The sequence below is a fragment of the Lissotriton vulgaris genome, chromosome 6, assembly GCF_964263255.1.
Source record: "Lissotriton vulgaris chromosome 6, aLisVul1.2, whole genome shotgun sequence".
Taxonomy (NCBI): domain Eukaryota; kingdom Metazoa; phylum Chordata; class Amphibia; order Caudata; family Salamandridae; genus Lissotriton; species Lissotriton vulgaris.
In genome coordinates this window covers 456,852,089-456,924,177 of record NC_141694.1, presented here as the reverse complement: position 1 = coordinate 456,924,177, position 72,089 = coordinate 456,852,089, and positions in this window count along the sequence as shown.

Below are 72,089 nucleotides of genomic sequence, written 5' to 3'. Positions count from 1 at the left end.
CTGAACTGCACTCCTCTCAATTCTACTCAGCTTGACTCCCTGCTACAGCAATTCATTCCACACCTCACAAATCTCCTCTATTCCATAAACTTCTACTCCACTCAATTCTCCTCCACTCCAGACAATTCCCCTCCATTCCACACAATTCTACTCCACTCTACACAAGTCCACCCCTTTCAATTCCACTCCACTCCACACAATTCCACTCCACATAGTTCCAATATACACAATTCAAATATACATAATTCCACCCCACTCTTCATAATTCCACTCAACTCCACACAATTCCGCACCACTCTACACAATGCCACTCCATGCTACTCTATGCTACACAATTGCACTCCACTCCCCTACAACAAAGACAATAGATCTCCTATAGGTGAGACCTATTGCATAACCCATTGTTTTTTTTTACTGTTGTTGCTGGGTTTTTGAATCTCTTTTAACCAGACCCCAATACATGTGCTGAGACCCCCCCAAACATGTCAAAATTGATTATACTACTTTCAAAGTCACTGGTGGAGGACTCACGCAAGCATGTAAACCAAGATGGCCACTTCCTGCTGAGTCGCGGTGATGAATGCCCCAATTGCCAATTCCTTAAGATAATTTGGCTAGTCTAAGCATGTAGTCCTGTTGCGGTGATGTTTCTAGACTAGTAGGCTTTGTTTCCTGTTACTCAATTTGGCTGGTTAAATTAGTTTTTCCACTTCTCCCCTCACCTGTGTCTGCCTTGAGGTACAGCTGAATTTCTTGTCAGGAGGGTGGAGTCAATTTGAGGAACGTGTGCGGCTGAGGCCTTGGCCACTCCCATAGCTGGTTTTAGCTGCTGCACAGCTCAATATTTCAGTATTATATTCTACTGGAATTATTTTTTGTTTTATTTTTGCACCCTTTTATCTGCCCACTTATTTATTTTAATATGGAATAAAAAATATCCATGTTAAAAGTAAACAAAATACTTCTCCTCCACCAGTTAAATCCAAATGTGTGGGAGCTAATGAACCATTCTTAATCCACATTACTTGAAGAAATACAAGCTAGTCGCTCTAACACTGATACTATTGCTTCAGACATCACAAATATACAGAAATAAATGGCTAGTCTCTCAATTAAAGTATCAGACGATGTCATGAAAATTCAGGATAATAAACCAAAACTTGACAGTCTCATGCCTTTTACAGCACAAAAAGTGCCAGTGAGAACAGTGTTGCTTGACTTAGAAAATCATAATCAGCAATATAACTTGACCATATTCAACTAACCGGAAGATGTTGAAGGCAATGTGCAGGTTCTATTTGGAAAATCACCTGATCTTTTATGCATAACATTTCCAGAAACCTTACAGATAAGGTGCATAGAATTCCTTCTTATCTAACCAGAAAAAAACATTCCAAATGATATTTAAAGTTTTGCGTCATCATCATTTATTGCTGATAGGGAAGGTGGCAAAAGACATTCCATCTTTGATGGTTGACTGAAATAACATTTATTTTCAGTCACCAAGACTTTGCTAAGGAGACTAGTCACATCTATAAAAAGCTTGCAGATCTTCAGCCAAGACTTAGAAGTGGTGGTTTTAAGTATGGTTTATTCGACCCCTAAATTATGCGAATATTGAAAGATGGTTTTTTGAGGTCTTTTTAGCGTTCAATTGATCTCTGTCTCTTCTTGGGCCAGCAGTCACAGCTTTCCATGGAAACAAATGAGACTGACTCTTGAGCATAATTTTTAGGTTTCCTATGACTAGCCTTTTTGTTAGAGTTTCTTATAGGCATGTATAGTTCAGTCATTCTTGTCATGTGTGTGTGCTAATCAGCAGATGTATTTATGTTTCCATGTCTTTGTTTGTGTTCATCTGCATCCTGCATTTTTCTCTTTTCTTACAATGTTAGAGCTACTTCTCTTCCTTTCTGTCTACCTAGTCCTCTGTTTTCTTTTATCTTATCTTTTTTAATTTTCTGATGATGTCTAATGTTCAAGGTATTAACATTGTTTCTTTTAACTTTAAGGGTTAATGTCATCCTGTTAAACGTACTAACATTTTTTAATATTTTGATAGACATAAGTCTGACGTGTTTACTTCAGGAGACACATGTCAATGATACTACTTTGTCTTACATAAATAAAAAGTGGGTAGGCACTATTATTTCTTCTCCAGCGCTCAATAGGAAAAATGGAGCTGCTATTGTAACTCAAGACCCTCTTGTTCACTGAGGCCTTTTTGAAGGATCGGTATTGAAAGGGGGAATGTATGTCTACGTATGGCACCCTGCTATGAGGGGTTTTGCTGGGCTCTGCATTGTCCTCCCTGCTTTTCAATATTTATCTTCAGCTATTGGTAGAAGCATTGGTAAAACTGGAATGTCGGTGTTCAATTATACCGATGACACCCAACTAATTGTGCGAGTTGCCAATTCCACTCAGGCACAGCTTAATGTTCAGAGTATCCTCTGCTTCACTATGAACTGTATGACCTCCAATTCCCTTAAGGTAAATCCTGATAAAACAGAGGTGGTTGTCTTCACAACAGGGGCAAACCCCTGGTCCAGCTTCGTTTGGCCACAAGAGCTTGGCACCACCCCGACATCGGTGCCAGCTGTGAAGAGTTTGGGTATCAGGCTAGTCACCAAGCTACCTCTAAACAATCAGGTGTCTGCTGTAGTGGGGAGTTGCGTGGGCTTGATGAGGCAACTCCAGAAACTTGCAACCTTGTTGTCATTTTCCACCATGCGTACCGTTGTGTTGGCACTAATCTTGTCACGCTTGGATCTCGGTAAAGCAGTATACATAGGGCATGCTGACAAACTTCTGGGGAAACTGCAGGTGGTTCTAAATGATGCAGCAAGATTGATTTTTAAATTGCCAAGAAGAGCACACGCCACACCCCTGCTACAACAGCTACAGTGTTGCCCTATTAAGCAGAGGGTCCAGTTCAAGGACCTTAGCATTGCACATAAAGCTTAGTCTGGAGTGGCGCCTAACTGCATCAAAGACTGTTTGCCTCCATTCATCTGAGTCAAGCCTGTTGGGCTTCCCGCTGGCCTTTTTGAAGGATCAGTCTGAAAAGGTCCAACTAGGGGAATGTACATCTAGGTATGACGCCCTGCCATGTGGGGTTCCGCAGCCACCTTACTCCTGTTTAGGAGGAAACTCAAGACCATCTTTTTCACTGAGGCATTTGGATAAGCTCACCCTAATCGTGATGAGCGCAGCAAGTAAAAGGTATTCCCGGGTTCTTGGTCTATGCTGCAAGTGCTTAGGGAACGTTTGGTGATTTGGTGCTCTACAAATATAAACTAACATAACATAACATTATGGTCTCTTTTTACATCTGAAGTATTAAAATGGGAAAGGTACCACTTATTATTGGAGGTGAATTTAATTTTATTTGTGACCCTTTGTTGGATAGAATTTCACACACCAAATATCGTCCTCCAAAGGCTTACTTCACTCTTAAATCCATTTTTTAGAACAACCAAATTAATAGATATTTGACGTTTGCATCAGGCAACTGACAAACAATTTATTTTATTTTCTAACCCCCATAATTCATATTCTCACATTGATTATTTAATAATATTCCATAACTTAATACACTCAGCTTTTAATCCTACTATTCAGAATATTGATATTTCTGATCATGCGCCTATCTCCTGCATTTGAAATCAGAATTCCTCTCAACTATCTCAAGGTCGATGACACATGAATTCTAGTGCTGTCCTTAATGAAGAAAACAAGCCAAGAATGTTATCAGCTATTCATGATTTTCTTTCAATCCAGAAAGTTCTATGTCAATTGTTACTCTTTAGGATGATTTAATGCATATATTAGAGGGGGAATGGCACATGATAATACATCATTTACATGATAATACATCATTTAACTTTAGAATTGAAGATTTAGATAAGCAAATTGCTAAGCATGGACAACTATTTATTATATCGGATCACCCGAAAAGCAAAAATTATGTAAGGATTTAAACTCTCTGCTATGTAATAGTGCCGGCTTACAGATATCTAATAACAAATCAAAACTTTTCTGGAAGATTTTGGGCCAAATCTTTACGTTTTAAGAAAGATAAAAATAAAATTAATGCTAGTCACACCTCTAGTGGTCAAGTTGCTTAATCTCATGAATACATGATTAAGGATTCCATGAATTACTATTCAATTGTATATCGATAAACCTCCTCCATATGATATGGTACATACAGATGATTTTTTGGATAAGTGTGGTTTACCGAAAAATGTTCAGTTATTTTGAGATACATTGGATTTACCAATTAATTTAGATGAGGGTCATTAAGCCATTAATATCTTAAGTCACATAAATGTCAAGGCCCAGGCAGTATCCCTGCAGAATTCTATATTACATTTCCCCTTCACCTTTCATCTTATTTTCTCCAATTATTTAATCACTTTGGTTCTACTTGATCAACTTCTGGATCCTTTACTGAAGCTTGATTACAGTCCTTCCGATACCGGATAATGATTGCACTATTGTTACAAATTACCAGTCCATTTCTTAAATTAATCAAGACTGTTAACTTTGTGCCAAGAATCTAGTAACTAAATTGACCTCTGTGCTTCACAACCTTGTGCACATTTATCAATATGATTTCATGAAAAATAGGCATTCAGTGAATAATGTTAGACTATTATTTCATGCAACTGAAGCTGGTGTCTTAGGTTTGGATGCGGAAAAGGCTCCTGATAAAGTCTATTGGCAGTATCTTTTCCGTACATTATATGCATTTAATGTTGGCACTTCCTTTATTTGCATGATTTCTGCTCTATATTCTGCTCCATCTGCCAAACGGTTCATTAATGGTCACATTTCTAATACATTTTCCGTTTTTAGGAGAACTAGACAGGGTCGCCCCTTATCATCTTTGCTTTTTCTTCCTGCTATTGAATCCTTCTTAATTGGTCTTAGAAATTAGAAGGAAATTGAAGGCCTTATCATAAGTAATGTTCCTATTAAAACATCAGCTTATTCTGATGATGTACTCCTGTGCATTGGTAATCCAGACTAGTCTATTCCTCCATTATTAAATCTCATTAATACTTTCTCTCAGATTTCAGGGTATACACTAAAGACTCAACACATTTAAATGTTTATTGTACATCTGATATGCTTCTAAATGCAGAAATAATTTGGCAGAAGGATACGCTTAGCTATCTTGGTATATTATTTTCTAATGCCATAAAACAATCTATTCCTTTACATTTTTATTGTGTACTTGCTTATATTAAAAATAAAATTCAAAAATGGTCTGCGCAGGTTTAACTTGGTGGGGAGAAGTTGATGCTATTATAAAACTAGTTTAACTTTCCCCTGCAATTTTATAAGACGTTGGAAAAATATATTTCTAAATTTTTTTGGAATAAAAAATCTCCTAGATTGAGTTATAACAATTTGAAGTTAGCAAAGAGCAGTGGTGGGATAGGTTTACCAAATTTCCTCACTTATCATAAAGCGTTTATTTTAAAATAAAGTAATTTATGGTTTTAACAGATAGAAATTACTAACGTGCCTTCATGGCTCTGTATCATAATAAATAATCAATAATATTGAAATCAACAAAAGTAGCTTTACAGGATTTAGACTCTATTTTTTAATGTCCTTTGTCATGTGCATTGAATTTGTATTTATGGCATAATCCTTTGTTAAAATTAGCTCACCACGCTAAATGTTGGCACTCCTGTATTACAGCTGGAATGTTGAAAGATATTTATCATAATAATGCATTCCTAGGTTTTTCTGATTTAGAACAAAAATGTAAGTTGCAGCCATCAGATAAATATGAAATTTTAAGTAACTCAATCCTTGATTCATTCCCAAATAATGCTACCTCTGTTTTAGAATTATATATGCAAACCATGGCTTTGTTATCCCACACTGTATCATTGTTTTTATAAAAAATGTAATAATTTTGCTGGGGATAATCTCTGCTTTCTCTCTTCAATTTGGAATGATCATCAGTTATATGGAGAAACAACATTTGGTTGCATATTATATTGGCAGGGCTGCCTGTTTCTTCTATAAAATTAATTCTTTTATACTATTCAACTGTCTATTAACCTCGTCAAGGGTATTTCATGCAAAACTTTTTAATTTGTCTATTTTCTCGAATTTTTCTCTAGATATATCAAATTCAAATTCCAGTGACACCAAACACTAACTGGTCTAATCCTTGGTTTAGATCCTTTAATTGGCTATTTTTATTGAGAATAGAATAGAATATAGAGAGAATAACTTTATTGTACAGTTAATTAAAACTCAGAATGTTAAAACGTTCATCATTTAAAAATCATTTTAACCTTGTATTGTACATAGGTTTTTTTTAATAAAAAGGATAAAACATGTTTTATACTCTACAAGGTTGTATCAGTTTCAAATGCGTTTTCTGTGTAGTCCTTTTCTAGGTTGGTAAAGTGAATATGCCTCGGTATGCTGGTGCGCAATTATGACTTGGCAAGAACCTTATAAGACTGTCCCTTTATTTGGTTGAAATACAGTTGCTTGCTGTTATTCAATGTTCCATATGGCTAGTCTTTTAACGACTATGTCAAAGTACTTTGTTAGTCTGCAGTTTAGCTGTATCTCTTCTGGTTTAAAGCACAGCTTCACAGCCTGCCTGCAGCTTGTTATGCCCTTTTGGTTCCATAATACACGGAGTAAGGTGAACCTTATATCCATCAAGTTTGGGCAGATGCAAATTATGTGTATTAGGTCCTCTGTCCCTGTTCTACAAAGATGGCAGAGATGTTCTTCTGCTCACCTTTTCCAAGGTGCCAGACCCGTTTTTAGGTATTCTTGCAGCTTAAGAGCTTTATAATCATTCAGCACTGTCCATCCAGGAGCCCTCTTTGCCAAAATTTCGTTATCTTCTATGGATGATATCATTTTAGTTACTTTTGTTAACACCTTTTTAAATCTTTTGTTGTCTGTGGATGACTCCAAGAGGTTTGTTAGTTCCAGGTATTCCAGTGATTCTAGCAGATACTTCATGGCAGGTGAGTTCTCTCGAGTCGACAGTTCATTCCAAAGGTGTGTATTTAGAGATCCTTGCTCCATGCCTCTGATTTTGCACCAGCTTTTTATGTAGGTGCCTCTTCTCTCAACCGTTTGTCTTTGGGAGACCAAATTCAAGGCGGATTTGGGCAGGCAACATGTAGTTAGGCAGATGGAAGATTGCCCTGTATGCTTTACTGAATTATTTTATCTAGAATGGACGTGTATTTCCCTTGCAAGGGTTCACTCCCGTATGTGAGCATTGACTGTAGTTGTGCTCTAATCACCTGTAGAAGGGGGTCCAGGTATAGGTCAGGGAGAACTTTCTTCAGGGGCTTCAATGAAAAGTAGAATGTTGTGCCCTTCTGACGAATGGCCTCTAGTTGAGGTTTAAACAAACCTCTGCCATTTAATAATACACCAAGGTATTTATAATTGGTTACATGGTCTAGCCTCTGTCCATCCAGGAAACATGAAGGTGTCTTTGTTTTATTATAATTCACTGACATAACCTTTGATTTGTTTAAGTTGATCTTTAATGCATTGTTTATTGAAAATGTGTTGGTGGTATCCAGGATGTGTTGGAGTCCGATTGGGGACCAGCTTATTAAGACCAAGTCATCTGCATATAAGAGATTTGATAGTGAGATGTCTCCCAACGGTGGGGCATGCGATTTGGTTTTGTCCAGTTCTCCAGGAAGATCTGCTAGAAAAAGGTTAAACAGCATGGGAGCTAGAACGCAAACTTGTTTTAGACCTTTACTGGTGTTGATTTTCCTTGAGAGGTGCGTTCCAGATCCCAGTTTGATCTCAACCCAAGTGTTGGTATGCAGTAGTATGAGCTGTTTCAGAAGTGGCCCAGGTATCCCCAATTTTTCCAGTTTCAACCAGAGTTTGCTGCGGTCTGCTTGGACAAACTCTGAGCTGTAATCTATGAAGCATAGAAATAGCGAGCTCTTTGCTGTCTTTACCCCCGTCAATCAGTAGAGTTAGCGCCATGATATTAGTTATTGTGCCGTGACCTTTGCAGAATCCGGTTTGGTTGGTTTACAGGATGAATGTGTTTAAGGTTGCCCAGGAGTCCTGCATAGTACTTTGCCTCTGTGTCAGTTAGGGCGATAAGTCAATGGTTGCTAGGATTACGCCTTTTGCCCTGCTTATAGATTGGATTTGTTATTGATCCTTCCAGGATGAAGGACATATTGTTGTTTTCCTAATTTCCTTGATATTTGTAGCTTGATCCTAGCCGCTTTTACTACATGTTTTTTCCTTCCTTCCTGTTGGTAGTTTGGAGCTTGTTATTCCTTCCTCCTGCAGGTTTGCTAGTTTGCACTGCATCATAGACTGGTTGGTGTCATTGTTTACTTCATCTTTGTGTGTTCTTATATTCTTAGTGCATGTGTCATCTCAATTGTCCGAGTTATTCCTCTAGGTAGGTCCTCCTCTGAGTTTATATCATTGAAATGATTTAGTAAGTAGTGTGCCCATTTAGATTCAGATATATGCGAGTTTATTCCATTATGGCCTGGACGTTGAAGGCTATGGATTGTTTTCCAGAACCTGGCGCTGTTCTTTTGTTTCAAGTCATACACGATTTTCAGCCAGAGTTTCTCGTTCATTTGCCTTTTTCTTTTCCCAAATCGTCTTTTTTAGCTCAGCCTTTAGGGTTCCCAACTCCTTTTGCAGGGCTCTTTGTTCAGTTGTCTGTGGAGCTGCCTTAGGGTGTCATTTATTTTACGTTTTATATTTTTTATCTCAGGTGTGGTTTGCTTTTCACTTCTGGTAGGTGGTCGCGTTGACCGTTTTCTCCAACCTTGAATTAGTTTATCATATCAAACAGTGGAAGTGTTGCAAGGGTGAAGTCAAGGTGAAAAGAAGTGGTTGAGTAGAGGTATGCTAGTGCCAGTGGTATATCCTCTTTAAATCGACCATTTAGTACCCTCTAATTTAACTGCTACAGATTTGAGCATCTTGTTTGCTTGTTTAGGAAGGCTGGGGCTTGATTTGGTATTCCCAATGCACTGGTAAGTTCCTCTGCTATTTCATCTCTAGATTTTTTTCCAAAGAGGTGAAGATTGAAGTAGCCTGCCAGAAGTAAGTTTTCCATTTCCCTTTCTTCCATGAGTCTTACCAGTTCGCTGACCAGTTCTCTTTCCCCTTTTAGTCTGTGCTTTGGGTGTATGTATGTTTATTATATATAGTGGTGGAACCACCCGGTTGTTTTTGATATTGGTATTACAATTGCCTGTATAGTACTAGGGGGAGTGATTTTTACCTTAATCTCTTCCATTGCTCCTATTGTTAATACTGAGGCGAGTGACGCCAGGCCTCCTGAGCTGCGGTCGAATGTTGAGCCTAGCTGGATGAATTTGAGTATGACCAAGAAATTTTGAGACATTTGCATTATGAATGTCCCATCGTTAATCAGTTTTGGAAAGAGGTTTGGAAGCTTGTTACTAAAATACTGAATATCTCAGATCATTTTTCATATACTATTGTAATTTGTAAACCACTGCACTTGCTACCAACCTGTCTATTATTAATAGCAAACCTTTTGACTTTTTAATTTCTGCAGTCTTAAAATTGATTAATGCTAATTAGAAAATGATCACTCATTACTATCAGTTCAAGCTTGGTGGGCTTGGATAATTGTTACCAGAAGTGGAGCAAATTTGTCAGGTGTCATTCATAATTCACCTAATTATCACTTATTTTTGGAAACAAATTGATGAGTATTTGGCATTCCATTTTTAACTGTTATATTAATACAAATAAAGATTGTATGTTTAAGCATTTCCTTTGAAATTAGTAGCTCAAATGTATATGTATTGCGTATTACGTGTAGTACCTTTTCATTTCTCTTTTCTTTTTGAAAATAGGACTATAGTATTGGTGTTCTAGATACTTTATTTACTTTTTATTATTACTCCCCAACAGTTTATTGCTTTTACTTATGTAACTAACATTTTGAGATTAGTTGTACCTTTTTGGAGCTCTTTTATGTATGGTCTTTTTTATGTATTTCTAAAATGTAATAAAGTATTATAAACAAGGAAGTCGTAAATGGACTTTTATCCACATTGAACCCTCCCCTATAGTAACAGTGCAAACATGACTGAAAGTCTCTCATTGTTGCCTGACTCTGAGGTTGTAAAAGTGCAAATTTAGACAACTCCTTTGATAGCAAATACGCCTTACTGCCCATAAGGCAAGGTGTATGGTATTTAATGTAGTACATATAAAGGTTTCATGATAATGTGGCCTTACAGTGACGTGGAGAAGTGTGGCTCAATGGTTGGAGCGGCAGACCCTGATGCAGAGGTCTGGCCCAGGACCAGGGTTCAATTCCTGCCTCGGCGGGTCTTGGGCTCAATTTCCTCAGACCTGATAATTCTCGCCTCGGTGCCTATTCTAAACATGGGTCCCACTCTGCAACTCTGGGCAATAGCTTACTTAAGCTCCACAACGGCCCCAACAGCGCTGGGATGCCTGGCTTCACCATTGGGGTGCCCAGGAGTGGACATTTCACAGGGAAAAGCCAGGAAGGGTTCCACAGCGGTATGCGTTACAGCACCATTACACCCTATTTGGGGTATTAGTGCGCTTTACAAGTATACTTAGTGTAGTGTAGCAGGGTTAGCTGTTTCATATGAAGGCATGGGGAGTGAAGTTATTCAAACCTATATATTTCATTCTTGGATCTTTAAAAATATTTATTACATGCCCAATTCACAGGTAAAGTTGGCTTTGAAATAAACAACTTGGAAAACCTACTTTCAGATGTTCCATTGTATCTGCCTAATGCCGTTGAAGATCAATTTGCATGAGCTCCTAATGTTACCCAGGAGCCATTTGGCGTAGCAGCATGCACAATGAAATCCATTTTATTTATTTATTTATTTACTCCATTTTGCTGGTTGCTGAAGTTTACTACCCCCAACCCTGCCCCTCCTCCGCCTCACCGCCCCGCAGCCCTTCCCCGAGGAGCAACCACTGCCTGGGATCCATGGCTCTGTCAAAATATACTACTCCTAACATCCTGAATAACCTGGGACTTGAAAACTTTTGGGCTCGAAAGACCTCTGGAGGACGGGGACAAATGTGTCAGGTCAATCGAATATGTGATGCTGCAAGGCCAAAAGTGTTGGTTGCTCCCAATTTGAGTTTTTCCATAGCAGTAAATCATTTCCAGGTGGATGCTGCAGAGAGGGTATCCAGCCTCATGGATCTCTGTTCAGCTACAGCTTGCTGCCTTACCCTGTTAGAGGAATCAACGCTACAGAAAAGTGACTAAGACTACTGTGGGACCGACCTTAGGCACACATTTTGATATTCTTCTTCTTAGAGATTTCCAACCAATCAATTGCTCCACTGGGGCTTCCTCTGATATCTAGCTGGCTTGTTTAAGCCTTTCTTGCACACAGCCTGCTGATTTTCCTGATTCAGGATTTTTGACTTGACACTTTCAGAAACCAGAGGTAAAACTCCCAACTGGGTGAAGTATGTTTTCTGTATCTGACCCATGATCCATCATGATAAACCTTAAATCTAACCCAAGTACCAGCCAAGGACAACCAGATGACCACAGTTGGTGTTTAAGTACAGTTGGCACACTTTTACTGAAACCATTAGAAAATAATATTTCAAGTTCCGCTTATTGGATGTTTGACATTTTCTTGTAATTTCGTTCATCAAGTTATTCCTATATTTACAAATTGGAGTGAGTTTTTATTGTGTTGTTTTCAACTTTAAGTCGTCTTGGTACTCCTAAATCTGGTTTTAAGTATTGAAACAAAAATAGTGACTTTATTACTTGTGGTTAACTAGCATCTACCACAATTAATAATCCACATTCTCACACACATATTTAAACTTTTCTCCCATCCCTGTTCTTCATATCCAGAAGAGTGGCTCAATGATTCGAGTGGCAGACCCTGATGCAGAGGTCTAGCCCGGGACCAGGGTTCAATTCCCCGCCTCGGCGGGGCTTGGGCTCAAAATTCCACGGACCTGATCATTTTCGCCTCAGTGCCTATTCCAATCATGGAGTCCCAATCTACAACTCTGGGCAATAGCTTGCTTAATCTCCACAATGGCCCCCACAACCCTAAGGATGCTTGGCATCCACCTTGGGGGTGCCCAGGAGTGGACGCCTCACAGGGAAAGCTAGGATGTGTTCCACAGCGGTATTCGTACAAGCGCCGTGAGACCCTTGCGGGTGAGTAGTGTGCTATACAAGTATCAATTTACAATCCAGAAATGTCTGAAAGGATTCACAAAATGTTCTATCTGCCAGAGGTGTTCAGTGGAAAAATCATACCACCACGAGTTCTTGAAGGAACTTGCTTTAAGTTTAAAAAATACAATTTAATGGATATTTTGACAAATGCCTTTTAACATGTGAATACAATCAAAAGAAACCCAGTAGTTGATAATTGTAAATATCTAAAGGATTACATTACTGAATACACTTTCTTAATTGTGGATAAAGATTGTTTCTATAGCAACAGCTACATCAAAGAAATTGTTAGACCTGGGGTTCTCTAGTTGGCAATGGTATACACCTTTGTTCAATTAGGGACCCTTGCTTGCAAGTCAGGATAAGGGGATTACACTCCAAGAGAACCCCTGCTCACCCCTTGGTAGCTTGGCACAAGCAGGGAGGCTTATCTCAGAGGCAGTGTGTTAAGCATTTGTGAATATACATAGCAATACAGTGAAAACACTACAGATGATCACCACACATGTTTTATAAAAATGAGTATTCTTTTTATAGACTTAACATAAGACCACAAACAACAAATATCCACAATACTGTACTTAAGATTGACTTAAAAGATGGTAAAAGTTACTTACTTCAAGTTGGTGATAAATGCGACACAGTTCTCAACAAAGTACCTGGATGCATAATGAGAAATAAGCGAAATTCTCACAGAGGGAAATGCGTGGGTTCCGTGCTCCAAGGGAGATAATGCATCGCTCCTAAATGCTTGCGCAGAGTAGGGCATGCGTCATGATCCTTACCGCCGCGGGAGTGATGTGTAGGTTCTTGCCCTGCAGCCCGGTTGCGATGTGCAAGATGGCGCCTCGGTGCGATGCGACAATCCTGGTGGGATGCGAGAAGATGGGGCCCTTGTTGCAATGATGCGACGACGATGCGTAGACGCCCTGGCAGCCTTGCGACGACTCTGTACTTTGGAGCTATGACAGGCCCTGCGACAAGCTTCTCCAGCAATGTGATGTTGAGCCTCTCGATGGAGTCATGCTTCTCCTTTGACGAAGACACTCTGCCTGGGAGGTGCAGCCAAGGCATGCTTCTCCAGCGATGCGATGACTACAGTTGCAGTGGTGTCACGATTCTTCTCATTGCGTCATGCTCCCAGCGACATGCAGGCCTCTGCAGATAGAATTCCCAGGAAGGAATTTCAGAGGGGAGCTAGTCTTTTGTCCCTGAGACTTCAGCAGGAGGCAAGCACAAGTTCAAGCCCTTGGAGTAATATTCTGCAAGATGATGAAAATTCTTAAAAAGTTCCTTCGCCTTACCTTGGCAATGAAGAAACCACTGCAGGCCAACCCAGCAAACAGCTCACTGGCAGAGGGGCAGTCCAAACTCCTGCAGCTTCCTTGGTTCTTTTCCTTGGCAAAAGGTTTGTCTTGTTCCCAGAAGTGATCTAAAGTTCTTGACTCTGGGCCCCAATATTTATACCCCAAAAGCAGTTGTTCTCTGAAGGCAGAGAGGCCTCTGCCTAGTCCACACCAGTTCCTGAGCACTTTGTTTACAGGACTCCTTCTTTCCTTTCACAGTGCAGGGTAGAAACATCAGACGGCCCACAGGAGGTGGAGCCAGCATTGTGAAGGGAAAGTACAGCCCTGGAGCAGTTTGTTGACGTGATTCCTTCTCTTCTTTCAAGTGCAGGGTAGAGCCATCAGCTGCACCCCAGGAGGTGGAGCCAGCATTGTGGAGGGAAGGCCCAGACCTATTTAGGTCCCAGGTGCAACTCCTCCCTCCCAACTAGATGCAGATCTCCCTATTCACCACTGGGCTGACTCTTTCTGTCTCCTGGAATCTCCCAGCCTTGTCACTCAAACTCCAGACAAGGAATACACAACCTAGCAGAGGCAGGCCTGGATAGTTAGACAAGAAAATACCTACTTTTTAAAAGTGGTATTTTCAAACACAGAGGGGCCGATTCCGATCTCGGTCGGAAGGGCTCCGAATCGCGTTCGGGATTAGCGGGTCGGATTCGGAGGCTGAATTTCCGTCCGGTTCGTACACGGGTCCGGACGACGAAGTACGATGCAAACAAGCGTGAAATCTCCGGCCGAATCGTTTCCGGATCAAAACCGCTCCTTACGTCTCAACCGTAAGCTAACCGTGGCGTGCAATGCAGGTGAATTCCGACCGAGCCAGTACGATGCGCGATTCGGACAGCCAGATCGAGTCGGAGCTTCCGGCTCCAAATAGCTCCTGGAGCTCATCTGGACCCCCTGGTACCCGCAGCCTTACAGCTCGGACACAGGGGGAGACCCATGGGTCTCCCGAACACAGGCATGTATGGTGCTGATTGCACTGACGCATACACACTGTAGGGGGCGCACTTGCCCGGAACGTACCCATTCAGTCAATGGGAGCCCATGTTCGTGTTGTACGACCGGCTCCCATTGACTTCAATGGGAGTCCGACCGAAACGAGTCCAACAGCATACAGCCGCATCATACTCGCTCGGTCAGAATCCAGGAGTCCGGATCAGTCGGAAAACAACCCGGATCCGGCTTGGTCAGAGTGATTTCCGACCCACATCGGAATCGGCCCCAGAATGTTAAAACCAACTTTACTAAAAGATGTATTTCATCATTCTATGTTCAGGCGTACTAAATTCACATTTCTACCATGCTCCTTGAGTCAGTTAGGATTATAAGATGTAATAATCTAACTGCCCATTCTGGCCTATAGAGAAAAGGTAGCCTTGAAATAGTGAAAATTGAAAATGGCTGTTATTTACTATTAGGACATGCTACACACACCAGGGCATGTCCTACTCTATACTTACAATGCACCCTGCCCTTGGGCCTACCGCAGGGGTGTCTGATATGAAGCAAAGGGAAGGTTTAGGGACTGGCAAGTGAGTGCACTTGCCATGTCGACATTGCAATCCCAGACTGCACACAGGCCTTTCAATGGCAGGCCTGAGACACACTTTACAAGATGCTTCTGTGGGTGGCACAACCAGTGCTGCAAGCCCACAAGCAGCATTTGACTTACAAGGCCTGGGCACACATGGCGCACTGTACTAGGGTCTGACAAGTAAATCAAATAACCCAATCATGGAGTCATTGATCAATACATCAATTTAACATAGGGAGCACTTGCACTGTAGCACTGAATAGCAGTGGCTCAGTGCCCAAAACATATAACCAGCAAAACATATCAAAAACAGAGAAGGCAATCAGTAAAAATGGAAGGGAGACTCACCCCAATGATGCCAGGTCTAACAGAAATGCATTAAGGATGAGAGAATAGCAGAATCGTCGTACAAAATAACATATTTTATAAAAATGAAGGTACAACGAAAGTAGCACTGAACAGTTAAACAAAAAAAGGACCGGTCAATACATGAGATCTTTGTCCACCTAATACTGGAATCTATGCTATTAAGGAACGGTCAAGACACTAGTGCACTGAACATGCATCTACTAGTATTATGAAAATATTTCTGAGAGTACCAAGTGTAATAATTGAGCAAATTTTGAAATAGTTCAGCAAATTAGATGTATCTTTCCTTTCCCTTATGGCCTTTCAGTATATTTGACTTGTTTAAGTCCAAAAACGGTCATCCTTTCTGTTTATATACCCTTTCCACAACACTGACCTCTATCATTTAGTTGCTACAGTACTTTACAAAAAGGAAGTTAGCAGTGTTGACTCTCTAATCATGCACCGAATTTCACTTTTTTGTTTTTAGCATTTATAATTTACACATTCAAGAAATTAAATTTTTCTAACACTTTAGCCCTGTCTACTTTAAGAAAATTATTCAGTGTTAACAATTTGGGATTTCTTTACTTGGTCCAAAAATTCTGGATACCATCAGGTGTGAATCTGTAATTGTAATCTGTAATGTATTGTAAATCCACTGCAAGCTGATTAGTCGTACCAGCCAAGCTAACATCATGAATTTTCATTAAGAAAATACCTGTTTGGTTTTTTTTGTTATATTTTATCTTTTAAAAGAAGGGGGAAATGGCATCAACTGTTTTGATTAACTGTAGTATTATAATTTCAGCAATACGTTAATAAAACTATTTTTTTAGCCTGACCTTGACTGTAACTTTTTCTCAAGGGCAAGTTACAATGGCCTCCTGAATTTCAACCATCTTTATAAGCTGATTTAAATAGTCTTTTCCCTCTGGTCTTAATGTATCAAGGCCAGATTTATTGTGGGAGAATCTGATTTATGAAGAAAACAAGTTTTCCGTGTATAACTCTTAGTTGAATTGTAAGAAAATGTAAGATATTTTTCATGGCTGTTTCCAGATTGCCTGTCTCATCTGTACCGGATTAACAGATGGATGGTATTGATTTTTTCTGCTGTCTTCCTCAAATTTCTTAGTAGATATTTTTAGTTTTTTATCTTTTTTGCCAGAAATTAGTGAACCTTGTGTAAGCATCTGTTAATTTAATAATATCCTCTAAGGTAGGGCTCTTATTGTACTGTTTTCTTTTGTTGCAGTATTCAACCTGCTTGCTTTCTAAGACCAGTATCATCATTTATCAAGATGCCTTTTCAAACTCTTTTCTTTAATATATTGTAAATTACTCCCAACAGTTTTCAATATGTAAATGTTTTCACTTTTTTGGCTGACAGTGTTGCCATTGAAGTACACTGTCAGAGCATTGCCAGCTCTTTCTTACCTTCTCTAAAGTGTTGTTTCCTGTCAGGACATTGATGGAGGAGTAATTTACATCTCAAACTGGACTTACATTTACTGACAATAGGCATTTTTGATTAGATGCAGACAGCATCTGAGAGAATTCAACGTCCGGAGAACAAAGTTGAGCATTGATCTTTAAACGTACCGAAACAATGAAAACAGCATTAACAACCATATGAAGTAACCTATTATGCATGACCCGAACACTGTCCATTCATATGCAGTGAATCAAATACCAAATTGAGATTGATGGGGTCAAATCGAGTCTGCTTAGATATTGGCAGTTGGGGATAGGCTATCAAGATTTTATTCAGATCAAGCATCAGATTTCTTTGGACTGGTCTGAGCACTTTCACATGCTCACAAAAGTTTAACAAGTCTAACCAAAAATCGAAAATTAAGCCTGTGCATTACTATCATGCCAGCATAATTGTGTACAACTTTGGGCATTTAGCCTAGTTTGTACCTTTAGAACACACAGGACACACTGTATAGCTGGAATTGGTTCTGGGAGAAACGTGTTATGAGAACAGCCCTTGCAATCTTTCCAGCGTGAGAGCTTGACTAATGAATGTATGGACCATTTTGTGTTGTACGGCAAGAATTGAGTGAAATTCATTGATTTGATTTTTGCTAGTCAGTAGTACCATTCGTGAAACTTTTTTTATTCGTAGTGTAAAATCATTTTTTTTATTTTGGAACTGATTAGAAAATGTGAATATTGTACATACAATATACATTTCTCCCTGTCCAGAAGATTCCGTCCTGTTCTTTTTTGTACTTCTGTGTCACTTTGGATAATGGTAGGAAGTCATTGTACGTCCTTAGTCTGTTACATCATGTATATTTGGAAAATCAAGTAAAGTAAATAGATTTCTTTTTAACATTGTTTTTTTTGTGTGACCTGTTTGAGGGGGCACTATAATGATTTTCATCTTTTTAGATTTTTTTTAATTTTGTTTATGCGGGGCAAGCCCGTTTGTATTTCAAGGGGCACGAGTGTAATGGCAGTTGTCATTTTCAGGTGGTCTGTCGATAATTTTGTCCGTTTCTCGATTTTTGTGTCTTATTTGTTGTTGAACTGTGATTTTGTTCTCTTTTGTGGCCTGATCTAAGTCAGAGAGGAGTTTCTCATCTATTTTCCTTTTTTATTTAACTTATTTACATTCTCACTAGTGGTGCTGAGGATCGGCTTCACTGCATGTCAGGTCTGTGGTATTTGTTTTCCTGTATGTGCTTTGTTGGTTATTTGATGGCTCCTGGAACAAGTAGGACAGAAATGTTCTTTTGTTCTTAGTCTTTTTATCCCTTTCCAAGGGCTAGTCTTTGATTAAACATGTTTGTATGTTTAGAGAAAGGTGGTTAATTTGGGAATACATTTTGCAGCATCTTAAGGTTTTTGGTTAGGGTATTGTTTAGGGCTTTCAGCGTTAAGGGCATTAACCTTTATTTTAGTTGCTTGTCAGTTTTCACATTCCCATGACAATCTGGACCCATAGATAAATTATCCATGGGGCCATTTTTGCTTTGAAAAGATTTTTCACATTTTCACTGCTGCTGAGCAGTGGTGTAAATGCTGGTGGAAGGGACTTGTCCATTTTTGCTATATATTTCTGCAATCCATCCTCTCATATTCCATATATCTGTTATGATGATGGTGCCGGAAGGAACTCCAAGGTAGGCAGCAATTGTCTTTGTACTTTACTCCTCTCCTTCCTTTCCATAAGCTTGTCCACCATTTAATGAAATCAGTGTGTGTTAGGTACCCATTTTCATTTTGTTGTCGATGCCTCCTTAACTGTGAAGCATTGTATTTGCTGACACCTCTGTGTGTTTTGGTTGGCCATTTTCTACCACTTTACAAGACTTCTGGCCACAGATACTTTTGTTTATCTTTCATTTGCTTTTGACAACATTTTCCGATATTCGTGTTCTTGGCTTGTTGAACAATATAGGATATGGGGGCATATTACCAAGCAATAGCGATAATTATCAATATTGCTTGGTTAGAGACAAAAATTTACCGCTGAGCTGCGGCGATTTTTATCGCAGATAAACCTTGGTATTACCAAGGTTTATCGCAAATGCGATAAAAATCGGCCGCAATGCATGAATATCGCTGAAAAGTCAGCGATATTCATGCATTACTGAGCTAATGCTCTTAGCCATTTTATCCACCTCCCATTGGATAACATGGCTAAGAACTGCTCAGAGCAGGTGTTAGCTTTTGGAGATATTCGCGCTTAGCGCGAATATCTCCAAAAGTTGGCAATAGGAGATAGCGATGTTAGCGACTGTTTCCAGTCGCTAACATCTTGGCACGCCCACTTTGCATGTCATTAGTGATAAATATCACTGACATGCAAAGTGGGGCTCAAGATGGTCGCTATCGCCTACTAGCTGTCGCTAACTGGTGTTAGCGACAGCTAGGTAATACGGAGATAATTTGATCTCCCCTTTCTTGGCTTTTAAAGCTAAAAAAGCGGAGATTAACCCCCTTGATAATATGCCCCATGGTTCTTACTTTTATTAATTTTGCCAGCCTCACTAATACTGTCATATGGGGTCAATGAGCCATAGATGATTAACAGTTAGTATTTATCATTCTATAAATGGCAATTCAAATTAATTTTGCCATGGGGATTGAGCCTGTTGTGACATGGCTATCATTTATAATTTATTTAGTCGATTTGTTTCTTTCCCTTTAACCTAGAACTGAGTGTATGTGTTGGGTGTATGTGGTTAACTTGTATAAACTATTAGTATGAAGGAAGTCTTTTGTAAAATGTTATTCATATTACTGCAATATCAACATTTCCTAAACAATATTAAAAAAACAAAAATCTACGGGCCCAGCCTACTTATGAAGTTACATTCAGCGTACCAAGAATGAGACAAATATGTCTTTGAATTTGCTGATATTAGAGTTAGAGACTCGTTCTTAACCTCAGTAAATGAGGAAGATGGCCCCAGAGAAATAGGTTCTTGCCAAAAAAGTGGGAATAAACAAGAAAGAGCACTGATGTAAAAAGCATTTTTTATCCAAGTTGCACAGGGCAGTGCATCAGCTGCTGTAGCGTCGTCTGGGTAAGAAGCTGTTGAGACTGCCTCTGGACTGTCATCAAACAGTAAACCTATGTCTATCACTGTTGTGGTGCCAGCAGTAATGGATGAGGACAATGAGTCGGAAATTGAATTTTCTGAGTAAACAGAATCTTCCTAGCAACCAGAACAGGAACAAGAGTCTTCAACATCTGATCCTCTTCAGGTAGAAGAAGAATAGATGCTGTATTGGCTGTAAAGCCGGAAGTCCTCTTCACCATCCCTTGGTAATGTAATGTACCCCCAAATACTTATATGGAAGACGGGACATGGTAAAGTATCAGACAGTTGGTGCAAAATAGAGGAACCAGTCATTGTTTGTGTTCAGAATGACGCTCAAAGAATTGAAACCTACCTGTATTTAGTCTGTTTGTAAATAACCATTACATGTCTCCAACAACCTCCAATAGAGTTTCAGGTTGGTCGAAGCAAAGCAAACACAAAGCCATTCTAGATCTCCAGTATGCTCTGGTTTTCACTCTGTAAAAGAAGTTCTTTCTAAGTGGTAAGTACAATGAGAAATACATTGCATAATACACAATTTGTCTCAAACTAGTGCAATATGGGTAGCAATGTCAGTATTGTGGTAATGGGGCACATTGACTCATCCAAAAAAAACAGCATTCAGTCATAGTGAATAGCATCCAAAACATATATGGCCGCGATACCCGCCACCCCCTCTCAACACACTCCCCAAGGATGGGAAACCGGAAACAGTTCTTGAACTTTTGGAAGGCGGGAAGGGAGTTACCCTTCCCGGCCGTATTTATTAAAATATGAAACAAAATTAAAACATTAAAATAACAGTTTCATATTATGTACAATTTCATTACCACATTGCGATGTTTGGCTAACCTTAACATATTCTCTAATACAAAGGTTCTCCTAGCCGAACTAACATCCTAGAAAACATTAACTTGAAATTTTGAAATTGTACATCCTAACGTTTAACGGCCAACGGCAAGGTCGTAACCGGTGTCAAGATCCCTAAACCCGAAAATCCCCCTCACTTGTGAGGGGCGACCGCACAGAGGTGTACCTCAAGTGCAACTACCAATTTCCCTTGACTTGACGGGGGCCCCAATAAACTTGACGCCACTTAAAGGTCGTTCGAGGACTCGTGTGAGGTATCTAGAAGGTAGCGTAGACCCCCTCCCAAACCCCACACAACTTACCACATCTGCCGTCGCAGATATCCTGGCCCCGGGAAATTCCCCAGGAGGGGGCTGTAGCCCCTCCTACCCAGGAAGGGGCCTTGACCGCCTTTCCTTTCCTTTCGGCGTCCCATCCTTAGAAGGGACCGCCTACCCGTTGAGGGGCCAATGGCCACCTCCCTCGAGCGCTCCCATCCGTAATGGGTGACGCCCACTCATAGGGATCTACTAATTAGTGCTCACCGATCATGACCTTACCGCCCGACCAAAAAATAAATACGACAATTTAACTAAATAACTCAATTAAAAAACAACCATAAACCATTTCACGTATGATTACTGATCAATACTTAGTGCAGAATTACTTTATTTGAAGAAAATATTGTAGCTGACCATTCTTTATTGCATACTAAGAATAACACGACAATCACCACAACCTGCAAGAAAATAGCATTACCATATCAAAACTTTATTCAAAACAACTGGCTGTCCTCAGGGGCTGGTGGGTGGGTTCAAAATTGGCTCTTCGTTCCGTCTCGAGCTCACGTGCAGCGAGGGGGTGCAGCTTCAGAGCACAGGAACAAGAGGATGCGTTCTTGGCTTGTTGCTCCTTTTATCCGTCTTCAGGGCGGGCGTAAACCCGCCCCTGCCTGCCCTTAGGGCGTGGCCAGCCGCGTCAGTGTCTAGGCCAGCCCACTCGAGGGCGGGAAACAGCGCGCCCCGGCTACGCCGCTTCGGGCATACCAGCCGAGGCTCGCCTCCCGCCCAAAAATGGCTTCCCGGGGGGCTCGTGGTACTCAGCCATACGTTCGGGGGGACCGAATGGTCGCCCCTTTCCATATGGCCGCGATACCCGCCACCCCCTCTCAACACACTCCCCAAGGATGGGAAACCGGAAACAGTTCTTGAACTTTTGGAAGGCGGGAAGGGAGTTACCCTTCCCGGCCGTATTTATTAAAATATGAAACAAAATTAAAACATTAAAATAACAGTTTCATATTATGTACAATTTCATTACCACATTGCGATGTTTGGCTAACCTTAACATATTCTCTAATACAAAGGTTCTCCTAGCCGAACTAACATCCTAGAAAACATTAACTTGAAATTTTGAAATTGTACATCCTAACGTTTAAGGGCCAACGGCAAGGTCGTAACCGGTGTCAAGATCCCTAAACCCGAAAATCCCCCTCACTTGTGAGGGGCGACCGCACAGAGGTGTACCTCAAGTGCAACTACCAATTTCCCTTGACTTGACGGGGGCCCCAATAAACTCGACGCCACTTAAAGGTCGTTCGAGGACTCGTGTGAGGTATCTAGAAGGTAGCGTAGACCCCCTCCCAAACCCCACACAACTTACCACATCTGCCGTCGCAGATATCCTGGCCCCGGGAAATTCCCCAGGAGGGGGCTGTAGCCCCTCCTACCCAGGAAGGGGCCTTGACCGCCTTTCCTTTCCTTTCGGCGTCCCATCCTTAGAAGGGACCGCCTACCCGTTGAGGGGCCAATGGCCACTTCCCTCGAGCGCTCCCATCCGTAATGGGTGACGCCCACTCATAGGGATCTACTAATTAGTGCTCACCGATCATGACCTTACCGCCACAGGCCGGATAGTTGACCGGCTATCCGGACCCCCCACACACTCCTACCTAAAGGTCATGTCTTAAAGTCCCCAGCCAAGCTATCAGGTCTCCTATGAGTAACTCGTTCCCCACCCGGGACAAATGAATACCATCACCCAAATACATACTGTCCCCTATAATACAACCATGCGAAATAGAATGCAGTGTACTTGAACGGAACAATCGACTCACTTTATTATTAATCTTCCTTACTGAATGATTCAGAGCAGAAACTGAAAGAGCCCCCCGCCACACTTGTCGCGGTATCATATGGGACCATGCGATTGTGCACCCTGGAACTCTTCTCGCTAACCAACTTACAGTGGAAAGCATTGCCTCAAGAAGTAGTCGTCTACCAGTGGCCACCAGATCGTTGCCCCCAAGATGTACTATGACTACAGACGGCGGTGACCTCGTCCGCCCTAACAAACCCTCAAAAAATGATTGAAACTGGTCAATACAGAGCCCGCCCTTTCCGTAGAAGGACACACTGTACCCGTATTCCCCAGCCACGTGAATCATGTCACCTGCTTTGAATACGTCCGCGGCCCGCCTCACGTATGAGTGGCCCACGACCCACACCTCCTTTTTCACAGCCGGTGATGTCTGACCGCTGACCCGGTGTTGGGTCGACTGCCCAGTCCGCCCCGCCTCGTAGGCTTGCGCAACTGAAAACCAAAGAAAAACAGGAAGCGTGAGTACATCATTACAGCTTCATAACATGTGCAACCGCACATACCTTTTATAACAGTTCGAGGACCAACGCCCCACACGTTTAACTTGTTCGACATTCAGACCCCTGGCTGTAGCCTCTGTAGCAGCCCCTATCCGAAAGGAATGGGTCCCAAACTCGCCGGGGTTCAAGCCCGCAGCGGAGATAGACATCGCAAGCACCCGCTGAAACTGAAACCTCGTCAGTGGGGTGGGGTCAGCGTGTCGCAACAATGTCCCCCCCCATGATGCCGCCCTTTGCGTTAAATATTCCTCTACGCAACTTACCGGGCACATGGAGGACCCGGGAATCCTTTGTATGATTATGCAGTCCCCCATCGCATCCTGGTCAGTCTTGGACCTGACAAACGAGATGGACATCGTCTCCCCTCTGACCTGAACGTGCTCTTGGCACAGTCCCCCGGTCACATCCCGCTTGTTCCTCGCCACTAGTTCGCTTACCCGCATAGCCCCATGGAATGCCAGCGCAAAAGCGGCTCGGAATAACACTGTTTCATACTGGGATGAACACGTTGAAGGGAGTACAGATAATAACAGGGCCAGCCTATCCAGACCTATCGGGCGCCTTTCATCTACTCTGCGACCCTCAAGGCGTTGCCACCCACGTAGCGCTTTTTGTACAACGAAAGACGCTGTCGGGTCCTGGATCCCATAAGCCCTTGCCACAAAGGAAATGGCTGCCCGATGCCTCTGGGCAGTAGCCACAGATTTGCCTGCCTGATGTAAAGACAGCAGGAAATTTACCACCCCCTCCTCCTGGCCCCAAAGCTCCCCTCCAGCAGCCCCCAAAAAGGCCAAATAGGAACGGAACGCCCCTTCATACGCCTTCCTTGTCCTGGGTGCTAAACTCTCTCCCACGAGGTTTCGTAATTCGGGGCACCGAGAGACCAGAGAGCTTTGGGGAAGGGTGCCGCCACCGGGTCCACTGTGGGCAGAAAACCCCAGAAGGCCTGCATACGGAAACGAGAAAGCGCATCAGCCGCCTGGTTCATCACCCCCGGCACGTGTCTTGCCTTAAATAGGACATTCAATTGCATACACAACAAGACAATTTCTTTCAGCAGCCTCAGGATCCATTTGCATCGTGCCGCCTGGCTATTGATACACTCAACCACGGTCATGTTATCAGACCAGAATACCACAGAGTGATCTCTAAACCCCTCAGGCCAAGTTTTCAGGGCCACCAGAATGGGGAACAGTTCAAGAAAAGCAATGTTACTCGTCAACCCATCCTCATGCCACCATGACGGCCATTTTTGAGCCGACCATTGTGTGCCAAAGATGGCACCAAAACCAATGCTCCCTGCCGAATCTGTCCACAGCCCCAGCTCCTCGGAGGACACCGCCGGTTTGTTCCAGACAACTCGACCATTGAAATCCGCCAGAAATGCCAACCAAATGCGCATGTCCTGGCGAACCTCGGCCGAGAGTCTCGTGCGATGGTGACCCGCCTTCAGGCCGACCATGGCCTGAGCGATCGAGCGGGAAAAGGGGCGAGCCATCGGTATTACTCTCAGGGCGAAATTCAGCTGTCCCACCAATTGTTGTAATTGCTGCAACTTAACCTTGGACTGACTAATACACGTCTCCAGGGATGCCCTGAACCTGAGCACTTTTTCTCTTGGTAAACGAAAACAACCCTCCTCCGAGTCGAGCTCGATACCCAGAAACTCGAGGCAAGTCGAAGGACCCACCGTCTTACCGGGTGCCAATGGCACACCAAAATGGTTCATTAAGACACAAAATTCATTCAAAGCCTGACCACATTCCGGATCCCCGGCTGCCCCTAGAAACAAAAAGTCATCGAGATAATGCATAACCTGATGAAACCCCGTCTTCCTTGTGAAGACCCATTGCAGGAAACAACTCAGCTGCTCGAAATAGGAACAAGATATAGAGCAACCCATTGGCATACATCTATCCATGTAATAATGTCCCTGAAACATGAAACCAAGAAGACGCTGATCGTCTGGATGTACCGGGAGCAACCGGAACGCTGACTCGATATCAGATTTCGCCATCAGCGCACCGGGCCTTAGGCGATTCAAAATGGCTACGGCCTCATCGAAAGATGCATACCGTACTGAACACACTGCCGGGTCTATCGCATCGTTTACGGAAAGACCACGTGGGGCTGATAAATTATGTATCAGCCGAAACTCACCCGGGTCCTTCTTGGGAACCACCCCTAAGGGGGAACAAACAAAGTTAGCAACCGGTGGCACACTAAACGGACCGGCGACTCGACCTCGAGCCACCTCCTTTCCAATCTTCTCCTGTACCACGGTCGTGTGCTGCAAAACTGATACTTGGTTTTTACATTTCGCTAAACCCTGAAACTCCCCCACTGGGATGCGGAAACCATATGAAAATCCGTTCCGTAACACCCCAGCGGAAGCGTGGTCCGGGTATTCGCTGAGCCAAGGAATCATTGCCATGGTATCAATCGGAGTAGGTAAAGGCGCCCCTCGGCCTATTTCAGACCTGTTTGGCGCCTCCTCTACCCCCGTTATCACCCGTTTTGGCTCTGCACATGGACTCAGGATGGGACGCTTGCCCACACCCGCTACATTCGTGCCTGAATTTACATGACCCTTGAGGCCTCGTACATTTTCCCTTGTTAAAGTTCCAGCAACTCCCTTTTTTACCTGCGGTGCCGTTCGGCCTGGACTGGTATTCGTTACTTGCGCCTGATCGAAAGGAAGACCCAGAATATGGGCGGGAGGACTCCCCCATACTACTCCCTACTAATGGCAAATTCAACATACCAGTCTCCGACATTTTTGACCATGACACAGAATCGTAACAATCCCAAGTTAAGTTTCTATCATGTTCTTTCGCTTTCCTGAAAATATTATCGTAACAGAACCATTGATTGCCCCCATGTGACACGGAATACCCCATGATACGTGACTGATAAATCGGCAATTCAGACAATAACTCGGGCTTACGTTCGCCCAGGATGGATGTAAAAATCCCCCACGCCTTGCCCCAATTGCCAATGTTCTCATTTACCTTGAAGGCGGCCATCTTTGCGCGCCAAACACTCGGATGCATGAGCTCCTTTTGGCTCTTTACATATTCCATCTCATAATGATCGGTAAGTAACGAGAAGATGTTTACATATTCATCTGCCCATATCTTTTCCTTAATAGCTAGAGGGACATGTTGACCCAACTTTTCCCGTCTTGACGGGGCAGACTCATCCCTCGCAATCGGCAATGGCCGCTTACCTGAACCGGAAGCTGTATCTGCGGCTGAGCCTGACCCAGGTGGTTTTCCTACTGCCTCAGCCGGCGTGATAACTGGCGATGCTGCCTTCGCCGCCTCCCTCGTTTCACGCAGTTGCCTCACCAACACTCGTGCGTCGTCAGCCGTGGCGCCCGAATCTTTACCCAACCACGCTGCTAATTGTGCTGCCAGTTCGGGCGGCATATCCCCCCCGGACACGGGGGTGACCACCACGGGAATCGGATTCCCCTCTGCCGGCACCGGAGTTGGCTCTTCGAGTGGGGTACAGGGAACCGGGATGTCCCCTCCAGCTGCTCCCCTTCTGGGCCTCTTGCCTTTTCCTCCCGGAGCTGCTCCGACCAACGGACGTTTCGGCCCCTCTTCCCCATCTTTCTCCGCCATTCGCTTCTTCAGGTCGGTCACCTCCTTCATAAGAACTCGCAGCATCTGGTCGGTAGTCATTCGCTTTCCGACTTTCTTAGGCATTCTCCGACCTAATATCTGTAAGACAAAGAAGAAAGATTACCACGTTCAAAATTGGCTCTTCGTTCCGTCTCGAGCTCACGTGCAGCGAGGGGGTGCAGCTTCAGAGCACAGGAACAAGAGGATGCGTTCTTGGCTTGTTGCTCCTTTTATCCGTCTTCAGGGCGGGCGTAAACCCGCCCCTGCCTGCCCTTAGGGCGTGGCCAGCCGCGTCAGTGTCTAGGCCAGCCCACTCGAGGGCGGGAAACAGCGCGCCCCGGCTACGCCGCTTCGGGCATACCAGCCGAGGCTCGCCTCCCGCCCAAAAATGGCTTCCCGGGGGGCTCGTGGTACTCAGCCATACGTTCGGGGGGACCGAATGGTCGCCCCTTTCCATTAGTGTTGCAGATTTTTTTAAAAGTGCCTTTTCTTCATGGATGCTAGCATTGAGACTTAACTTCGTGTGTCACTATTAATCAATGCCACGGTGTGTGTGCTCTGGCCATAACATGTTTTTTGATAAAATGTCTTAATATGATTCTTTTAAAATTTCTTGTAAGGCTGTAATAAATGATTCAAGAAGTTCACCACTACCATGGGGGCAAAATATGTGAGGGGTGCACATATGACAAAGAATATTTATCAATACAGAAATCAAACAGGCTGAGAGACTCTCTTGGTATGGAAATGTCCCCTGCATGGTGTACCATCATGTAACCCTGCCCTCAATGCCCAACTGTGTGCATCTGTGCACATACTAGACTGGGAGAGTGAGGCCAAAGTCAAGTAATGAGGATACTAAACTGCAATGTCCGTCCCTTGCCAAGAGTGAGGTCATAGACCTGTTTCAGATCTGGAGAGGAGCTCTAAGTGTCCCTTCATTCGTTTGACTGTTGACTACCGCCCTTGTCCTGGGTTTAGTAGTTAGAGTGGTGGTGGTCACATAGCACATTTTGTGATTCTGTAGTTGTAACCAGACCTTTTTATATGTGTCACTGGAGCGGATGATTATTGGTCTATTCAAATCCACTGCTAGTCGTGTCAGACTTAACTTAGAGGTGATGTGTAAAGTATTTGTGCAACACTTTAAACAGTAATACAGTTAAAACATGCCTTAAAAGAAGCCCACAATAAAGTGTGAAAAATAGAGTACATTTTTATCAAAAAACAACTGGCCAAACCAACAAAAATCAAATTAGAAGAACTAGAGATAATGAATGTTAAAGTTTTTAAAGGAAATAGCGACAAAATGTATAAAGTGTGGATGCCTGGTCATGCCGGTCCAGGACAAAGCAACAAGTTCAGGACGACCAAAGTCGAGTGCAGTGTCAACTACGGGCACTCAGTTTGGCCCATTGAACAAAAGTAGCTTCATTCCTGGTTTGCGGAGCATTGTGTGAATCTGCGTTGAACATGTGTTGCTCAGCCGAGGCAAATAGCATTTGTTGCAAAATGTGGCAAGGCTGAGGTCCTGTTGCATCAACCTTCAGGATCCCATTGACGGGGCGTGTGATGCAAAGTCTGGTGTCAGGGATGTGACGCGCAGCTGGTTCGATGCTTCAGTTCCAAAATGCAAAGTCTAGCATCATTTTCGCATCTGTCATTGACGAGAGATGTGAGGGCCTGAGGCAAGGATGCATTGTGCAGTGGCCGTTCCAAAGGCAATGTGGGCTGTGTCAGCAATGGAAGCCTTTGCCACGGGTCTAATCCACTCAGCAGTTTTGATACACCAGTTCTGCTCAGGGTTGCTCCGGGCAGCAGAGGAGATACATTGGTTCCACTGGATCCACAGAGGCTGGCAAAGCACCTTGGGCCTGCCTCCAATGGGCCAGGACTGGGGTGGCACAACTTGGCAGGGTTTACTCACAGATGACAGAGTCCAGGTGTAGATACAATGCTGTTTGATGTCTGTTGTGTCCCTGAGGCTTTAGATCAGGAGGCCATCCCATTAGCCCTTAGAGTCACTCTGGGTTCAGGGTTCAAGAGATTTAGGCCCAGTCCTTCTCACTCAGGCATGCAGGCAGCAGGTCAGCACAGCAAAATGCAGTCCCGCAAAGTGGCAGTCCATCAGCAGAACAGAAGTCTTTCTTCCTGGCAGAGTATCAACAGGTCCAGAAGTGTACTGAAGAGTTGGTGTCTGAGGTCCCCATTTTACACCCTAATGCCCCAGTTCTAGAAAGCTGTAGAAGCTTCTAGACAGTGTCATTGAAGTGAAAGAATTCCCCCCCCCCTCTTGGCTCCAAGCTAGTTGCAGTAGCAATGTGGGTTTGTTAGGCCCTTTTTGTGAAGTAAGAGAACAGGCTATTCAGTTGTAAGTGGGGCTGTGCTAAGCTCTGCCCCCTTCCTGCCAGCTGATTGTCCATTCAGGCCCCCTTAATCCTACTGTTGTGTGACAATCTGTGCGGAATTCACAAAGTCTAACTGTCCAACAGCGATGTGATCAGAAACAGTCCACAGGCATTAAGTGGCTAAGTCAAGAAAATGCCAATTTTCCCAAAGTGGCATTTTCAGATTTGCAATGTATAATTGAATTCACCATACGTTAGGATTTTAAATTAAAATTCTAGAGATAACAAACCAGAATCTCTAGTCCTTTCGTATTTGGAAATTACACTTTCAAAATGTAAAAATGCAATTCCAGTGTTATCCTATGGGAAAGATGTGCCTTGCAGTAGTAAAAGCACAGATTTAAGAGTTTTTCATTACTAGGACATGGAAAACCTAAAAGTACCTGTCCTAAGTTTTAAAGACACTTCACTTTGCTCTATGAGATGTCTGGTGCCTTCCCTAGGGGTGATGTCTATGTATAAAAAAGGAAGGTTTGGACCTGGCAAAAGGTTTCATTTCCCAGGTCAAAATGGCAGGTTAACTGCACTCGCAGACTCTACAATGGCAGGCCTGAGACATGTTTAGAAGACTCCTCAAGTGGGTGGCACAATTAGTGCTGCTGTTCCTTGCCACTACTAGAATTTAATTTACAGACAAATGTAGTACCACTTTACAAGAGACGTATAGGTAAATTAAAGAAGCCAATTTGACCATGTTTAGAGGAGAGAGCACAAACACTTTAGCTCTTGTTAGCATTGAAATCCTAAGGCCAGCAACAAATAAGAGGAAGGAGGCAAAATGTTTGGGGGTGACCCTGAAGGAATGACCAAGTCAAACAGTGGGAGTGAAGAGTCTGACCACAGTCCCTGTTCAGAGTGTGAGGTATACTTTAGGGTGGGCCAGCTTTTTCATCTTTTTTTCTGTTACTCTTAGTGATCACCTTTCAGAGTGGCTGTGGATAGCCATTTGCAGAAGCTACCACCTCTTTGTACCTCTGTTGTAGAACACCCCAAGCAAGAATAAATATCCCTAACTGCTGAGTAAAGAAGGACATACCATTTTCATTAGGACCAGAGGTAGAACTGTTCTCTATGGGTTAAATGGCTGGCCATTTGCTCAGAGCTATAGAAACAAAAAAGAAAGAATGGCTTAAGTTTCCAAAAATGATCCAATATATTAATTGTGAGTGGACCCTATTTGAGAGAGTCCTGAATAGAGACAAAACACTTGTCCAGAGGCCTGCTCTGAGGACCTGGCAGCTGTAGGAGAGACAAGGAGTGATTTCTTCAGTATCTATATGGAGATGGAACGTTCTAATTTGTTCTGTTTCTGGATGACCGGGACACATTCTTGACCCTTCACTCATACTCTGGTGCACATTTGGTGGGCCAGATGTTCATGTCTGTCCTTCTCTGACATTTCTGCCATGAAAGAAAACCTTCAAAAGGTCCTCATGGTGAAGATACTTGTGAATCGTGAAAAGCAGTTTATCCATCTCAGTGGCAAATATTTATCAGAGAGTGCCAAATCCATGTGTCCCAATCAATGCTTTTGTTTTAAAATATAAAAGCGTCATTGGGTATCCAACTTTGAGGGACCATCACTAGACCCTTGTCTTGCTCAGCAGAAGGATTTATATTATATTATGCTATTTTGTAGAGCACACAATCAGTCAGGAGGTTATCCTGGCACTGAGAAGGTGTAAATATAGCAAAACATAGGGCCTAGTGGGCCGAATGGTATTACTCAAAAAAGCCAAGTCTTCAGCTTCTTGCTGACTTCAAGAAGTGAGGAAGAGGATATTATATGCATCAGCAGGCCATTCCATGTTTTAGGAGCGATATAGACGGCTTGACCGCTGAATCTGGTTTTCTGCATGCAGGGGATGAGTGCAAGTAGGAGTCCGGATGTGCGGAGGCATTTGAAAGGTTTGTAAAGCTGATGCGATTGTTGAGGTATGCTGGGCCAGTATTGTGTAGTGCCTTGGAAATGTGGTTAGGAATTTCATTTGTGCTCATTTGTGTGTGGGAAACCAGTAGATCTACTTTAGGTGTGTTGTGATGTGTGTGCGGCATGGGAGGTTGACAGTGACTATGGCTGCTGAGTTCTGAATTGTCTGGAGTCTTCTGATGAGTTCTATTTTGATCCAGCATGGAGGATGGTCCCATAGTCCAGCTCACTAGAGACATTGGCTCAACGGGAGCCATAAGAAAATTGTCCTTAGCGTCTTCAGAGTATTAAAGCATGAGGTGGTGACTGCGCTGACTTGGACATTATGTAGAGTTTACTGTTGATGATGATTCTGAGGTTCTTTGTGTGGGAGGTGTGTGGTACCTGTCGGTCCTAGCTTCATTGGCCACCAGGTGGAGTCCCAAGGTGACGATCATGAATTTGGTCATGTTGGTGTTCAGTTCCAGACAGTTCTTCATCCAGTGGGCAATTTCAATCATGTAAACATGGATCTTGACCATGGGACTGGTAAAGTAAATGTCATTGGTGTAGGGGAGAACTTTGATGTGAAAGCAGTTAATGCTAGCTAGAGGGGTCATGTATGTGTTGAAGAGGGTTGGGTTCAGGAAGGATCCTTGTGGTGCACCACAGGTGGTTGTGGGCTTCCTAGATGTATGGTGCAAGGCTGATTTATTGGGTCCTTCCATTTAGAAAGGAGCACATCCATCTGAGTACTTGTTCTTAGAATCCTATGGGGTATAGGCGGTGGAGGAGGATGGGGTGAGAAACCATATCAAATGCTGTGGATGAGTCAAGGAAGATGAGGGCTTGGCTTCCGTGTCTCTACACCAGAGCCATTCAGGTGTCATCCATGGCTGCAACAAGGGCAGTTTCTGTTCTATGATTGGGTGTGAACCCAGACTGAGTGGTGTCAAAAGGTTGATGCTCATTGAAGTACAGAAAAATTTAAAAGTTCCAATGTAAAAAAGTATGACCAGTATGAGGAAATATACTAATCTCCCCATGCCCACTTAAACTCTGGAGTTTAGGATGTGGCCACCCTACCAACTTATGTGAGCATTCATTTCTTTTTCCGCTGAGAACTATATTGGTGGCCACAACATGTTCTCACATGTTGCTTCCAGCCAATCAAATCTGTTTAGAGCTGTGGATTCTTCTAAAGATTCTTCTGAAGACCCACAGAGTGAAACTGGCCAAGGAGAGTGAGGGCTCCCACCCACATCTAATCACATCCCAGTATTTTCTGAATTTTGGATATGATAATTCAATTCAATATAAGCTTTATTCAATATTTACTAACAGCCATAAAAGCAGTAGCAAGATTAAAATATAATGATAAAAACAATTGTTTAAAATGTTTTAGCATCAAATTACATAAAACAAATCCTCATTGAGTACATACAGATTTATTACCAAACAATGTGTTTTCCTACATTTTATAGCTTTTAAAATAAATGATGCAACATGAAAGAGGACCCCAGGATCATTAAGGTTAGCTAGTATTTCATTGCAGCCTTGTGCGTTCTTACATTTTGCTTTAGAAATAGTAGTTTTAGATATTGACACCTAAAACACAAATACAAATCACAGAAAAGCATAAAGTGAATTGTGCTTTGCTTAGACTGCCCATCACATGGGCAGGGGGTAGAATCCAAGGGGACAGTATTTAAATGCAGGGAAAGCAACTAGATGGTGTACTATTCCTTGTCTGAGTCTAGTCAGTACAAAGCGATGTATTGGCTTTGTCACCTTGGTCAAATAATTTTAAAATCCCATCTTAGACTCAATTTATTGGTAGGATATAAAAGTTCATTGTTTCCCTGCCAGTCTCCTGCGATTTTCTATGTTATAGTTAAAAAAGACACTCTTATGTACCTGTTTAGGTAAGGTAGTCACCTGCACAGGGTATGACCGAATTGGTAGATTAAACAGTTTACTGTATGTAATACTAGTATATCTTAACCAAGGGATACACATTTTTCTATCCCGAACTAGTCAATACAAATGATAATTATTTGGGCCACAGCAGTGAAAATAAATGTGCTCCCTAAAACATATTATTTAGAGCAGTTGTACTAATAAACGCACATTTACTACTACAGCGCAAATGTCGATTTCTAGTTTGTGATTTTTGTGCTACTTTATTAGCACAAAATAAATCCTCAAAACCAAAACGGGCATGTGAGTGCATTTTGCACTAAAATATAGTGCAGTGTCAAGGTTGAATTTTGTATGATTTCTTGAACAGTTTGTGCAATTATGCAAAAGGAAATTACCCAAATTTCACACAGCCCTGCCATTTTTAATTGTATAGCTGCACTCTGGTGTCTAATGCATGGCCATTTTCAGCCCTTAAAGAGACATTGATCACCGCATAATAACATTTAGCTAGATCTTTAAAGGTAAGGCAGCAGGCTTTTCTTGTGCATTTAGTAGCTATAACAGTTTGTTGAAAACATCAAAAGATGAAAATGTAAAGGTTTCTCAAATTAGATCTGCGCTTGAGGCATTAATAATAATGCAATAACTTATGCATTTCCGGGAGCGAAAGCACAGTTCATAGAAATGAAATACAATTTTACTACAGCTCATGCTATGTTCTTTTAGTAGATGTACATGCCCAAGAGGCTGGTTCAACAGAGACTGCAGTGAAGAAATTATCGAATGTGCATCCAATCCATGCATGAATGGTGCTTCTTGTCTGGAATCTGTTCTCACCGGACAGTTCATATTCATCTGTGCACCTTTCTTTACTGGTGACATTTGACAGTTTCGGTATGATCCTTGCGACCAGTTCCGTAATCCATGTGGGATACACTCAAAATGCCGGACCAATGTTAATGGGAGTGTTGTGTGCATTTGTGAGAAAGGTAAATATTCATTTATTAACCTATATTTTCCACCCTTTCTAAGGATTTATCTATGTCAGCAAAATGCATTACAATATGTTACATCCTAGTTCCTTGGGAAGTCTTTGAGAAAGCTTCAAGTCTTTTAAAATAAAGACTTTTTTGTTTTGTTTTAATCTTGTACAAGCATTTAATGGTTATTATATTAACAATAACAATCCTAAAAAGTATAAAATGGCAATCTGTTTTGGAAACGAGCTACAAATCTGTCCCCCACATGCATCAATCTAGGATTTTGCATTTCTTAAATAGCGAAAATTAAGGAATCGCTATTTAGGAAATGCAAAATGCTAGTCATCAAGAAATCCTAAAAGTTTTTAGGATTTCTTAATTTTCGGAAATTGCGATTCCTTAATTGCGAAGTGCAATTAAGGAATGGCATTACATTGATTCCTATGGGCCTAGAGGCCCATAGGAATCAATGTAGTCAATTGGAAGGCAGTAGCAAATTGCGAGTGGCACTTAGAAAATTTCATGGGTGCAGGGGGGGTCCAAAGGACCCCCCCCTGCACCCCTGAAATGCATTTGAAAGTGCATGTTTCACATACACATGTCCTAAGGACATGTGTGTCTGTAACTGGACAGTTTAAAAAATGAATTTTTAAGCATTTTTAAACAATTTCGCAAATTACCACGAGGTTGAACCTCGTGGTAATTTGCACTTCCAATTTGAATACTCGCAAATTTTTTTTAAATGATGCATAGCTTTTAAGGAATCGCAAATTTGCAATTCCTTAAAAGCAATCGCATTTTTGGAATTCGGTAAAAATACCGAATTACTCAAAAATGCTTGATGCATCCCAAACACATATTTAGGAAGTGCAAACGGGCAAATTTACCGATTCGCACCGTTTGCACTTCCTAAATAGGTTGATGCATGTGCCCCTAAGTGCTTTTTTACTGTTTAAAGCATAGCATGGCGTCAGTCAGATGGTGGATGACATTAAGGCTGCCATCCTCATGGTACTCAGTTCATAAAATGTATAGATGACAGTTGGCCCAATGGTCATATCTATACCTTGACACAGCTCTGTCGACATGAGGGTTTCAAGGTACAACATTTCTGGTAGATGCCCAGTTATTATTGACAGCTATTCATTGAAGTGTCAGCGTTTGTTTTTCAGGAACAAACTCCCAAAGCTCTGGAAAGCAAAAAAGCTAACGACCTCTACAGTTTCTCAGAGGGTGTTGAAGTCATTTGTTTTTCTGGCAGTGTCTAAATAGAGTTGGCGAAGTGATGGCTTTACACTAATGGCCCATACACTACTCAGCTGTAAGGGGTAAGCTTTCCATCGGTGTAATTAATGGTACCCTGCCAACGGACAACTTACAGTCTGCCTATCACTAAATGAGGCAAGTAGACCAAGAGCTTGCAGACGGGATTCTATCTGTCAAATCCTAGATTGGGTCTTTTCCTGTAATACAGTATGAATACATTGGCTTGTTTGCTCTAAACTTACTGCAAAGATGCACTTTTCTGTTGCTAGTACTTTTGTACCATTACGTTATTTTAGCCACCATTAATGCCTTTTAAAATGTAGTCATTCTTTACTTTTTATCATGCCCATAAAATCATCCAGTATCTCATGATATCGCTTTTCAGTATTCTGAAATTGTTACATGATCAATAATGTGTCATCTTAAGAAACAGTTTAGTGCATTGTCCATGTAACTGGTGTGCAGTGTTTTGCATTTCTCTCTGGTCAGATAAAAATGCTTGCTATAATAAGTGTATCACCAACCACCCCCAATACTTTTTTGGGAAAAAAAATATTTCAAACGTTTTCATTTTTTTAAAACAGTTTTTTAGGCTGTGAAGTTTCTCAACTGTGGTTTTTAGTGATCTGGGGGTTCTAAGTTATGTATAGCAATATTGCATGCTGCTGTGGTCAATAGCTGTTTCTAAAGAACCTGAACCTGAGTTACAGACAAGAGCTGTGGACATGACCTACATCATGTGTGAGGGCTTTAACAACTGGTTTAGTCTCGGACAGAAGTGATATAATACTCCTAGAACACGCCACACCATAGGGTAGAATGTTCTACATTAAAAAAGGATGAACAGAAACAAAAACAATGGATTATTCGAGCAGAAAGTATCTAGCAGCCATTATTGTTTCTGAGCTTCTTCGTGGTCTTCAATGGCGGTCTCAACATACCAATGTAGCAGTAGTTGTTGTTATTATTGTTTTCATAATTTCATAAATGGCCATGTGTGGTTTGGACAAAATATGTCAATGTACATGAATCAATAGGAGTCTGTATACAGGACAAAGTTTCAGACTACTTGCTGCAGCTTTTGTGGAAATGCATATGAAAACTTCCGGGAATGCTTTTAGTCTATAGGAGTAAACAATTAAGGGTAAGTAGTGCCATGTGTGAGATAATACACATAGCCGAGATTTATAGTCTGGCAGAGTACCACTTCTGGGAAATATCAGTGTTTTTAGGTTTTGGATGGGGAAAATAACATCCCTTACTCTTAATAGGTTTCTGTAAATAAACAATGTATATTTTACTTTAAATGTCTTTTTTTTCCAATGTTTCGATATATGCATAGAGCAGAGAAACGGCATGCAGGGCATGGCCAGAGGCCACTTTCTGTACCAGTACAACCTTTTGAAAGTAATACAGAGCAATATTTTAGTTTGGTTGGTGCAATAAATTACACATCAACAACAAAATATTGGCTGTTATAAGTTTGTTGAAAGGAGTTATGGTTCATTGCCGAACGATAATATATTCTCTGTTATGAAAATGTATAGAAATTCTACTAATTAAATCAAATTGAAGCACTGTTATTACTATCAAAACCCCCAAAACTGCTCATGGTTGGACATATTTCAATAGTATTATCACAAAAGAAAAATGCCAAGGTTCATTTTAGTTTTTTTTTAGCACAGACGAAAGTGAGAGAAATGATGTGTTAACAGTAGGGACAAATGAACTGAAGAAACAACATACTGGAGTTAGGTATCATGTGCGAATGGAGTGCCAAATCAGTATAAAGGTGGCAAAATAATACCATGAAATGTTTCCATAAGAAAAATTGATGACGGGAAGGGACACCAACAGGAGTGAATAAGAAGGTGGTGTGTCGTAGAGAGCAATTAAAGGAAGTGAGTCAATGTATGGTGAGATTCTGGTAAAAATAAATCCAGAGTGTTCCAGATCTTCTGAGAGATGGTAGGGTAACTGGTGGTTTTATATTGTGATGTGTACGTACTATGAAAGTATGTCACCCAAGTCCAGCAAATGTGAAAAGAGACTAGGTTAAGTGATTTCCAGAGAATCAAGGCATGCAAAATCAGTATCAGAGGGGGTCAAACAGGGTGAAGCTACATGAGGTCCAAATATTATGATTGGAAAGTCAAGGATGAGATACATTTTGAAAATACAATGAAGTTGGTTTGTGAGTTGCTCACAATATGAGTTAAGAAATATACATTTAAACAATGTGTTTAAGATTGCCACAAATGAGGGGGTGAGCATACCCCAACCTAGGATGGCCCCTTGACGTTTGAGCTCCACACCTCACCAGACCTCGCTCACTCAACAGAGCAACTTCAGTACAGGCCAGATTCTTGGCCCGGAATATTGGTGCCTCTAGAGGGTGCACATTTTACATTTAAAATCAGTGCATTTTGTCTCTTTCCCTGATGCTTTTTCCCTCAGATTTCCTCATGTATTCTACAAAACTGGCATTTTTTCCCCTCCTGGCATGTTTTGGACATATACTTCAAAGGACTGCTATTTTTGGATTGAAGTTCGCTGCATTTTGTTGTTTTTCCCAGTCAGTGTTGGTCACTCTGCCTATCCTTCTGCGTAGTGCCTGTGCTTCCCTCTGCTCTTCATTCTTTTCTTATGGTAGGAGGGAACACTTTGCACTGACTTGGATTGACTTTGGGACAGTTTGAAGATCTACTTTGTGAGGAAGTAAGTTAAGCTTGCTGGTGACTCTGTTTGCTGCCTGACGGCCGGCATTTTGCGTATTATCCCGCCGACTTCTTCCTCGCGATTTTTTCATGCGATAATGCTGCTTTTTCATAGTTCTTGCATGCTTCCTGCATTTTCTCGCAAGATCTTCTATTTTAATGCTGATGGTCCTCATTTTTTCTCACTCTTGCTGTTTTTGTTGCAGAACACTCACTGATGTCAATGCTTTCCTGTGTTTGTCTTACTATATTTCATGGGTGGGAGTAATGGTATACTGTGCCATACCCAGCAATCACAGCTGAATGCTCCTAATACTTCTGGATCAAGCATTACCACTTTGAACAGATTTTTTTGCCTATCTGAGACTTCATCTCACAGGGATAGTTCCGACACTGCAGAGTTCTGACAATGATGGCATCTAAAGCACCATTACCTTCTATTATGGGCAAGAGGCTCAAGCAAGATCCTCCATCTCCACCTAAGTCTGTTTTGCCGGTTTCATTAGACATGGTTCTGGAAGAGATTTGTGCTCTGCAACCTTTTATTGAGGAAACTAACGGCCATCTGCAAGCAATGGAATATAAATAAGCCTCCATGGAATCCTGTGTAGCTGTGGTGGAACAACAGCTCAGCGTTGTACAGCATTCATCCTCTAAAATCTCTCTTCTGGAGAAGGAAGTCTCGCAGCTTAGGCGAGCGACTGAGGATTTGGAAAATAGGAATTGTCGTAATAAATTACGCATTTATGGTCTCCCTGAGGGCCTTGAAGGTGACGACCCTGAAACTTTTTTCAACTCTGGGTCGCCGTTCAACTACCATGCTCAATCTACAAAGAGCGCATAGGCTGGGTCTCGCCTTTCTTCATCATCTGTGCCAACCAATCCTCATGGAATAATTATTTAATTTTTACAAATATACTGACCTTCTCCTAGTACTAAATGCCGCTAAATCCAAAAAGACTATCTTGGCATGGCACCAAAGTTTTTGCTTCACAGGATGTCTCTTCGACGACTGCTAAACGATGTAAAGAATTTCTGGATCTCCATCCGCCTCTCCGCACCTTGGGTGCCAGATATGGCTTGTTTCACCCCTGCATCTTTAAAGTCACTTTCCTCAACAAGACCTCCACCTTTAAAGAGCCAGCTGACCTCAGAAGATATATTCACGCGCATGCTGCTACTTCGATGGAGACTGCTCCTTCTCCCTCTGGATCCTGACTCTTGTGCTCCCTCTCTGCCATTATTGCATTGAAGTTATTGTGATAGTTTATATTTGTTGCCCTATATTGTTTTTCTTTTCTTTTCTCTAGCCTTATTTTACTTAACTCTTGGTTCCTTTTACAGGCTCCTTGCGTTTATATTCGTCCTCTTCATGCTCCCATTCCTGCTCAGGTATGCTGTTTTTGTTGTTCATTGCCGCCTCATCCTTCCTTGGTTCCCCGTAAGGTACGTATTACAGTCATCATTTGACATATACTGTCTCCTTTTGTCTTTACTCTCTCTCCTCTCCTTCTCTTCCCCCTTTCCACAATTTTACCCTCTATTCTTCTAATTTAATTTCCCGTTTCCTTCCTTTGTTTTCTTTCCCTTATTCCCATTTGTTTCTTGTTTCACTCTTCCACTACTGCAGTTTTTTTATGTACCTTTAGTGGTTTTACATTCAGAGTTATCTCCTGTAATGAAAAAGTTTTTGTTAACCCAATTAAAAGACAGAGAATACTTTCCCATCTCGCCTCTTATAACCCTGATTTGGTTCTCTTACAAGAGACCCACCTTACAGAAATTGAGACGTTAAAATTAATAAGAGGCTGGGTGAGTTCAATTTTATTCTCCCCTTCTACCAATAAGAAAAATTGTGTTATAATTTTATACCACAAGAAATTGAATTGTAAAGAAATTGACACAGAAGGTAGTTAGTTGTTAGCTAAGTTGTTAATTAATAATGCTTTTAATATTTACGGACCTACACATCCTGATTGTTCATTTTGGCCTCTGATTACGCAGATATGTATTCAATTTAGGGATGATCTCTTTATATTAGGAGGCGATTGCAATCAAGTTGTAGACCCATGTCTCGACCGACAATAAAAAGTTCACTTTATTCCTCACAAGACCGATAAACATTTTCTCAACACTATCTCTCAAACACACCTTGTAGACTCTTGTAGACTTTCTCACCCGATACTCTTGACTTTTCTTTCTTCTATCCTCCTAATGCTTCCCTATCCCACCTAGATTATATCTTTCTCTATCAGTCTTTATCTCAAAATCTGTAAAAGATCTTGATTTGCTCCCTCCACATACTAGGTCCTCCCGCTGGCGTTTAAATACTTCTGTTCTTCAGGACCCTCTGTTCTCTTCTTCTTTACGCACTTTTGCTAACATATTTTTTGACCTTAACAGTCACCCCAATTCCTCCCCCCATATCTTATGGGATTCCTTTAACGCTACTGCGAGAGGCTTCATTATAGACTTCGTCTCCAAAAAAAAAAGAAACGTTTCCTTCAACAACCAAAAGCTGCCTTGGCACATATTAACATTTTAGAACATAAATTCTATACTTCTTCGATGGACTCCGTCTCACCAGAATTGATAAGTGCTAAGTTAGCATTCAATAAAACTACTACCGATAAACTCCGTAGTAGCGCTCGATACCACGGTGGTGTTAATAAAGCAGGTAAGCTCTTAGCAAATTATCTCATAACACGTAAAGACCGTACTCTAATTGATTCTATTTGTTCCCTAAATGGCTCTCTCTTGCACAAATATCAAGACATTCTCAATGAATTGAAACTTTTTTTATAAGGATCTTTATACCCCAGAATCTCCTCCTTCTTCTTCCCTTATTTATTTATTTTAAAAATTTCTAAAGCGCGCAAATACCTTACGGTGTCTCGGCGCTAGAGTTTGCAGATTACGGGGGTTCCACTGACATCTTACTGATTAAAGAGCCAAGTCTTGAGATGTTTTCGAAATGAAAGTAGTGAGGAATGATCTTTGACAAAGGAAGGGATCTGATTCCATAATTTTGATGCTGCCACTACAAAACGTCTATCTCCCCATGATACTTTTTTTGTACATGGGATTTGGAGCTGTTGGGCCGAGGATGAACGTAGTGTTCGACTGGGTTTGTACACTTTGAATGCTCTTTTGAAAAATCAGGTCCATTATTGTTCAAGGCCTTGTGAATGATACACATGGCCTTAAAATTTATCCGGCTTCTTATTGGTAACCAATGGAGCTCGCGAATTGTAGGAGAGATACAGGCAAGCTTGTGTATACCCATGAGAATCCTTGCAGCAGCGTTTTGGACAAGCTGTAATTTGCTCAAAACTTGCTCTTGTGCGTTAAGCAATAGACCATTGCAGTAGTCCACCTTGGATAACACCAAGGAAGACATTAAGGTTTTACCTGCAGTTGGGGGAAGAAAAGGGAGCAGTTTCTTCACCATTCTTAGGGTAAAGAAGGAGGCTGACACCACGGCATTGGCATGGCCAAGGAACGTAAGCTAATTATCGAAAAGCACGCCCAAGTTTTTCACCTTGGCTACTGGTAGTGGAGGAGCTCCCAGTTCCGAAGGCCACCAGACCGGAGACCACGACGGAGTTAGTTCGTCAAAAACCATCACCTCCGTCTTGTCGGAATTTAACTTTAAACAATTCCGGTTCATCCATGAACTGATGGCCTTCATACCCTCCTGAAAGTTCGCTGCCACTGCTTCTCCATTTTTGTGTATCTCCAGGACCAGCTGTGTGTCGTCGGCATATGATGTTAGACCTATACCGAACGACTTAATTACCCTCGCCAAGTCCGACACGTAGATGTTAAAAAGTGTCGGACTTAGCGAGGAGCCCTGGGGAACGCCACACGGGAGAGTGAAATCAGGAGAGCAGAAGCATCCCATCTTCACGGACTGTACTCGGTTGGCCAGGAAAGATGCCAGCGTTGCTCTGGCCCTGCCCTGAATGCCGAAGGCAGCGACACGGTCGATCAAGATGGTGTGATCGACCGTGTCGAAGGCCGCAGATAAATCAAGGAGTATCAAGATAGCTACACCACCCTTGTCCATGATTATCCTGACCTCCTCAGCAGCTTTTATCAAAGCAGTCTCCGTCCCATGGCCCTTCCTAAAACCAAACTGCGTGTTGTCAAGTAGATCATTCTGATCAATAAAAGTCGACAACTGTTGGTTCATTACCTTTTCAATTATTTTAGAAGGATAAGGGAGAGAGGCGATAGGACGGTAGTTTTTAGGCTCTAAAGGATTTAGTGCGGGTTTTTTTAAAAGAGGAGTTACAATTGCCTTTTTCCAGACAGGGGGATAGACACCTGTCTGAAATATGGAATAACAGATGTTGCTAAGTACTGGGGCTATTAGGTTGGATACTGATTTAATGATACGTGGAGGACATAGGTCCAATGATGATCCTGATTTAACGCTATTTATAAGCTCCACCATGGACAGGGGTGGAGAAAAGACCTCAAAATTTGGGTTTGGAGACAAAGGGGGAGAGTCCGAGTGGCCATATTAACCTGTTGTTCTAAGCCTGCAGCCAGGAAGTCAGAGATAAGAGTGTGCGAGTCCTTATCGTTATCATTCTCCAAATGAAAATTAAAATCTCCCAGTATAGTATAGTCCTGGTTAGCAGCTACTGGCTCTAATAAATGAATAAGAGAATTCAAAAAGAGTGTGCGTGAAGTAGGTGGTCGATAAAGGAGAGTTCCTTTAAAAGTTTGTGTAGGGGAGAGAAAGATCGTGAAGGCAAGGGCTTCCGCGAAATTATAATCAAGAGGTTCAGTTTTTTTGGCTAGCTTAGCTCGATGTATAATGGCTAGCCCCCCCCCCTCTTTTCCCTGATGATCTGTCTAGTCTTGTTACCTGATAACCATCTGGAGTGGCGATATTAAAATCCGGGCCAGATGCAAGATCTGCCCAGGTCTCGGTAATGAACATAACGTCAATATTTTGGCTAGTTATTAATTCCGCGACATCGTTCCTGTGTTTTATGAGGGAGCGTGCTTATCCAAGCGTATCTCAATAAACTTCCAACTACTTCCAATTCTCGTCATAATCTTTCTGATCTTGAAACAGATTTATCTTTTAATGAATTATCCACTGCTTTAAATACCTTAACAAAAGGAAAGACTCCCTGCCTGGCAGGTTTTTCTGTTTGCATTTTTCTAATTTACTACTTCCTAAACTCTTAAAGCTTTTCCATTAATTGTTTCTGGCCAGTAAGACAGAAGGTACCTTTCAGGAAGCCACAATTTGCCTCATAAATAAAAAAGGTCGAGACCCCATGTTTTGTAAGAATTATTGCCCAATCTCCCTGGTTAATATTGATTATGTTTGCTAAAACACTTGCTTTACGCCTAGACCCTCTTATGCCTCACTTGATTGGCAAGGAGCCATGTGGTGTTGTCAAGTGTAGGCTTACTTCAGATAATTCTAGTTTTTTTCTTAATGCTTTAAACAAAAACCCCTCCCTTTACACATCTTTAGCGGTCATTTCTGTTGATGCTGAAAAAGCTTTTGACAGAGTTGATTGGTCCTTCTTATTTGCTTTGTTGAAATGGCACGGTTTGGTCCCAAATTGATTTCACTTATCTCTTTATTGTACTCTGCCCCCGAGCCTCGGTATTAGTTAATGGCTGCTTCTCATCTCATTTTCCTCTTTAACGCGGAGTACGCCAAGGCTGCCCTCTTTCCACTCAGCTCTTGAACCCTTCATATCCTCTATTCGCAATAATGACTTAATTTCTGGGTTTTCTTATGGTGATCATCATTTGAAACTTTCCTCTTATGTGGAAGATATTCTATTCTTTATTTCTTATTTCAAGTGTGAGCATGAAGAACACCCCGTGCTCTAATGAAGTGCACAGCTGAATGAACCTACAAGGTTTCAACAATGGTAATAGATTATTTTTTAATATAATTCCAAAGAAATTTGACAGGATTCTAATACATTTGTGAACTGCACTTTTGTATTCATGGTTCAAATTTGTGCACACATGATCAGAGGATTTACAAATCAAAAAATTCATTCATTTCCTTTTGAATGTGGTAACAAAAATCAAATACTACTATGTGGATTCACATAACACTTCTTTTTTTCAAATCCCCAATGCATTTCTAGTGAAACCCTTCTTCAGGGAGATCAGATGAAAAACAAACAGTTTCTACAAACAGCCACCTGGTATCTGTGTGAACACTGTTTTGAAGTCTGGTTCATGCTCTAGAACTTCCCATCTACGGAAATAGATTTTTAGTTTTGGCTGCCTGCTGAGAATATTTTAACACAAATACCTCTCTCTTACTTGTGGATCGTGTTTTCTGTGTAACCAGATTTATAGCTGACTGGAGAATTTCTTGTGGGTATCCTCATTTCATATATCTCTTGTGTTGATTCTGGATCATTTGGTCAGTGTGAGTTTCAGATGAGAAGATCCTTTTTCTTTGAATGAACTTCTTTCTGCAAAGATGGCAGATGAAAACTCAAAAAATGTAGCGTATTGTTCCTTTCTTTAGATTTTTGTAAACTAAGGTCTGCAGACCAGAATCAGAATTGTTAATGAGAATGTCCCAAAAATTGATTGTATGGGAATTAATCTGGTATGTAAACTGAATCTGTGGATTTCTTTGGTTCAAAGTGTAAATGTTGTCCTACAGTACCTTGCGGTCACCATTCCAAATAATCAAGATATCTTCTATGTATCACATGTAACTAACAAGATTTTTCGTCCAATCGTCATTGTGAAGAATGTGGGTGTGTTCAAAGTAGGCCATCAACATATTTGCATATGAGGGTCACCCAGGAAAACCCATCTATGTTCCTGTCCTTTGTAAATAGAAATGCTCCTTCCACAAAAAATAGCTATGATATAGGCTAAATTGTAATAGTTCCAATTGGAAAACTTTCTCTGTGCCTCCTTGTTGGTGATTCAATAGCATCCATTCTACCACCTCCATGCCATCTCCATGCATGATGGATGTATGCAATGCGACTACATCGATAGCACAAAGTAGTGTGTTTTTTTTTTATGCTTGGACGGAAGTTTTACGACTTCAAAAGACACTCCAGGTCTGTACGAGGGGCTGAAAATGAAAATTTAGAAATCTTCAGATGGATTCATGTAACAATCTGCATCCTGCCAAGATGGGTCGAAACTTTGTAGAGTCAGTTTTCACAGTGTAAGGCTATTTTCCCATGGACTAACACTACATTGCTTTATAACACTGAAAATGTTGCTAACTTTATATTGGGAGCAGATAGAAAAATTATGTTTGCACTCAAATTAAATGAATTATAGTTTTAAATCCTCTTTAATGGTGAAGTTAGATTTTTCATTACAATTTAATGAATACCACTTTTAGAAAGTGGGCCTTTTTCTGGCCAGAGCAACTGTGCCTTACTGTCAGTATCCAGGGTCATTTGACTGTGAATAGCTCTACTGTTGTGTATTGTTTCCAGACAGTGAGTCAAAGTTGCAGCCTGTTGAATGAAGAAGAAAAACCTGACTTTCTTGCCTTGAACCCACGCTACCCAGAGTAATTCAAAGGGTCAGTTAGCTTTCCCTATATGGACATATGCTTTCTGATGTCTCCCTACAGCTGCTCAGTGACAAGTTCTACCTGGATCTGCCAAAGCCCTGTTTCTGGCCTTTGCTGGAGAGAGTGTTGATCCCCAAGAAGTGGCCCCCAGGAATTGAACCCGTTGCTGTCCATAGTGAGAACTCTGCAAGAAGTAAAGGGGAAGTTACAGATGTTCTGGGTTTCACTATGTAACATGAATTGACCACTAATGATGACCACAAATATGAAGTTTCAGCGGTACCTACACTTCATGACAATTGCAACCACCTTTTATGACCGACAATGCAAGATCTGCACTTTCACACTAACAGAGACCATCTGACTAGCTACTGTCCAAAATTTAAGTATGTCCTTGCAGTAATGTCCGGTAGCTTATCCTCTCTGTTGGGAATTCCCCCTGCAGCATAGCTCCCAGGTCCAGATCATTCTCTCCACTTTCTCCCTTGCGCAGAAGTTTTAAAATGGGGATGTAAAATTCTAGAAGGTAAGTCCCTCTATCCAGTGCTAGGATCATATATTGTGAGGTGTTCTCACCCAATATGTGATTGTTCCCAGGGGCATGCGGAGAGGCCAACTTGTGGGCTCCCCACTCTGGCAGAGTATATCAAACTCCTGCACCAATTAGTTGGCTCGTGATCCTTTCTCCTGCCTAGTGAGGGTATATGTTTTGATAGCTATACCGTAATGTTCCCAGGCACTGGTACTGAGAGCATTAGGTACTCCATCAGTTAAATGATGCCAAATCCCGCTCCTTCTCTGTGGTGATGGACCTCCACAAGACTAAATTAAAATGTTCAGTTTCACCCCAAGTAGCATCAACGAACGGTAATTATGTGGGCAATTTCTTTGGGTCTGTTGAAAGATACACAAATATTTACTGTTATTTTAGTCCTGGTAGAAAGTCATAACCACCAGGAGTATTGGCCTCAGTCCTCCTGGTTTTAAAATGTTATATTGCTTTCTGGAGAATGTTTTCACTGCTCTCCCTCTGATAAGGGTAGCTCAGGTCCTGCTGTCCTACTCTTGAGCCCCTGATGCTGGATCTGTCATCTATTTGAGCTCCTACACATTGCCTTCACATGGGGTCTTCTTCTTCAGCAGCCAGCCGGCAGTGTACCTTCCCTGCTGCACTCCCCTGGCCGCATGGCTTTGTCCATTTTTCAGGGCAAGTGTGTGTTACAAAATATCAACAGCCCCCTCCTGAAGGAGGTCACCCATCTATGGGATCAGTCCACAGAAGTTCTAGGGGAACTCCAGCAGGTCTATACCTCTACTGTCCCTTATGCACCATTGGATTTAGAGAAATCCACGCACTGCCTGCTGTCCAAAAGTTCTTAAGGCTTGGATCACACATTTTTCTACCAGAGTCCCAACTCTCCTGTGCAGCATTCTGGGACATTCCAACATGGCAATTTGAAGTGGTCTATGAAAGGTCCTTCGCTGAAGGCTTAAACCCCACCCATTACTGCACCAGCAGCCTGGTCTCTTCCCTCCAAGACTTCAAAGGAGAGTCCCACCTATGTTTTCCTCCCGGGCGCTGGCCTTTTCCCTTTATTTTTCCAAGATTTAGACTCCCCAGGACAGGTGCAGCACGAAATGTAAATATAGCATGCAAGTTCCATACTAAACCATTATTTCCCAGGAACAGGTCCAAGTATCAGCAAATGGCCCTATAGTCTAGAGAAATCTTTGATCCTTCTGTTGGGCAGCAGAGAAATTAACTTGGCTTAGGGGCAAAAAGAAAAGAAATTCAATTAGTGCCAGAATGATTACACACCTCATAACAGGGACATTACACTATGTGTCTCTTTTGGCCCTATATTCTGTTTCTCCCCATTTTGTGTAGGCCAAAGTAGGTCACACCTGTACTATGTTGCAGATTTCACCCATAATGTTTAATTTAGTGAAGCACATCTGCTTTTCAGTAATCATTGTATGTGCGCTAGGAATGCCCACTGTAAGCACTGACCCTTTTGCAGGTTTATACCCAAACTATCTGCCTTTTGCCCCTATTTTTCTGACCCTTTTTTTGTTGGCTATAGGTTCTGGACTCTTTACCACTGTGGATCAGTGCTAAATTGCATATGCTTTGTGTGTAAATTATGACTATGATTGGTTATCCATCATTGGCATATTTGATTTAATGATAAGTCCTTAATAAAGTGCACTGAGTGTGCCATAGCCTGTAAATCAAATGCTACTTGTAGGCTTGTAGCACTGGTTGTGTCAACCACATGAGTAGCCATGTAAATGTATCTGTGATCTGCCACTGCAGTGTATGTGTTCACAGTTCTAAACTGCCAGCCATGTAGACCTGGCAAGTGCACCCACTTCCCAGGCACTAACCTTCCATTTTTTACATGTACGGTATCCCTAAAGTAGACTCTAGGTATCCCATGGGCAGAGTTAAGTGTATGTGAAAGGTGGGCTATGTACTGATGTGTGTGACGTGTCCTGAATGTGAAATACTGTGTATTTTGTTTTTCACTGTTGAAAGGCTGTCTGTCCCATAGGTAATCATTGGTGCTGCACTATACCATTTTACACTTTTAACTTTCAATTGGGACAAGACAAGCTGGATAAAAGGAGGTTAGGCTCCCTGAAATCAGAATTTAATAACACACATGCTAGTAAAGGTGGTTTTTCAATTGTGGTTTTGGAAATGCCACTTTTAGAAAGTGGGCATTTGCTTGCTTTAACATTCTCTGTGCCTCTGCTGTGTATTCAGCGTCTGGTGTTGGAGTGACCGGAGCTGAGGATGTGCATTCACTCTAGACAGTCTGAGGTGTGTCCTGCCTTGCCTAGGTGACCCATCGCTGGGCTGAATAGACCTGTTCAGCATTTAGAGTGGAGGGAGGAGTTTCATTTGCACCTTAATAGTCTGTATCTCCTTTTAAAAAAGCTGTCTCCAACCCCTGTGGCCATGTTGCACCAGGGAGCACAGGACTGGTTTAGACTAGGTTCAGAGACCCTTACCACAAAGAGAACTATGACAACATGAGGTATAAGTATATGATCTAAAACCCCAGGACTCCAGATTACTTCAAGGAACAAGAGGACCCTGTCAAGAAGAAGAGTGGAAGAACTGTGGGAGCAGTGCTGTTTATTTTGTGTGAGGGGTGGGTCAACCTGCAGTTGCTGTATCTGTCTATGAGGAAAGAAAAGGACTGACCTTTTTTGCCATGCTGTGGTATCGTGCTTGTGAAGAATCTCCAAGGGCTTGTGTGTGCTTGCCGCCTGTTGGGAGTATCAGAATTATTCAATTCCCCCCTGCAGCCCTGCCTACTTTAGGCGCACACCAGTAAAAAATATTTTAAAGTTATTACTCCCTGCCTGCCATAGGTGTGTCAAAGTTGCAACTTTTGCTATCCTTTTTAAGGATTATTTCATTTCACCACTGCACAACCTGCCTGCCATAGGTGCACACCTTAATAACTTTAAGGATTATTCTATTTTCCCCTGCACCCCCTGACTGCAACAGGTGTCTTATAGGGGCACACCAGCAATAATGTTTTTAAGTATTATTCAATTTCCACCCTGCATACCCTGCCTGCCGTAGGCACACACCTACAATAGTGAACAAACATTTCATACTGGAAGGTTACAGTCTTCCTGAAAAAGCACAGGGCGTGGACAGTTGGTATGTCTCAAGTGTCAACTTCTGGGAGAATCCCCATTGTTCAAGAAGGATCTCTACTTCTCTGAAAAAGTTGGTCACAACAGAACTTTCATATATCATGGTCAAACTGCATTGTAAAAAAAAGAGATTTAGAAAAACAGTTATAGACCTGGGGCAGTTTTGTGGTAAATATGCATTTGCATTGGTCGTGCTGGGCGCAACTTTAAAAAGGTGTGCAAGGCGCAGACGGTAAAAAATGCACCCTATTACCATGAATGCACGGCCCCCAAGGCAGCCACCAAATCGTGCTGCCCTGGGAGCAGTGCATTAATGTGAAAAACTGGAGACGCTTCTTTACAGTTGCTCTCTGTTTTCACAGTTCAGGCGGCAACCTGCCTGCACTTTTGAAGAGGAGTAGAGATCCCCTTGCAGGCGGGTGCAGTAGGTGCTTGCACCTGCCTGCAAGGGGATGTCTAGGGGTTCCATCGGACCCCGTTTCCCCCTCCAGAGTGCTACCATCAGGGGGGGCACTGACAGTGCACCACTTTTTAGATGGCGCACTCTCAGTGAGCTTTCTGAGGGCTTTTTTGCCTCTGAGCCTGTGTCTGTGGGGCACACCCCCATGCAAATAAGTGACTACCTCCTGCAGATAGTGCTTGCGATTTATGTATGTCAGCTCTATTGGAAGGGTCTACTTCTATATTATCAAAGTTTGCGCCCCAGGGCCACTTTAGGTAATACAGCACCTAGTGCTTTACATTTGCAACCATGTATTCACATGTATGGAGTAGACTAAATTGCACAGAAGAGGTATCCTCATTCACTTAAAGGACAATGCCTTCCATCCCTATCCTTCTGTTGTTTCATTACCTACCTGGCCTGCCCATAAAGACCATTAATTATACAAACCTGCCATTGCTTTTTGCTTCCATCGGAAAAGAGATAATACAATGGACAAATGTGCACAGGGCTTGCAACAGGTAACTATTGAACAATGAGTGATATATTGAGTGAACTATGATTTGTGTTGTGGCTGTGAGGGTGTTGTAACTAATCTGACTAACTTGATTTGCACTGTTTGGGGCCCGATGGATGATTCTGCAAGAATGATTGCCTTTATTGCACATTTCACTATAGTTACTTATATGGTCCACTCCTTTCCAGTGCTTCTTTTTTTCAGGTTCCTCAGAAACCAGTGAGTTTAGTTAACAAAAAACATACTGCTCAAATTCGTTTGCTCTTCTTGTTCATCAACAATGCCGGCCTATCTCATTTGGGTAAGTACGGGCCTACTCCAACAGCCAAAAGAAGGAAGTTATAAACAATGCCTATCTATTTCAATGGGAACAACATGACTTAAAGAGGTCTACTCATGTGGACTGGAGAGAAGTACATTGATTTGGAAAATGCAGAGTACTGTCACACTCCTCTACTTAATTGTAGATGTATTTATATAGCACTTACTACAACTGTCCAATCGTTGAACCGCTTTTCAGCGAGTAGCCAAAAGTGGATTAGCGTTGGACTAGTAAAGGAAAATCTAAGTTGGTAATTCAAGCAGTGGGCATGCGAATGTTAATTGGATTGAATAGGAAAAAGGAGCAATAGGGAAAGAAAGATTCTACGAAATGTTAAATAGGAGAATAAAATGAGGTTTGGGAAAAGTCAGAGAGTAGAGGTAGAGGATATATTGTAAGAGATATAGGATGAGACAGAAGACTGAACTGGGGAGAGTTGAAGAGTTTTATTTTATTTTCCTACAGCAAAGTATTTAAGTATATGATGATCAAAGTGCCATCCACACCAAGCTTTAAAATGGCAAAAGCCTTTTTACCACTCCAAGCACTGTATTGCAGCTTTGGATTGGTAAAATGCTGTCAAAGTCAACCTGGAATGAATGATGAGAGCCTCTGACAAGAGCTATAATGATAGCGAAACAAGTGTCAAGGGTTGCTTGGCTGTAGAAATGGTTCAGAAAAGGGGGTGGTGATGAACAGAGTGTCTGAATTAAGCAGACCACTCTTACCCAGTCCAAAGATCAGGGCTTGATCCATCACCGTTATTTATCTCACTGCACCATCCCAGCTCAGAACCTGTCTATATGCAAATCAGTCTGTCCCTGGCCCAGTGCATCATGGGAACAGGGCAGACTAAACTACCAAGCCAATTCTTCACCAGAAAGGAGACAAGCTACCGGGGACCGGTTTCTGGCATTTCAGCCGTCTTCGGCCCGGCTTGCTTGAATCCTGATGGTGCAGTGAGAAAGGGACTCATGTCTGAGTATACCCTGCCACACCTATAGTGGCCAAAAACGGTTCAGAAAAGGGGGTGGTGATGAACAGAGTGTCTGAATTAAGCAGACCACTCTTACCCAGTCCAAAGATCAGGGCTTGATCCATCACCGTTATTTATCTCACTGCACCATCCCAGCTCAGAACCTGGCTATATGCAAATCAGTCTGTCCCTGGCCCAGTGCATCATGGGAACAGGGCAGACTAAACTACCAAGCCAATTCTTCACCAGAAAAGAGACAAGCTACCGGGGACCGGTTTCTGGCATTTCAGCCGTCTTCGGCCCGGCTTGCTTGAATCCTGATGATGCAGTGAGAAAGGGACTCATGTCTGAGTATACCCTGCCACACCTATAGTGGCCAAAAACGGTTCAGAAAAGGGGGTGGTGATGAACAGAGTGTCTGAATTAAGCAGACCACTCTTACCCAGTCCAAAGATCAGGGCTTGATCCATCACTGTTATTTATCTCACTGCACCATCCCAGCTCAGAACCTGGCTATATGCAAATCAGTCTGTCCCTGGCCCAGTGCATCATGGGAACAGGGCAGACTAAACTACCAAGCCAATTCTTCACCAGAAAGGAGACAAGCTACTGGGGACTGGTTTCTGGCATTTCAGCCGTCTTCGGCCCGGCTTGCTTGAATCCTGATGGTGCAGTGAGAAAGGGACTCATGTCTGAGTATACCCTGCCACACCTATAGTGGCCAAAAACGGTTCAGAAAAGGGGGTGGTGATGAAATGCCAGAAACCGGTCCCCGGTAGCTTGTTTCCTTCCCAGTATAAGAATTGGATTGGTAGTTTGGTCTGCCCTGTTCGCATGATGCACTGGGCCAGTGTCAGACTAATTTGCATATAGCCAAGTTCTGAGCTGGGATGGTGCAGTGAGCTAAAAAACGGTGATGGATCAAGCCCTGATCTTTGGACTGGGTAAGAGTGGTCTGCTTAATTCAGGCACTCTGTTCATCAGCATCCCCCTTTTCTGAATCATGGCTGTAGAAATGGCAAGAGACTTTGGGGGTCATTAGGATGGCGGGAAGACTTAGTCCGCCAGCCATCCTATTAGTCATTGGGACCGCCCGCCTTAAGGTGGGGGTCCCATGGGGGGAATTAGGATGCTCCCGCCACTGTGGCGGGCGCATCCTGCATTTTTAACATTGTGGCGGGCGGTGCTCTCAGCACCGCCCGCCACAATGCTAAAAATGCACGTATGCATTTGCATAAACAAAGCAGCAGGCACCGCACGGTGCCTTCCGCTTTGTTTATGCAAATACAGGGGGGTACCACAGGTACCCCCTGTGTGCACCCCCCACCTCTCCGTCACTCTGGGGGCCCACACTGGGTCCCCAAAGTGAAGACTGCATGCCTTTCAGTGGCGGCATCACCGCCACAGAAAGGCATATTAAAAAGCCCATGTTAATATGGCTGTCAGTATCTATTAGACACTGCCACCATATTGGACCTTTTCCGCCATCCTAATATGGCGGGGGGTCATTTAGGTGAGGATGGCGGGTGGATTGCCCCCGCCAGGCCAGCGGTGGCTACCGCCAGCCTGGCGCCGGCAATCCGCCCGCCATCCTAATGGGCCCCTTTGTCTCTTTCTAGCTCAGCAAGAATGACACTGTGCTAATCCTATGCTTAAAATGCTTGCTAGAAAAAGGGCCATTTCAAGTGAGCAGATTAATAGTGTAGCAGGTGTTGTAGGGTATGCAATACAGGATATGCTCTCCACCTAATCTTCTCTTTTGCATAATGTATGAGGCACTATAAGCATGGAAGGGTATTGTTTTATTTTAGCCATAAGAAATTTATACATTTGTTAAGCCTACCTATACAAATATATATTTTTAAAACTTTAGTACCAAATATATTTGTACAAGAACTGCACATATCCAAAGGCATACATAAAGTAGTACAATTATACATGTTTATGTACACATTCATATGCTGCACATTTGTGCTTTAAGTATTGTGGTCATGTAGGAAAGAGCCACATCTTAAGTTGTTTTCTGAAGATGAGATAATTATCCATTGAGCTTATGTTTGAGGGGAGTGAATAACATACTTTAGTTGCTTGAACACAGATGAATGTATCACCTGTGTTTTTTTCTTGTATGCTGAGGTTTTGAGACAAGGTGCCATTCTGAAGTAGAGCTTCCTTTGTTGATTGTATTTAGTAGTTTTATTGCTGATGGAAAGTGGTCATGTTCGATGTATTCTTTTGTGGATGATAAAGAGCAGATTGAAGCTGGATCTTCTGGCAACCTGTAACCGATGTAGGGCCCTCAAGGCAGGATGGATGTGGACTTGTGGCTTTATATGGTGGAGTATTCTGGCAGCAGAGTTCAGTTTTTGTTGTAGTCTTTTCATGGTTAATAACAATGATCCTTTGTAAAGGCAATTTGCATGATTATGTTTTGACAGGGCCTCGACCTGCAGGGTCACTGCATCTTTGAAAGGATGCATTGCTTTGTTTGAGTGACACATTTTAGAATTCGGTCCTCACAATTGTCCATAAACAAGGATTTAAGGTACTCTGTTCAGCGGACCTAACTGAGTCCCTGTAGCTGGTCTATGCTCCTTCATAGTTGGCATGAAGCTGTGGTTTTGTCCTTGTCCGGCATGACCAGGTATCCACAGTTGGCGCTGTATGCCTCTTGGTGCTATTTCTACGAAAATCTTTCAAACTGTGCATTTCTGGTTCTACTGATTGGATTGTTTTTAAGTTTGGCCTTGTTTTATTTAATAAATATGAATCTATTTGTATAAATCTGTTATGAGTTCCTTTTTGTGGCATGTTTTTACTGTGTTTCTGTTTGAAGTGTTGTACACATACTTTACACATTGCCTTTGAGTTAGGCCCGACTGCTCTGTGCCAAGCTACCTGAGGCGTGAGCATACGTTAATTTAAGGTTTACATGTGACTCCATCCAGAGAAGAATTCTGGTTGCTGCATGAGTGACCCACCTTAAACAGTAAACCAATTTCTTACACCCACCTTTACCTGGTGAAACATCATAATATATGCGTGTTACAATGTATATGACAGGCTCTGCCAGCTTTCTCAGGGAGCCCCGATATTATTAAAGCATACCCATGTTATAATTGTCTATTGTATCACCATTAAAACACATGGGGATAATAACTATATTCAAATATATTTGTTATACATGTATATATTGCAGTGTTCATCAGCAATATCATCAATACAATATTTTGACTAAAAGCAACCATAAACATGGCAGTCTTTCTTTACTGTAAACATTCTAAAAAATATAGCCATACGACCAACCCCAAGGGGTCCCTGAACTGTAGGGCCCAAGAGCAAAAGCTATTTCTCAGAGTGTTTAATTTAATAGAACACCTCTCCTGGGATGATGTTCTTGAGGTCCCGGGAGCATAGAGCAGGCTTTTGGGGACAAGGTAGGAGGAGCTACTGCACCCCCTGCATCCCTCAACATATTTCAAAAGGTTGAAGACATGTTGGTAGTGCCCTGCTTCTCTTTGGTGCACCACCTGGAGGAAAATTTTCAAAATAAAGCCCTGGCACTATGATGCATTCTTAGACCCGGATCTATGAACAAACAAAAAATTGCTTCACCTGCTCTTCACATTGCAAGTAGGGGTGGGTGATACATTATGCTCCACCGGTGGAGTTGGAAGAGTTTTTGCCAATCTGTGCTATGCTTGTAACACTGAGTTTCAGCCAAATTCTAGTAACTGCTTTGTGACATAGTTTTTTTTCACATGTGGCTCGCCAACGCAAGGTTGGTGAGCATGAATGAGAATTGACATCCCCTAGCATGAATTTTGTGTCCTAGGAGGGCACCCAGTGAGATTTTCCAATGTGGGTGGTTGCAGTGAGAAAGCTGCCGTTCAAGTAGAAAATTTACTCAAGTAGCAGCAAAATTAAGTCACGCAACATCACCCTCTTGTTTGCCACATGGTGCTATTCTCACTGATTTTTCAGTGCAGAACAAACTCCAAGTACCCAAAATTAGCACCAGCAGCACGATATTCCAATTTCAGCCAATTTGCAGAACTTTGAGGAATCTCAGGTAGGTTTCATGTAACTTTTTGACCTCCACCCACCACAGGCATAACAGGAATTTTATTGTACTACATTTTTATTTTAGGGCTCGGGGCGCACCATGTGCAACATTTCTGCCCTGGTGCTCAATGGAAGGTGCAATACTTGTGTTTTCTCCCACCAGGCAGTAACCTTTTCTTCTGTGCCCCATCCCACAACATCCTGCTCCCCCCTCAACATGGGCATTCGATAGAGGCAGCATTTTATTTGCTTTGGCGTCTAAGGGATAGGGTTCCCGGGGCCAAAGGAGACTTTAGGGAGGGGGCCTGACGCACTCAGCCACCCAATTTAAAAATGATAAATGGGTTTTTGGTGACAGCCAGGGGCTTGTCTGTCTCTGGGGGAAATCTGTAAAAGTATGACAGAGTGCCACTTGGTTAGGCTCTTGGGTTGGATTTTTAAAGGGCATATCTTTGAAACTTATCATTGGCACCATTGAACTGATGTTCTTGATCTTTGGGTTATTTTGCTACTGGGGAGCCTGCCTAGCCACCATGAGAATTTTAATCAAGCCATCTTGCCTCTAAAGGGTCACGTTTTGTGGGGGAATATTCTGGGTCCCTGAACCAGCCTTTACCTCTGCCTGCCTCCTGCTGCTCCTCTCCTGCTGGTGAGGGCATCATGTGCAGCCCCTCTGCAACCAGCCAGCAGAACTCCCTCCTTGATTCATTCGCCAGACCCCAGATCTCCTGGTATATTCAAGGCCACCAGGGTGGCATTTGAGTCCAGGTCCTTTCTCAGTACTGGTCCTTGGGTGGAAAAAGGTGGCTTGCGCTGGGATGAAATGCATTGCTCCATTCTATTATGTGACTACTCATTCTCACTGGGTATCAATTCCACTGGTCTTGCCTCTTGGTTCAGGATCTTCTCAAAGTTTTCTATTTCATGCAGGACTTTTTAAATGGCAGAGATTTTTAGAGGCTAGCACCCCTCGCCAATCCTTGGCTGTGGTCAATCCTTGGATTCCACGTCATCCCTCTGCCCTTGTCCCAGCATATTGGTACAATCCAAAATGGCAACTTCGAGCTGTCGCTCATATGCCCCTTGATTACAAAGCTGCCTAATCCGTTCACACCAGAATTGCAAGGGGAAACAGCTCCAGTATTGTCTTCTGAGGTGTCTGGGCTCTCTCCATTCTTCAAGTAGACCTGAACAGTCCAAGCCAAGGTGAATGTGACAAGCTAATGATCAGGTGCAGATTTCCTCCCCACCCCATTCCTTTCCCTGGCGCAATGTCAATCACTGTTTAGTGCAATTTTGTTTAGAGAGGCCTTTAATCCCTCTGAAGAGCAGAGTAATTAACGTGGCTGAGTAGAGAGTTACAAGGCATGTAATCTGATTATGAACTGAACAGAGAAATATGCAAAGTCCCATAAAATGCGGGTGTGGGTTATAATGGATTGCAAATTCAAATTGTACTTTAGGGCAGATTTTTCATTTATGTATAATAGTGAACACGCCACAGATTTTCCATTTAGCAGTATAGGCCAACATTATTAATGCCCACTCATATTCTAAGGCCTGCCCCAGGTTTGTACCGATCCTTTCATTGTACCAATCCTTTCAGAGTCCCTTCAGAGATAGGGTACCTCAGTGCAGATACTAAGGCTGGGCTCAATGGTAGTAGTCTGACACATGCAATGGACTCCCATATGCTGATGTGTTAATGTGTGCAAGCCTAGTACCTAGTAACAGGGCTATATAACAGCAACATTTCTCACCTAGTCTAATGTATTTTAGTGTCTCTTTCATAAACAGATCACTACAGAGCATTAAATGACTTTATAGCACCTAACAATGTTGCTATGGCAATCAGCTGCAGGTCCACCCGATGGAGTATAGCCACGAGGGTGCACAGGTTAAAGACAGTAGATCATTATAATGCCATTCTGCTTCAGTAACACAATCTTCATGAGTGGTTGTAGCCACTGTGCCAGTATTTTGACAAGTATTATATTATTGCTATTTAATAAACACAGCAGTCAGTAAGAGGAACAGTGAGTAGGGTCTCGAACAGAGTTTGGGAAGACTGTTATATTAGGCTCCTTGTGGTTTAGTGGAGGTGCCCCTTAAGTAGGACATTGATAGACATTTAGTAATCAAGGGAGAGGAGATTATATGATCCTCATAAAATTCAACAAACAGACAGCCCCCCCAGGGGGCAAACTCATGATAGCAATCTTAACATCTTCCAAGGTAAGGGTAGAGTTCAATAGTTCCTGCATGTTTCCCTACACCCAGGACAGCCCTTTATTATATAAATAAAAAGCTATGTCCAAGACATCACATTTTGATGTGTACATCTGTGCATAGTAGCAAACAAAGCATCAGTAATATCTGTGGGCTTGTACAGGTATCTTCATTAACATGACATGACTTTTATCTGCATTTTAATTCAGTATCCAGGCCAGTGTCTTGCCCAGTCTATCTCCCTATTAAAAAACTGGGCATGTTCATCCTTCCTAAAGTAGGCAGCTTCTTGGTCTGCACTTTCCCAAAATTAGCTCAGTGTGGCTATTATGGGTCTGTCTTTGGTGCATTCAAATTTATATTACAATGCTTTGAACTCAATCACATGACTCCACAGAGTGGTGTAATGCACAACATACCAAAACCTTTGGATGTTTAGATTGCTCTTATTTATACCTCAAAAACTTTCCATAAAGTGGCTGCCTCAACAACTGAGCCTTCATCCATTTAAAAGTAATCAGTAATAGCCGCTTGAACCAAAGAGGTAAAGACTTTGTCTGAAAGCTCTGTGCCTTTCAGTCACCAGTTGAAGTATCTGGACACTAGAAGGAGGTCCTGTAGTACAAGACAAACTGGGTAATGATCAAACAGAGTCCTATGGTTTATAGTAGTAGCATTTCAAGAACAAGCACCCAGCCACATATCAACATGAGAGCAGGCGTCATGCTCCATAAAGTAGTGAATAAACTTAGCCCTTACTATCTGCATTTCTCACCACATATCCACTTAGCCATACAGTTGCATGATTTGTAATAGGGCCAGGTCCACTCAGGAAGGTTGAGTATGCACACTAAACTGTTTGTCTAATAGGTCATATATATGGATTTCAATATAAATCCGAATAAAGATGTTTTTACTGATCGACTTGTTATATAGTAACAGGTTCAACTCCCTTTCACTCCCCAAACAGCATAAGGCAATCCGTCCCTGTAGTTGCAGCATTTGAGCATAGCATAAAAGAAATCGGGGTTATCATTGTTAGACCCATAGGTGTTAACCAAAAACATTGGTTGAGTGCCCAATGTTCCACATGCCACGTCCCTAACCACTCTTCCTGCAACATCAGTGTTAGACCTGGCTTGTCCAGTGGGTGTATCCCTAGACTATTTCCTTTTTGGCCTTTTGCTTCTTACCTGTTTTTGTGAGTTTTATGACTCTGGGCACTTTACCTCTGCTGATTAGTACTAAAGTGCATATGCTCTCCCTGTACATTGTGTTATGGATTGATGATTCCATGATTGGCATATTTGCTTTACTAGTCAGTCCTTAGTACAGTGCACTGTGTGTGCTTAGGGCCTGTAAATCAAATTCTGCTACTGGGCCTGCAGCACTGATTGTGCCACCCACATAAGCAGCCTGTAAATGTAACGGGGGCCTGCCATTGCTGAACCTGTGTGCTGTCTGGTACTGCCATGTTGACTTGGAAAGTGCACCCATTTGCCAGGCCCTAACATTCCCTTTTCTTATATGTTAGTCACCCCTCAGGTGGGCCCAAGGTACCCCTGTGGGCAGAGTGCTGTGTTTGTGAAAGGTTGGTCATGCCCTGGTGTGTGTGGCATGTCCTGATAGTGAAATACTGCCAATTTCCTTCTTCACTATTGTAAGGCTATCGGCCCCCATTGGAGAGACTGGGGAGGTTGCTCATAATATCTTATGAACATTATTGCCTATGGGAATAAAATATTGGAAACAAAGTTTAATATAACTGAGTCAAAGTGTTAAGATGCATCTTTTAGTGAGTGTGATGTTTACATTCTGAGGTTGAAAATACCTCTTTTAGAAAGTAGGTATTTTGTTGCTTAGCCACCCTGTGTGCTGCTGCTGGTTTGTGTATTGACTGTCTGGCTTTGGGGTGACAGGGACAGGGGAGGTGCCTTCTCTCAGACACCAAGGGTGGGGTTGATGTTTGTCCTGCCATTCCTGAATGTGTAAGGGCTGGGCTGAATAGACCTGGGCTGTAGGGTGAGGAGGTTTCACTAGCACCTGAATAGGCCTTGTCTGCCTTACACAATGCTGTCTCCACCTCCTGCCAGGCACCTGCACCAGAGAGGAAAGATTTACTGTATAAATAGAGGGGCCCAGACCCCAGACTTTTTGATCAATTCTGGGAAATCAAGAGGAATCTTTGCCAAGGGGAAGAGCTGGTAAAACTAAGGAGGAATACTGCCCCTGTGCTGTTTACTATCTGGGCTTGACCTGCAGTGGCTACTTTCTGCCAAGGAACCGGCACATCACCTTCCTTACAGCCCTTTTTGTTTGTGTGCGCAACACATCCAAGGTACTTTGTGTGAAAGTGTCGATTCTACAATTTTCTTTGAACTGAACTAGTTCTACCATTTGAAAGTCATACTTGAATTACTGTGTCGTGGATTTTTGTTGTTTTGGTCTTGTTTGCTTTAGATAAAGATTACTTATTTTCCTAAACAGGTGTGGTGTCCGTTTGAAATGTTTTCACTGTATTACTGTATGTGTTCACAAATGATTTACACACAGTCTTTGAGATAAGCCTGTCTGCTCGTGCCAAACTACCAAGGGGAAGAGCAGGGGTTATTTTAGGAGTGTATTTCCCTTACCCTGACTAGAAGCAAGGGTCCTTATTTGGACAAAGGTACCTACCTCTGCCAACTAGAGACCTCCATTTCTAACAATCAGTTATGCATTCCTTTAGTACAAAGTTTAGATTAAGTCTGATAAGCATGACATCACCAAACGAATATGTGGACTAAGTGGAGAAGTAGCTACGCTGTCCCCATTTAGTTGCAAACATAGATTTGCCCATAGGAGAAATACATGTCTCCCGTAGGACAGCAGTATCCACTTTATGCCTATCCATATAGATCAAAACTGGTCTCTATTTACATAGATTATGTATCCAGCATATTTTCTAAGTAAATTACTAAGAGTTAATTTATATATTAGGCCAGGAGTTGCATCTGATATACACAGCATAGCATGTATCCCACCTGCACAAAGCTTTTTGTTATTCTGGAATTTTTGGTGTTAGTTGCATAGAAATCAGAAAGCATGATCTTTTCAAAAGAACAACCCATCAGCACTCTCCTCCCACACCAACCTCAGTTGTCGGCAAGCACCAATCCCAACATCCACAACCACAAAAATGGTACAAGTAATGCAGCAACACTCATAGTCATTGAGAATGCTCTCAATGCATGGGGAAGTGCAGTAGAGCATATTCCAGTCCGGGGAAGAAATTACCATAACCAACCGTATCAAACTATCAGTGTTCTGCTGAGTTCAAGCCCACCAAATACACAAGCACACTGCAGAAAATAGAGCTCCGGGGTTGTGTTGAGGTTTTCTATACCTCAAACTTGTGTGCCTATTTGCTTGCTATACAATATCAAACTGGCAATATATCTAGCTCACATCAGTAAATAGCCTGACATAGCAATGTAAAAATTGTTCAAATCAAAACACAGCAAATAGCAGCATTAAATTGCATTCGAGTCTGTAATATGATTCCAGGCGGGTATTCAATGTCACTTCTGAGCAAGTACAAAATAGTAAGAGCAGTGTTCACAGTAGAAAATATGCTAGTCATTGTCTCTTAAACATCTCACTGCGCATTGCAGTGACATCTCCATCATCCACACTTGGTGATCCTGGCATATACTCTCCCTGGTCCATCACCTACTTTTTGTCAAAACTACAGTTAAGAATGTTTGTGATTGGGTTTGCCCATATCATTGGTCTGAAGACAGAATCTTCTCCAGGTCTTCTACATAGAAATTAAGGACTTGTGCAGTGCCAAACATTTAGAGCATGCAGTTTGTTTATTAATCCCACCACTGCTAGGGATCTCCAGCCAGGGAGTAGTGCGAGGTGTACATTAGAAAAATGCATATCTATGCAATGATAGATTCCTCACTGCATTAAATTGCAGCCAGTCTTCATATGAGATTGTAAGCTGTGGTCCCAGTCAGAGAGAGTAGGGTGATGTCTCTACAGCAAATTGTTAGTAGGTCTCCTTGTGAGTGGCAGTCAAGAGGCAAATGTAGCATCAGGTCAGCGGAGGCAAAGTATCCACTACAGCTGCGGTAGCGGTGCGCCACAGCTTGACAACCACGAGCACCTCACAAGAAGCTTGAGGGTGTATAAGTGGCATCTAGGCACATTAAGGAGTGGTGACCCAACCTCCGCTCATGGTCCTTTTCCCGGATTGAAGTTTGCCCACAGAACAGGCAACCAGTCTGACTCAGGGAGCCTGGCGTCCATACCCAGCAGTATCAGTGCCTTTGGGAAGGCAAAACAGCAGTCGGAGACCCATTGTTTCAATCAGAAGGAGCTTGCGCTAGTCAGGCAAACTGATTAAGCGAAAGCGTCTACTAACTATAGTAAAGGGATTGCCCGCTGTACTGACAGGGGAGACTTGCTCTTTGCACTACAGCAAATACCAGTGACAACTAGCAATTCTAGATCTGCACTCCATTCTCCAACAATGACAGTCGATGTCCACTGCCAATGAGAACCTTTAGCAACAATGCTGGAGGCCAGCCTGCTCTTTGTCTTCACTCTACAGCAATGATGATCTGTCACGTTATCCCTACTTCTTGCTACCTCCTCCACTTCGAACCGAACTCTTGGACGCTGGACTTTGAGAAGGTACACTTTTCAGTGGGACTAACCTGGTCCTTGTATCCCTCTATCACAGGTGGCCTGAACATGTGACTTTTCCCCAGTCTAATATGAACAGATGACTTCAATTTTGTGGTTTTAGGAACTATTTTCACTGAAAACTTCAAATGTGTATATTTCTGCATTGGATTCTTGTTGTTCAAGTATCATTTTATAATTAAAATGTGCTGTAATTTTTTTAATTGGATTCATATTGTGTGGTTCACTATATTTCTGCTTGTATGCTGCATACATACTTGAAACCCTGCCTCTAAATTAAGCCTGACTACTTTGTACTAAGCTACTAGAGGATTAAGCACAGGTTAAAATATTGACTTTCATGGTTTACCCTGACAAGGATTGTAGTTATTGCCTGAGTGGTGCGTCCACCCCCTCAAACAGTAACCCAAATTCTTAAAAGGCTCAAATAGATGTTGGCACATAAATCGGGTTTACAAGTAGTGCTGATTTTCCACATTGTTTAGTTTTTCTGGTGCGGATTTCTCCAAAAATCAAAGGAGGCTAAATATGTTATTTGGTTGCACAGACATTAAAACCTCATTGTAAGCTTAATTCAGAACTTATCTCAAATGAGTGCAGCAGTTTCGCACAGTGGTGATACTACTCCCTATGAGATCGAAGTGTCTCCAAGTATAAAATGACTCCCTCAAGCATCTCTAAATCAGATCTAATTCTTCTATGAATTAAGCATCTTATTATTGCCTTTCCATATTATCACATCCTGTCTACCATTTATTATAGCAATATTTACAGTTTGAGGTGTATCTAAATAATGATGCACACGACCCCAAATGTTCTTTCAAATATTATGTCAAAATGTTACTCCAAAGACGTATTTCATACCACTTGCTCACCTTAAGTTTTCAAGGTAGCGTATTGTTTTAATGCCACTTGCAAGGTCAGGAGAGAAACAAGATCACGGTAGTATGTGTCACCAGGTTATAAACTGTGAACAAGACACCTTGAAAAATGTTCTTCTGAAAATCATTTTTAGATCATTTACATGTGCTATTGATTTACAATTTAGGTTTGCAAGCTTGACTGATTTGTACTACTTGAGGCAGCAAGTAGTTGCATTTAAATGTGCCTATTACCCATTGAACATGCTACTAAATATCATTCCCGCAGGGACACATTACATAAAGATGTATATTTCTAGACTTTCAATTAGGGTGCCACTTTGCAAAATAGTTTGCCTAAAATAAAAGGTAATGTAGTATCATTTAAAATAATGAATGTTTTCAACTTGAATAAAGAGTGTTGGTGAAATATTCTGCTGCCAAATGAATTTCGCATTTTACATTCTAGATTAAACATTTTTTACTTATTTTGAAATATTACATTGAAAATAACCGTTGTTATTCTTACATTAAGTTAACCTTTCACAAGGATATTGTTTGAAGACATATATATTCATCAACTTTTAGCTGTTGCCATTTCAGTTTCTTTCACTATGCAAGATAGGTTTTTGGCGATTAGCTGTCAGCAGTATGTGATCTTGGGCTCAGAAATCACTTCAAAGCGTTCATGCAATTGTGTTTAACGCAACGCTCTCATTTGCCATGATGGAGGACATTTTAGATTTAATTGGACCGGTCATGCTTAGTTCCACAAATTATATTTGTCTCTTAAGGGCCACTTAGGTTTACCGAAATTATTTATTTTTGTAAATATGTCATCCTGATTTACAGAGTGAGTTATTCTGATTTAAAAATGCACGGATGCTGAGTGTAAATTTTCATGTAAGTTTAGTCTAAGGAAGTGGAACATGCGGCAACGGACATGGCTGACCCAGGAAATGTTTAAAGATGTTTTATTCACAAGCTTGTCCAGCGTGTTTTTTTACCCCAGTTTACATCGGTAAAACTGTTTTACAGAAAATTTGGGGTAAAAGTATGTAAATGAGATGTGAAAGTGTCTCATTTTCATTTAAGAGAAACAATGAAGCAGTTAAAGTTAAGAGTTCTTAAATAATTATTTTCGAACATTTAAAGCTGTTTTCCTTGGGACTGTTTATAAATCCAATAAAAATCATAAAACTGCGCAAATCATAGGAGTAAATAATGTATCCAAAAAAAAATGTAGGACTAAAAATCTCAAACAAAAGAAGATGCAGGGTGACGGACCTGCTAGATAGCACCTCACTGTGATATTGCCAAAGTACTTACAACAATCGTGCACAATACTCCAGCACCTGTCACTCTTTTGTGCCACTGGTTAAAGATTACAATGCAAATTAAACACAAGGAGGTGCACCGAAAAATGCAAATTTAGTCTATTATGGTTTCTTCAAATTCTTTCTTTATTTTAAAATCCATAATCGCTCATAAAAACAGCCAACGCGTTGTGTTCCCAAATCAAAACTTTAGGAACTTCATCAGGGCTTTTAAAGCGGTAAACAATTGCGCTGTGACGGATATATTTCAGAAATGAGGTTTTTTTTACAGTAGAGATGAGCTCCAAAGGTCAAAGCTTGCCACCTTGAAACGTGACAAAACTTTCCTTCCGTGGCTCCGTGAAAGTAAGGAAAGTTCTGTCACATATCAAGGTGGCAAGTGTTGACCTTTGGAGCTCATCACTAATGCATGAAAAACCTAATTTCTGAAATATATCCTCATGGCGCAATAGATTACCGCTTTAAAAGCACTGATGAAGTTCCACAAGTTTTGATTTGGGAAAGATATGCATTGGAGTTTTTTATGAGCGATTATGGATTTTGAAATAAAGAAAGAATTTGAAGAAAGCATATCGGACTAAATTAGCTTTCTTCAGTGCACCTCCTTGTGTTTAAAAACGTATGTGATTTGAGTACCAAGAATTTAACTTTTCTGTACCTCCATTTTAGCCTTTGTTATAAATCGTTTAGCTTTATCCCATAACCATTGTATTATGATTAGCAAAGGTTCATGGTGATTTCAGTTATTGACCCTATTAATGTGTTTATGTGCTTTTATTTATTTCATGTATGTCATGTTGAGATTTGATTCAGATTACCTAGGACGGTGATGGATGCACTTTCAGGTCTTTGCGTGCAATGATTCATTAATCAATCATGACAGTTTCAATGGGAAGGTTTTTATAACGTTCTAGATGCGATGTACTCAAATGCCGCCTTAAGGTGAGCCCCACCACTCATGAACAGTACACCATAGACAATTTGTGGTAGTGACCCAAAGAGGTCAGCTGGCCCTTTATTTAACTCTGAATCTGCCTCTCAAGTTAGAGGTTTGAGGCATTTTTTTATAGCTGCGGGACTATGAGGGTCGAACTCGAAACCATGCTTGTAGAAAACATACCTATATAAATCAGTTGGATTCTTGAAGAATTAGCATTTCTTTTGGTGCAGCATAAGACCATGCTTGGCTAGCCGTGTTTGTGCCATCCATAGGAAATGTTGATAGTCATCCAACAAAGTCTAAAATATCAAGAATATCATCACTGATTTTTAGTAGCTCTTCAAGCCCAAATAGGGTCTCTCTAATGGCGTTCTTGAAGAGTTCACTCTCTAATGATGTCCACAAATGAAGCTGTTGATATATTGTCAGCCCCACTTGGGTGGAGAGGGTGATAATGTACCTACTGTCACAGTCCATGGTTGTTGGTGGTAACCTGGGGTTAAGTTGAGCTTGGAGAACCATTGGATTCCATTCAAGTCTGCGATATCATCCATTGTGGATGTTAAGAGTCTCTTCCAGAATATTACCTTTTTTGTAACCTCATGTCTATATATAGTCCGATGGCCCCCAGCTGCTTGGATTTTGTAGTATTTACCAAGGAGACAATTATGGGGTTGGAACTCACACTTTCTCCATTACTCTTAGTTGCTCCAGTTTTAGCAGCTTTTCCTTCTCTAGTAGCCAGATGTTGAACAGCACCCTCCTGTGTCTGTGGGATCAATTAGTTGACCATTCTATACAATTCTTGCAACAACAAAAAAACTAACTCAAGGTCCTTTTTATCAATTTTGCTGCAGATTTCCATATCTTCCACGATTTTGCCACTAATGTAATGGTTTTCTGTGTGTTTTTGGGGCGATTCGGACAAGTCCTATTCCCAAGATGGCTGTCAACATTTCCTGTTTGGAGTGTTGTCAACCAATCAGATCTCACCATGAAATCAGTCAGATATGCGGAGGATTCGTGCCCCTAGATATCTATATTTCTTTTTCCTTTAATAATTTAAAAACTACTGAATGGATTTACATGAAATTAGAAAAGTAATCCTTCTGGAACAAGACCTAGCTTTCTGCTCAATTATCTGTAATTCAGTTCAGCTTTCCGTTCTCTAGTCGTGTTGTAAATCCCAAAGAGAAATTGCATTGAGAAAAAGTGGAGGCCGAGAAAGAATGGGATCCCAAAATGCATTTCCTGATGCAATTTCCCATAGGGATTTTGAACCTGACTACAAGCCCAAATTAATTCATTAGAGAAGCTAGACACCAATAGCATAAATTGTTGGGATGGTGAGTTTTTTCTAGCAGTGTCACAAGCCAAATTTGTTTCTGGGTTTCCGATTATTTCTGAACCACTTAAAAAGTTGTAAAGTGGGTTATGGGTAGGAGTAAGTATGCACCTACCACTCGCAATAAGGCCACTCATTGTGTAAGGTCCAGTAAACGTCTCAACCAATTAGTCCCTTGCTCAACCCCTTCATAGCTAGCAGAGAGCAGTCAGGCCTAACTTAGGATACAGGAGTATTAAGCATTTTAAAACATCATTCCCTTAAACAAAGTAAGTCACCAAACAAACTACAAAACATACATTTATCGAAAATAGGTTATATTTTTATGAACAATTAGACACCAAAACAACAAAACTCTAATGAAGGGAACCGGAGATATCAATTTTTAAAGAATTAACACTTTCTGGTGCTTAAAAGAATATTGCGCCACTTAGGGACATCTGGTTGCGCTTGACTGGGAAAAAGTCAAAAGTTTAGGCCAACCGTGATGGAGCCCTGGGCGGATACACTAAGTGATTGCCCTCGGCCAAAACTTTCCCTGCGCCTTTATAAAAATTTCTGAAAGATTTTCTATCAACATGGATCAAACCTCCACAGATGGCCGGATTCAATGAGGGTTTGCGGGCTTTTTCAAAAAAGTTCTCCAAACTTCAGGAGGTGCTTCTTGAAAGTCTCCTTGAGGGTTAACAATGCCCAAAACACCAATCCAAAGGTCTGGAATCTCCTAGATGCTCTCTGGGATGTCTGGTCTACAATTACCACAATGCTCCCGGACAAGTCCTTAACAGTCCACTTAATGCATATTAGGATGGGGACTCTTGGTGAAGATGATGCAGGTTGGCTCTGTTGACCTGTATCTTACAGGGAGTCTACTCCTTAAACCTTCTTGAAGAAAGGTACAGTTACTAGGGCTGTAGTATCAGATTGTGTAGCAAGCGCAGTCAGTTAGAGTGCAGTCCTTTGGGTGCAGGTCCATATTTTAGCAGAGCATTTCTTCTCTTTTTAGTTTGAGGCAGCAGATATGAGAGGCTATGCAACTCTCCCATATTTATCAAGTGTTCAGGGTTGGCAAGCAGATGGTGTATCAATTGAAATGAAATCTTTGGTGTGTGTCTGAGCAGCTCAGAAGATAAGAATATATTTGTGGAGTATGAAATGTATAGTTTGAAAAACACTTGTTTACTTTCTGCCTGAAAACAGAGTGTAATATGCTTCTTCCAGATTGATAAGGCTTATTTCGAAGATGAAGGATACAATATGATTTTTAAGATGGTGTGCATTCCAAAATCTTCCAGTGTTAAAGGTGACTGTCTTTTAAGGTGCTTATTTCCTCAGATGGGGAAATGAAGCTTTGTAAAGACATTTTTGGTGGCAATAATGAATGCAGTCACACAATTTTGGAGGTTTGTTTCTACTGACAAATATGAAACAGTTAGCTTTAAAGATGTTGCACATCAATCTCTAATGGAGAGTATCTGAAGCAGTTGGCCAAAGAATGTGAGAAATATTTCTGTTCACTTACCAAGTGGCATTTAAGTTAAGCAGAGAGAAGGCTGCTGATTGACTCGATCGCAGGCAAATGCATTTTAAACTGTTTTATCTTAAAAAAATATATATTTACTTGCACTGACTGAATTTGAATTGCGATTTACTTTTCACATGATTGGAGGCAGGTTCTCTACCTGACTCACCTTACTCCTGTCAGCCTCCGGGAGGGGGGCAGGAAGTCACTGTGAGACCGGAAGCAGTGCATTGTTCGGCAGCGCTCTAGCGTCCCGTTCATGGATGGACATTTAAACGGGCCCACTGCACAGAGCGCATAATTCTGCTGATTGACTCAGTCGTAGGCAAATACAATTTTAAACTGTTTTTATGTTCCTAAATTTTTTTAATTTACCTGCACTGACTTAATTTGTATTTGAATTGCGATTGCACATGATTGGGGGGCAGGTTCTCTACCTCACTCATCTTACTGACAGGCTCCTGGAGGGGGGAAACCATTCTGACAGGAAGTCACCATGAGACCAGAAGCAGGGCATTGTTGCACAAATGTAAATCCGGCGACACTGTTGCTGAATTTATCTTGTGAGGAAGTGAGAGAGGAAGCGGATCGCAATTGTTTGGATGTGACAGAATTGTACACAAAACCCCAGCCTGATATTGAGGACGTCCCATTGGAAGAATCAGACTGTGTGATTTTTGTTGCTAGATTATGTTTGATGAATGAGAAAGGTGAACTATGCACTGCATATGCTGTTTGCACCATAGCCGGGGTTTTAGAAGCATCCTGTCTAAAAGGGGTAAACTCTGCCCAACCTGCTGAGTTGATAGCTCTGATTAGTCTGCAAAATTACCAAATGCCTGAGGGTAACCATATTTACTGATAGCCAATATGGTTTTGGGGTGGTCCATGACTTCGGTCAGCTATGGATGCAAAGGAGATTTCTGACTTCTTCGGGTTCCCCTATTATCAACAGCCAAACTGTAAAAGATGTATTGGATGCTTTACAATTGCCCAAAAGGATTGCAGTGGTCAAATGTTCCCTACATAAGTCAGGAGATGATTATGTGATGAAGAGCAACAGATACGCCGACCAGGTAGCGTATTTCTGTACACAAAATGTAAAAGCCCTAAACAGAGGGATGGAAAAAGAAAATACTGATTGCCATCTTATTTTCTAATCTTCGTTTGAAACTTGGGATGAGATTAGACAGTGATAGGAAGAGGCAAGTGGCAAGGAAAAAGAAATGTGTTGAAATTCAGGCTGCGGCAAGAGAGCAGAAGATGAAGTGTGGGTGTATCTAAACAAAAGACGAGTAATGGCAGATTCTTTACTTTCCCAGATGGCTAGGGTATATCATGGAATTGCACATGTTGGAAGAGACGCAATGATCAGGCTCTTCAAGCAGTCATGGTATAACCCAAAGTTCAGGGTCATTGCAGAGAGTCTATGCCAGAGGTGCATCACCTGTCAGCAGCAAAATTCAGGCAGAAAAACAGTTGTTAGTTGGGGTAAAATGGGAAAAACAGCAGGCCCGTAACCAATCTCGAATTGGATTTCATTCAGCTTCCCCCGTGCAATGGGCTGAAATATATGTTGGTTGTTGTTTGCTTGTTCTCTCGCTGGGTGGAAGCATATCCGATGAGAAGAAACACCAGCCTTACTGTAGCCAAACTACTTTTGAGAGAACTGATCCCTAGATTTGGAGTTCCAGTCACTTTAGAAACAGATAGAGGAACCCATTTCAATAATGATATCATTTGGATGATTTGTGCAGCATTACAAATTGAGCAGAAGTTTCATCGTGCCTATCGACCCGAAGCACCTGGAGTGGTCGAGCAGATCAATGGCACTACAAAATTTAGGTTAGGGAAAGTGTGTAGATCCACAACACTGAAATGGCCTGAAGATTTACCCCTTGTGTTGATGAGTCTTAGAAGTATTTCTGACAAAAAGAGGGGATTGAGTCCACACTAAGTCCTGGTGGGAAGAGCAATGAGACAAGCATTTGTGCTAGCGAACAAACTGATAAATATATCTGATGATCTAGTGCTTGATTATTGCAGAGGACTGGCTGCTTCTATATTACCAAGACACTAGATATAGAATATGCTTATAAAAATAACTTAACATGTAATTTGCGAGATGCAGAAAAAGTATTCATGGAGATGGTGGAAAATAGAAGAGAAATTTTCCAAAGAAAAGCTCCTGAACAGAGTTACAGGTACCACCGTGGGCTTTTAGAAAGGGAAATTATGAGAAAGGAGACACATACGCTGCAATGTCCCTAGATTGGTATCTAAAAAGGGAAAATCTGTTAGCTTAGATCAAAAACTAACTATAACAATTATTTAATTGGTACAAGTGAATGTGAGCATACTAGTCCAAATTAATGGAGGATAGGGATTAAAGGGTAGAACTGATTCTGTTTTTCTCGGAGTCTATTATGTGTGTGGTAAGAAAGCCTATTGCAGGTTGCCTGCACATTGGTATGGCAGTTGGTATTTTGCTATTGTTTTCCCCAAGGTCTACCATGTAGGCAGAAACAATAACAGACTAAATGAAGTAAAAGAAGGACTAACACTTAACAAAAGAGCAAGTTTCTCAGAAATAATAGGCAATAATTTTAGTGCACTAATACCTTCAGTTGGAGTTGTTCTGAATTCACATATAATTCAAAAGTTGTCCGCAGTGGTTGATCGTTTATCAATAGATACTGCTGGTGGGTTCTTGATGATTGACACAGAAATGGTTGCAATCAGATCAATGGTTTTGCAAAATTGACTTGCCCTTGATATCTTATTGGCAAAAGAGGGTGGCGTCTGTGGCATGTTGAAAATCCAACACTGCTGTACTTATATCCCTGACAAAAGTAAACGTATTGAGGAATATATTCAGAATATCATGAAATTACATGACAATCTGACCCAACTGGAGGTTGATGGTGTCTGGGAGAGACTTGGCAAAGAGTTTCTCTTCTGTAGGTAAATGGGCTTCTATCTTTGGAGGTAGTTTATTAGGGAAAATAATAATGCCACTTATTACAGTAGCTACAGTAGCCTTAATAATAATACCAACCTATAAATGTTGTAAGCGTAGATGTGGAAGAAAAGAGATGACTGAATCAATGAACAAACGAAGAGCAAGAAAGAGAAAAAGAGCTGAAATACAACTGGAAGATATGAAAGAAGAGTATTATGATATAATGAACGATTTACACAAAAATGCAA